The 70,266-nt window shown below is 53.2% G+C and overlaps 2 protein-coding genes across 2 annotated transcripts; both read right to left on the reverse strand.

Annotated features, from left to right (window-relative positions):
• Positions 1-2,176: 2,176 nt before the first annotated feature.
• On the reverse strand, positions 2,177-8,438 carry LTO1 (LTO1 maturation factor of ABCE1). Its single transcript, XM_060019456.1, has 5 exons — positions 8,304-8,438; positions 6,825-6,930; positions 5,667-5,737; positions 2,612-2,729; positions 2,177-2,332 (listed from the first exon to the last, which is right to left on the reverse strand). Exons 1-5 carry the CDS (start codon positions 8,351-8,353, stop codon positions 2,264-2,266), a joined length of 414 nt encoding a protein of 137 aa, XP_059875439.1. The 5' UTR covers positions 8,354-8,438; the 3' UTR covers positions 2,177-2,263.
• An 18,397-nt stretch (positions 8,439-26,835) lies between these two features.
• FGF19 (fibroblast growth factor 19) lies at positions 26,836-41,514 on the reverse strand. The gene is made up of 6 exons (XM_060019731.1): positions 41,442-41,514; positions 31,577-31,811; positions 31,152-31,208; positions 30,506-30,825; positions 29,990-30,093; positions 26,836-27,150 (listed from the first exon to the last, which is right to left on the reverse strand). Exons 1-6 carry the CDS (start codon positions 41,512-41,514, stop codon positions 26,836-26,838), a joined length of 1,104 nt encoding a protein of 367 aa, XP_059875714.1.
• Between the last annotated feature and the right edge of the window lie 28,752 nt (positions 41,515-70,266).

The following is a 70,266-nucleotide window of genomic DNA, read 5'->3' on the forward strand; positions in this document are numbered from 1 at the left end:
ACCAGGACCAGGTGTAGGTGGACAGGAAGGGATGGGATGGGACGGGCTGGGGGACAGGGCAAGCAGGATACCTTTGCCTGCAAACAATGGAAGCCCTACCGAAGTGGCCTTGAACTAGGGCATTCATCAGCTCCTATAACCGAGGCCGGCAAGCGCAGCGCCTCTCGGGGTCAGTCAGCACAGCTGCTCGGCAGTGTCCTCGGGCTGGGTCCTCGCTGGCTGGGCTCTGCCATGCCCGGGTCTGGCTTCATCCACAGCTGCCTGCGAGCTGCCTGTCGTAATCCCAGGTGTCGCATCCCCACAGGACAACTTCCAAAAGAGATACCATCTCTCTCAAGAGTGATGTGACCTTTCCCAGAAGCCCTTGGGTGTCCTCCACCGTCTCATCAGCCAGAAGAGCAAGCTCCCCGGGCCCCATCGCTGGAGGTGGCATCACAGGAACAGAGTGGTGGTGACGCGAACAGGGGCTCTGTCTGTACTGTAATCCAGAACACCTGTCTTGGGTGACCAAGGGGTCCTGGAAACTGGGTCTCATCCTCCAAGAAGGAGCCAGGCTGGCACAGGTCAAGTCCGGTGTCCAGGGCCCCTGAAGATGACGGATGAGGCAGCTCGGCCCCGCGGGACGGGGGAAAGGAAGTGGCTGCCGGCTGCTCTGGCTGACACCTGGCATGGGAGAGGCTGAGCGGAGAGAGACGGAAGGGGTCGGGGGGAGTGAGGTTTGGGGCAGGAGAGGTCAGTGATAAATGCACGCGGTGGCTGGCCAGGGGCAGCAGGACCCGACCCTTTCCTGAACATCACGGGGCGCCGTCCTGTCGTGGTAGCTGCCTCCATGCGTGTTAATGAAACATGCAGACACAAACACAACAGAAGGCTGTTCGGTGCGACCCTGGTACCTCAACCCCAGATATCACGGAGAAAGGAATGAATTCGCTAGATGTCGCATCAAAAATGGTCCCAGGGCTTCCCTGGTGGTGCAGTGGTTGGGAGTCTGCCTGCCGATGCAGGGGACGCGGGTTCGTGCCCCGGTCCGGTAGGATCCCACATGCCGCGGAGCGGCTGGGCCCGTGAGCCATGGCCGCTGAGCCTGCGTGTCCGGAGCCTGTGCTCCGCGACGGGAGAGGTCACAGCGTGAGAGGCCCGCATACCGCAAAAAAAAAAAAAATCCACCCAGAAAAACGACAACAAAAGCCCCTGCATCCCACCAGCCCGAGATACGCGCTGCTGGTGTCTGTGACCGAGATGCACCTGAGGCCGTGCACCGCGTACAGATGGTGCCTTTTAAGTCCGGGCAGAAAACAGAAGAACTCACACTAGAAGGAAGGCTGCAGTAAGGCTCCAAAGTTCCTGCACACAGAACGGTGGCCTTAAAGGCTCCTCCCCTTGACCATTTTTGAGGCTGCAGAGCCCCACCCACCCGGGGACACAGGAAGAGCACGTCCCAGCTTCCTGGGGACAGGGCTGGCCTCTGCTCCTCTCAGCCAGACGCCCACGTCCATGGCCACATGAGAAGCCCCAGGGCTCCACGGGGCACAGCGGGGACCTGCGGGCAGGGACCCCCGAGACTGTGGGTGCGACTGTGCATTCCAGAGCGGGCACCAGGAGACAGGGCTGAAGTCCCAGCTCTGCCGCCCACTGCCCTTGGACCAGGCAGTCTCTTGGGCCTGTTTCCTAGTCTATAAAATGGGAATAACGCCTCCCTCATGGGCTCCTGAAGGGACTAAATAAAACATGAGAAGCAGGTCACAGCACTGGCCCATCTCAGGGGTCAATAAATGTCCCAGTACCCATCACTCCTTCCCATTAACCTGCTTTCATGTCAACCCTGTGGCTCTCATTTTTTAAAAAACTGTCCCTCTGAGCGCTGACCAAAGCCCGGGGAGTAAAGGGGAGGTTTATCCTATCCAGAGCCAACCCGAGTCTAGATCCAGCCAGGCCTGCCAGGTGACGAGAACCCGTGAGCCAGGGGCCTGGACCCTGGCTGGACCAGAGAAGAGCAGCCCGGTTAGGGCTCTGCCAGGGCCGCGTTCACGCTGCAGAGCAGACAGGGCCCAACAAAGGACGGGCCTATGTGGAGGGGCCCCGTGGGGGGAACGGAGGCCACCCGGCAGACCTCGGGGGAAGGAAGCCCTTTCAGCGGCCAAGCTGGAACCCTCCCTGCAAAACAATGAATCCCCCATCATTGTTTTGCCTTTAATCACATTTTTAAACACTTAACATACGAACATCTGTTCCCTGATGTTTCGTCTTTGTGCGTCTGTCATCCTCAAAATGAAAGTCCGGAACCTTCTGCACTAATTTTAAAGTCGGGCTGGACGTTTAGTAATGAACAAAGCTGAAAAAACACAAAAGAAAAAAATGTTTTTTTAAATTAGAGCAGAAGTCTCTCTAGCTGGAGCTCCACTTGCCTAGGTCACCTCCCTTCAAGAAGTTCCCACACCTGTTCCCTACATGGTCCTCGGTCTCCTTGCATCGACACACACAGGATGTGCTTTACTGACCATTTGTATGTTACCGGTGGCCCCTAAACCATTAGCGAAATGAGCCCCCAGGGCTGCCCCAGCTACATCTGAGAAAGGCACCCCGATCAAAAAGAAACACACAGGACACAAACCTGCTTAAATTTCCCTCTAATTCTGTCTAGGTCTTCATGAAGTTTATCATAAGTAGGGTCATCATAAGGGAATTTCTGAATCATTCCAAGCAGCGATTCTAAGACCTTCATCTTTTTGCTGTAAAACACAGAAATAAAGACTTTTGGTCCTTTGCACACAACAGGCTCAGCTTACGTAACAGATGCCGCTCGACGGCTTTAAAGTGCTGGTGCCGAGCGTGCCTGGCCTCAGGGCTGGTGACTAACTTTGTCATCACACGAAACAACCTTTACTCACCTGCCAATGTGAGCCCGCCCGCGCCCGCACCCGCATCTGGACGTCAAGAGCGAACTGACCTTACAGGGACGGCTCCATCCGGACCCAGCGGCCAAGGCAACACCGACAAGCACACCGACCACCGGTCCGCAGGTCTGACCCCAGAGCGGACAGAAGCAGACGGGAAAGAGTGCCGGGCACAGCCTTGCCTGCTCTGGACTTGGGGATTTTCCAGGATCTGCAATCTTCACGCTCACGGCCTCTGGGAGTTTAACAGCAGGTAAACCGGCAAGCCCCCTCCATCCATAGGGCAGAAACCAGTGGCCGGTGTTTGAGTTCGGCTCCGGCTCCCTTTCCCAGGAAGACGAGGAGCTCAGCTGGTGGGCGGCCTGGAGCGCAACCGCCCCGAGGCACTCAGGTGTTTCACATCTCTGAGCCTCAGTGTCCTCATCTGTAAAATGGGGCCTTAACGGCCACCTCCCAGGTTCTCAGGACGATAAAGCCCAGAACGTGCTACAGAGTAGGGGCTCGATAAACGTCAGTCTCCTCGCTTCACCTGGGCGGGTGGGTGCCCTCTGGGTCACAGGTAAGCGACCCTGCCGAGCCACCTTCCCCTCACCACATCTGATCCCCAGGGTGTCAGGAGCGTGCCAGATATCTGATCCCTGGGAATCCTGAAGGACTCATCCTTAGGATGAAGCAACGGCCATTCAGAGTGACCAGGGCCTGCTCACATCTGCGGCTTTTAAACCAGTTTAGAAGAACTATGATGGCCACCTCTTGGAGAAAACACAGAACTGCAAAAGGCCAGAGCGAGTGAAGTAAAGCAACAAAGCACTTGGTTCCCAGGGAGTTGCAAGGCAGATGCCAACACGCGGGAAACGGCTGAACCTGCCACGGAACAATGACTACCACCCACTCCCAGCTCTGCAAGCAGCGACGGGTCATTCCTGCCCTCCCCGGTCAGTGAAGCTACTCCAGACACACCCAGCCCGTCGCACGGTCAAAGCCAGTGCGTGTCAGGAGGGTGTGACCCGCTCACGGCTGGTGTAAGGGAAAAAGCCTTCACCCGACTGCGGAAGGGGCAGAGGAGCGTCTCGGGGTGGGTCAGAAAGCTACGGTCACCTGATGGAAAGGTCGCCATCCTTCAGGCTGAGATACGGCTCTCCACACAGCTTCTCTGGTGTTACCGTTCCCTTAGCTCACTGAAGGGTAACACACGTGGCAGGTGTTTCTCTTTTAACATCCTTACTTGAAACATAAAGAAGCAGATCCTCGGCCCGCCTTCTACCATTTTTAGGAAAACTGTAGACTTAGAAGATCCAAAAACCATTGCTCTAAGATAAAGGGTTTTAGGCTCTGCCAGTGGGGTGGGGATGGCGGGGCGGCGGGCCACGGGCCCTCTGATGGATGGACCGGGGGCACGGCTTTAGGAGGGGAGGGAACCCCTGCCCTGGGGTGCGGATGGGCAGCCCCCAGGTGCGAGACCCTTCCCACCCAGTGCGGGCCCTCCGTGAGCCGCAGATCCCGGGGCGGGGAGAAGGGGAGGCTGCTGGAGCATTCCAAGTCCGTGCGCTCCACCCCGCCTTCGTGGACCGGGAGTGGGGAGCCACGCTCCGCTCCGACAGCCGCCCAGTGGCGCCTGGGGCTGCCAACCCCTGTCCCAACCTGACCGCCAGCTACCCGCCCACTCCCACTGAATCTTCAGAGGAAAATCTCCCCAAGACAGCCCTTGGCTGATGGACGAATCCGGTCAACTCCCACGCGCTCCGTGACGGGACAGGTCAGAGGGCAGGCGACCCCACAGTCACCCACACTGTCTTGAGCATCCCTGCTCTGACATTTCCATATGGCTGTGGCCCAAGTTCTAGAAATTCAAAATATTCCAAATAAGATGACAGGTCACGTGGCCGGGGGAATGCCAGCTTCCCTGCTCTGTTACCCACTCTCCGGGCACCCCTCCCAGGCCAGGCAAAGCCACCAGACATCGAGATGATGCGGCGCAGCCGCCGAAGCCCAGTGTCGGCTCCCATGGGCGGCAGGACGGCCTTTCACGTAAGGGTGCGTTTCCAGCTTAAGAATGAAGACCGGGGGTGGGGACAGGGTCCCGGGGCTTCAGGAAGCAGCAACCAGCACGAGCACGCTCCAAAGGCCACAGACGGGCTTCCCTGGTGGCGCAGTGGGTGAAAATCCGCCTGCCAATGCAGGGGACACTGGTTCGAGCCCTGGTCCGGGAAGATCCCACATGCCGCGGAGCAACTAAGCCCGTGTTCCGCAGCAGCTGAGCCTGCGCGCCACAACTGCTGAGCCCGTGTGCCACAACTGCTGAAGCCTGTGCGCCTGGGAGAAGCCACCGCAATGAGAAGCCCGCGCACTGCAACGAAGAGGAGCCCCCGCTCGCCACAACTAGAGAAAGCCCGCGTGCAGCAACGAAGACCCAATGCAGCCAAAAATAAAAAAATAAAAAAAGGCTACAAACACTACAAATAACAGCTCATGGTTACTTAGTGCTTCCAGGTACCCGACACCTGTGAAACACATGAAATGTGTCTCCAGGGAAAAGGCAGGGGGATCCGAGGACCCTTGGGAAGTAATAACAAGGGATGTTCACCCAACACCAGAAATGCGCCCAGCGCTTTCTAGTTACTATTTCCTGTAAACCTCATGACAACGTTTCAGGTTCGGCCTGGTTATTTCTCCATTTTACAGGTGAGGAGACTAACCGCCCAGGGCCAGAGTGAGCTATGAAACCGGAACTTCCCGTCCAGACACCGAAGAAGAAAGAAGGCTCAGCTTTACCTGTCTTTCTCAGTGGTGCAGCCGTGCAGGAGGCATCTCCAGGCAAGAGCAAAACCTTGGTAGCACCCGATCTGTGAATTTACAAAACATTCAAGAGTGAAGTGACTAACCAACAGCTCTACTTCATCTAAATATCAAGCTCTCAAAACAAGAAGGGGGCGGGGGCCCAGGGGGCAGCGGTGCTGCTTCTCTTGCTGCCCTGGAAGCACCCACTGGGCACCAGGCTACAGAAGTTGGAGGTCAAGTCACCAGCGGGGCAGCCAGCCTCCAAGATGGCCCTACTGGACCCCACCTCCCCACCCCTTGGTATTCCTGCCCTGTGCGGTCCCCTGACCGGATCAGGGTGACCTTGATGAGCAGAACACACAGGAAGAGGCAGCACGTGACCTCTGAATCTAGGCACTGACAATGTCACCTCTGCCCTGCCGACGTGGGTCACCCGCACAGTGTCTCGAGGACACTCCAGCAGCCCTGTGGAGAGGTCCACGCGGTGAGGACCACAGACCCTCAGAATCCGTGTGAGACCCCAGCAAGCTGACTGCAGGCTGGCTGACTCGTAACTCCAGCATCCAGAGACCCCGAGCCGGAACCAGCCGGCTCAGCGGCTCCTGGACCACAGACCCTCAGAATCCGCGTGAGATAATAAACACTGGCTGTCTTACGCCCACGTGTCTTGTGCTGATTCGTTCTGCAGCAACAGACACCTAATACAGTCCTCACGGCCTCAGACGTTAGTGTTTAGGGCCAGTTATCCCCATAAGTGAGGGCCAATCTAGGTCGAAGGGCAGGAGAAAAGGGAATCAGGGATTTTATGGAATTTCAACAGAAATATAAATGGCATGTCTTCGCAAGACAGGGTGCTCACTCTCTGGGGGAGGATTCAGCTGCCTTAAGACACAGGGCGGCACCGTGACACTCGACGTCGACTGAGGTGAGGGGGGACTTGTCTTCTCTTTCTCCGGCCCACCTGACTCCATCATCTCCACACAGCAACACCCTCTGCGGGCTCTGTTCTGAGACGACTTCTCCGTCAACGTTCTGTCTAGCCTACTGCCGCGTGAAGAGGCCTGAAGTGGCAGCTCCACCACACCGATCATCAAGGCAAACTGTCAACAGTAAGAGAAAAGGATTCCTTTCCAAGTGGGGGGTCCCACTCACCTCAGATCCGATTTTAGCTCCACGTAACGTGCCATACCGTCTTCCTTCAATCATACCCAAACTACTTCCTTCTTCGTAGCCTTCCTGATAACCTTCCCCGTGAAACCTGCGACAAAGGAGAGGAAGCGTGAGCAAATAAACAGGAGAAAGAGCATTCTTCCTGCAAAAAGTTTCCTCTTCCACATTACCCAGACCTAGCAAGACAAGACCGAGTACTGTAGAAAAAGAACAAAATGTAAGTCGGAAAACGTCAGTTCCAGTCTCAGCTCCACCCCTCCCCAGGCCTCTGCGTCTGGCAAGTCGCTGTAATTCTGGAAGCCCAATTTACCTCTTCTACAAAGAGGAAGGTGGGCTAAATCGGTGATTCCCAAACCTGGCAGAATATCGGAGACACACAGGAAATTGTCAACGATACCAATTCAGGGGCCTCACCCCTCGTATTCAGTAAGTCTGGAGGAAGGCCCAGGAATCCGCTTTGCAAAATCCCCCCGGTAACTCGTCTGCAGCCAGGTCAGCGAGCCCCAGTTCTGGGTCTGTAAGCTAGACTGCTTGGTCAAGTGCTTCAAAAAAAACCAAAAACTCTGCAACGTGTACCGGGCTTTCCATCACATCTCAGGAGACTAGCAAGGAGAAACGCCATCAGATGATCACAAAATGTACCGTGACCGTGGCGCCTGCAGTAGCATAAAGGCTCTGACTTTGAAGGCCCAGCAGTGTAATTGGCACCAGCATAACTTGCGGTCGCCGAAGTGAAAGGGGTGTGCTGGAGCGCCCAGTGAGGCCGAGGGGATAGCTCCCACTTACTGGCTGTGTGGCCCTGGGAGTGACCTTGCCTCCTCATCTGAAAGACAGGGTGAAGGATAGGATCCCCTTCACAAGGAGAGCTAAAATAAATAACTGGATACAACGCTTAGCTCAGCGTCCAATTCACAGCAAACTCCAAATAAACGTCAGCGACTGTTTACTGTTCACTCTCTTTCTTAACTGACATCTACTGATGTCTCAAGTGGGCAGGGCACTGGAAGACAGCCACAAAGCAACCAGCAGCTCCCCCGTCACAGCCCTAGGCGCTCCCCGGGGGCTCAAGAGGGAAAAGGAGGACGCCTGACACATTTAAGAGCATGTCCGTGAATGCTGCCTTATGTCCTACCACTGAGGAACAAGAAAAAGGGGCAGCGCCCAGATGGCAAAGGTCCGTCCCACCCGAGGAAGGAGCGTCCCTGGAGGGAGACAGTCACCAGACCGAGCAGATACGTGAAGCAGCCACGGACGGGGGAGGCGGATCCAGAGGAACAGCTGGGCACGTGGCGCTCGCCCGAGAGGCCGATGAGCAAAGGAGAAGCAGAAGCATCTCGGGCCCTCCCGCGCCAGCCGCCTTCTGAGCCACAGCGCGTTCCCCCAGGGCCCGGGCGGCCGCCGCAGCCCAGCGGCTGAGAGCAGACCTGCTCGGGTGGGGGCCCGGCCCAGCCCCCTACCCACCTATCATCCGCCATCACGACGGCGTCGAACATGTCCTGACTCCCGGCCATGGCGGCAGCCGGCCCGCCCCCAACCCCCGCCCCTCGAGCTCCGGTGCCAAGCGCTGCGGCCGCAGACCCACGAGCCTAGCGCACAGACGCACCGCTTCTGAGGAGGCGAAGTCCACTTCCGGGGGCGGCCGCGCGGCGCAGGCCGGGTAAGGACGGCACGCGGGAGGGCTCAGCACGCGCCGGCGCGGGGCCAAGCCGCGTGCGCGGCGGCGGCGCTGGGCGGGGCTGGGTCGGGACGCGGCCCCGCCCCGACGCCTCTTCGCCTCGCTCCGCGGCTCCCGCCAGGGGTCAGCTGCTACCCGCCTGGAGCGTCCACCTGGTTGCGGGGGTGGGGGTTGGGGGTGGGGGGGTGACCCGTGACCTCACCGTCAAGAAACCAGGCAGATGCAACCGAACTGCCAAAAGCGGCTTGGAAGGAATCAGGGAAAAAAAATGGAAAAGTTACCAAAGAACCAGCGCCTCCGGAGGCTCTGCCAGTGGGGTTTTGGGGGGAAAAGTTCCAGGAAGGGCAATTCCCGGGGTGGAGGCACGACCCAGAGGAGAGTGGCCCGGTCGCCCACCGACCCCGACCCAAAGCCAGGGGCCACCCTCCGGGACGACGTCAGACTTGAGACCCCGCCTGCAATGCCATTAAATCCATGTTAACAGTAATCCAGGGACTGCAGGCCTTTGTCCAAGAAACGCAGGGCTGATCCGACCCCAGGGAAAGTGAAACGGCAGCAGGTGACAGGGAAACAGCCTGGTCGTCTTAACACTCGCTGGGAAAGGCATTATACATGTTGAAACTTGATTGAAACTCTATAGTTTTTTGAAAACTGGAAATAAAAGTTTTTGTGTTTTTATTCTTGCAGTTGTTTGATTGTAAAGCAAAAGCAGAGTAATTCATAATTCACGTAGCGAGTCAAGAATCGGCACAGAAGGGTTTATGATTAAGAGCCACCTGTGCCCTCACTCCAGCTGGAGGCATCCCTGCCTCTTGAAAAAATAGCTTCTAGCTTGTCATTGACCATTTGTCATTGCCATGACAGATACTTCCTGAACACGATTTTTGAAAGGTACTTCAAACTACCAGGCACAATAGAACATAGATATGAAATACCAAAAGAATTCCCATTAAAATCGGGAGTAAAACGAGAGCGCCTTTATCACGTGCCCATTGAACACATTTAGGAGATCTAACCAACACGATAAAATTGAGCAAAAAGTCTATCAAAAAAAAAAAAAAAACCAACAAACTACTGTTATTTGTAGGTGTGATGGTCCATCTAGAAATCCCCGAATAAGCATTTAAGACACTCTCAGAATTCGTAATAGAGTTCAGCAAGTAGCTATATACATGGAGAATCGCCAAAAAAAAATCACTTGCTTTCTATTATTCTAACACTAATTGGTAGTAGCCTGAGCAGGGATGACTGGGGAAATCCACTATACCAAGGTCACAGTAAACTTCTTAGAAATAACAAGATTTGAGCAGGACCTATACAAAGAAAACTACAGCTATGCCACCCCCCTGGATGGGAAGAAATGCAATACCAATCAGTTTCCACATCATCTGGGGAGAATGTGTCAAATTCTAAATTTCATCTGGATGAATAAATTGATAAGAATAACTAAGATGTTTTTGAAAGAGAGAATGATATGGAGGACTTGCCGTACCAGGTTTGAAAAGATAGAAGTCTCCATAAAAATATTGTAGCATGTTGGTTCAAGAACAGACAGATGAATGAAATAAAGATGGAATGGCCTGGAAGGAAACTCTAGGAAATGTGAAACCTTTCCACATGATAAAAAGCACCACAAATGAATGAGGAAAGGGGATATGCATCAATCACTAAAATGGGAAAATTTGTGGTTTGGGAAAAGTCAAGTTCCATTTATATCTCATACCATTCATCAAAATAGTTCCAAATGAATTAAAGACTTTTTTAAAAAGACATTTAAAAATTTAGATGGAACATTCAGGTAAGCGTGGAGATGCATTTTTTAAAAAATATTTATTTATTTATTTGGTTGTGCCGGGTCTTAGTTGCAGCAGGTGGGCTCCTTAGTTGTGGCAGGCATGTGGGATCTAGTTCCCTGACCAGGGACCAAACCTGGGCCCCCTACATTGGGGGCACGGAGCCTTATCCACTGCACCACCAGGGAAGTCCCTGGAGATGCATTTTTAACACATGAAAAGCCACGGAGGACATCACGAAGGAAAAACCAATGCAAATGTGGTAATGAACAAAATTAAAAACTAAAGAACAATCTGGGGATATATTGGTCATAAATTTTATAACTAAAGGAATAATATTTCTGGTTTATAAAGAACTTATTCAAATGCATAAGAAATAAATGCATCTTAACGGGAAAAAATGGGCCAAGGACTTGAATATATAATTCACAGAAAAGAACAACAGCTGACTGGCAAACAAAAGTATAGCAAAGACAGACTTACTAGTAGTAAAAGAATGAGAATCAAAAGAAAAAGTTGAATTTTTTACCTTCTTAAAATTGTAAAAAAAAAAAAAAATCATCTTTTTTAGAATGAAGATACTCTCAATGCCCATGGATGACTAAGTTAAAGCTACCTTTTGGTCCAGTAGTTTGAAAAGATAGGAAGGGCATTTAAAATGTTTTTTACCCTTCCACCTACTAATTTCACTTCTAGAACTTCAGCTCAAGGAAATAAACAGAGAAAAGTGAAAATTTTTTGTACAACGCTGTCCATTGCAGCATGATAGCATGATCTGTAAAAGCCAGAAAGAGAAACCAGCTTATGATGACAAAAGGGAGGATGATGATACGTATATGGTAGGATATTCACACGGAAGACTCTTAAGCAACCACCAAAAATAATATTTGAAACAAGAGTAATGTCACAGAGAATGCTCGTGATGTTTAAGGAAAGAGAAAAAAACCCTAGTACCCCTGAAACTAACACGATACTGTAAATCAACGATACTTCAATAAAAAAATTAAACTTAAAAAATAGAAACAAAAGGGGAAAAAAAGAAAAAACTCTACATATACTCCAATTCCATCGACATTAAACACTTATGCTTTTAAAAAGACTAAAGTAAGCACACCAAAATGTTAACGGTGATTATATCTAGATTTTGAAATTACGGTAATTTTTAAATTTCCTTTTATTCTTTTCTAAGTACTCCATGTTCGCACAGTGAACACGAGTGACTTCTATAAGAATAAAAGCGTTCAAAAAATATATTTTGGGAAGATGAAATGAAATAGACTTTGTATTATTTGTCCTTTAAATGTCTTTTCATTTTTAGCTTTTTTTTTTTTTTTTTCCCGTAAGCAAATGAAATCACAAGACATTTGGGATGTAGGAAAAAGAGCAAAACAAGAAAGCAAACAGGGCTTGCCTGGTGGCGCAGTGGTTTGAGAGTACGCCTGCCGATGCAGGGGACGCGGGTTCGTGCCCCGGTCCGGGAAGATCCCACATGCCGCAGAGCGGCTGGGCCCGTGAGCCATGGCCGCTGAGCCTGCGCGTCCGCGTCCGGAGCCTGTGCTCCGCAAAGGGAGAGGCCACAGCAGTGAGAGGCCTGCGTACCGCAAAAATAATAATAATAATAAATAAAAAGTAGGCAGGAAAAATCTGAATTAAACTCTCTCCTTGTTATGTTAGTTTTTGAGAAAACGTTGTGATATTTCCTTGTGTTTATCTTAGGAACTGAAATTTCTCCACCTAATTGAATGGAATAAGAAATGATTTGGATGGGTTCAATGAAGACTATCTAAAAAGGTTTTCAAAGGTATAGAGCTTTCTAAGCTTCCATTTTTAGTTCCCTCCAAAAGCTGCCTTGACTGCACTTATTCTAGTGGTTTCAAAACACTAATATTAAATACTTAATTTATAACAAAAGATATAAAGGAGATGGTATAACCAACTCCCAGGGATCTACCATATTAACAAATAAAACACACTTTAAAAAATAGAAATGTTTTGGGCTTCCCTGGTGGCACAGTGGTTAAGAATCCGCCTGCCAATGCAGGGGACACGGGTTCGAGCCCTGGTCCCGGAAGATCCCACATGCCGCGGTGCAACTAAGCCCGTGCGCCACAACTACTGAGTCTGAGCTCTAGATCCCACGAGCCACAACTACTGAGCCCACGCACCACAGCTACTGAAGCCTGTGCGCCTAGAGCCCGTGCTCTGCAACAAGAGAAGCCATCGCAATGAGAAGCCCGCACACCGCAACGAAGAGTAGCCCCCGCTCACCGAAACTAGAGAAAGCCCGCGCACAGCAACGAAGACCCAACACAGCCAAAAATAAATAAATAAATTTATATTAAAAAAATATGCTTGCAGGTTTCTTCTTCAACCAACATAGGAGCAAATGACGCATTTTTTTTTAAACTTGCTTTTTTTGTCCTAATAAAATGGATGTGTTTCCAGGTTAACCACTGTACAGCTATAAATCAATTTTTGTTTGGTTAGTTTTGGAGGCTGCCTAGTATTTTATGTGAATATAAAATTTTAAAAAATCAATTCCAGTAAGTCAGCACTTTCCAGTAAGCTTTGATGAAGTTTGTTTTTCATTTTAGTTATATCCACCTGGGTCTCTTTGAACTTGAACAAGAATATGCAAACGTTTCTATTTTTAAAAATATTTTATTGAAGTATAGTTGATTTACAATATTGTGTTAATTTGGACCCAACACAGCCCAAAAGTAATTAATTAATTTTTAAAAAATAGAAATGTTTTTAATGGAGAAGAATATGAAAAATATATATATGTATAACTGAGTCACTTTGCTGTACAGAAGAAATTAACACAATATTGTAAATCAACTATACTTCAATACATTTTTTTAAAAAATAGAAATATTTGCATATTCTTGTTCAAGTTCAAAGAGAACTGGGTGGGGCGGTGGGGCTTCCCTGGTGGCTCAGTGGTTGAGAATCCGTCTGCCAATGCAGGGGACACGGGTTCGAGCCCTGGTCTGGGAAGATCCCACATGCCTCGGAGCAACTAGGCCCGTGAGCCACAACTACTGAGCCTGCGCCTCTGGAGCCTGTGCTCCGCAATAAGAGAGGCCGCGTTAGTGAGAGGCCCGTGCACCGCGATGAAGAGTGGCCCCCGCTCGCCGCAACTAGAGAAAGCCCTCGCACAGAAACGAAGACCCAACACAGCCAAAAATAAATAGATTAATTAATTTAAAAAAAAAGAGAACCATTGGCAGACGGATTCTTAACCACTGCGCCACCAGGGAAGTCCCCTGCAAGCATACTGACTGGTTTTATTATACGTTCAAAACTAATCTGCAGGAGGGACTTCCCTGGTGGTCCAGTGGTTAGGACTCTGTACTTCCACTGCAGGGGGCACAGGTTGGATCCCTGATCGGAGAACTAAGATCCTGCATGCCTCGCCGGGGCAAAAAATAAGTAAAGAAAATAAATTAAGAACTACTTTAAAAAATAATAATAATCTGCAGGAACAGGGTCCCTTTCCTAGTGTAGATTAACTCTATCCAAGTCCTAGAGTTACAGAGCCCCTCTCTGGGGGATAGGGTTGATGAGGTTATAAATAATCTTTATTTTCTCCTTTATATTTTTTATGAGGTTTTTTTTTTTTTATCACAGAGTAATATCGCTTTTCATAATCAAGGGAAAAAAAGGATTTCAGTTTCTTAAAAGGAAGTCATTAAATGACAACTCACTTCCAGGAAACAAACCTGCGTCTTGTTCTCTATCCATCATCCATAAGTGAAAACACAGTTGGAAAAAGAGGAGTGCTTCAGGCTTTCATCCAAGTTTGACCCCCTGGGGCAGGGGGCAGAGAATCCAAGGGTTGAGTCCCTTGCAGGCTTTCTGTTGGATTCTCTTCTGCTCCTTCCCTGCAGGAGGCGCTCTGGAGCCTGCCTGCAAGGGCCATTTTCCACCTGCCTCCCCAGGAACCCTCAGCAGCCACAAAGCAGAAGACCTGGGGTAGGGGTGGGGGCCTGAGCTGTGACCAGTGCCCATGAGCAGGGGTCCTCTGAACACCCTCTTGCTACAGAAGGGCCCTGGCCAGCAGGGGTGAGCCTCTGCGCAGGGCGGGGAGCAGGGACCCCTGGGTGGCTGAATGGCATAGGCCAGTGCTGTGCAGGACAAGCTCTGAGATGCGGGCCATACTGTGTGACCCCAGCCCCCCAGCTCCTAATCACCCATCTTTCTGGCTCGGCTCTAGGATCCACAGGGACAGAGCCATCGCTTCCCAATGCAAGAAGGAGAAACAGTGGTGGCCGCCACTTCCTTTCTTGAAAGGAGAGTCCTCCGAGCAGGCAGGGCCAGACTCCCTGCCTCCTTAAACCCCGGGCCAGTCTCCGGGGAGTCACATGCTGATAGAGAAGCAGAGAGATTTGAGGCAAGTAGCACAAAGATGCGGCAACAAGCCCTCCAGCGAGGGGGGCGCGGAAGTCTAAGAGGAGACTTACTTTCCACTCTTAACCCTTGCGTTAGTCAGGCTGGGCTAGGCTGGGCTGCGCAAACAAAGAAACCCACTTACGCAGACTCCAGTATGGGCCAGGCAGCGGTTTCTCCGAAACCGTGATGTTCAAAGTAAGTAAAGTTTGAAAAGACAATATGAATGTTTGGGTGTTAGCAGATACCAAAACTGCAGAGCTTACTTTGCACAGGGTCTAGTACAGAGTAGATGCCCAACAGATGGCTGTTGAATAAATAAGTGAGAGGACGCGGGCGGCTGAGAGGTAACCCCCCGCCCCCAGCTTTGGAGGGTGGAGGGGCCAGAGGCCACCATGGCTGTGTTTGTCCATGGCCTGCAGGGTCATCCCGAAAGAGAGAAAGGGTTTTCTTTATCAGAGCTCAAAGGTCTTTTACCAGGATGGGAGCCAGCCCTTCAGAGCTATACTACACCTGTGGCTGAGGAAGTAGAGCCCCAGACCAAGCCATGACCGGTCCAGGCCTGGCATGGTCTTCCAGAGAGCGAGAGGTCCTGCCGAGGCCACGTGATGGGCGAAGGCACAAGCCAGCTCTGCTCCGTCCCCTAGCGTAGGGGGCGTGTAAGACTCATGACCACCCCCTCATTTGTAGAGACGTGGATGGATCTAGAGATTGTCATACAGAGTGAAATAAGTCAGAAAGAGAAAAACAAATATCGTATATTAATGCATATATGTGGAACCTAGAAAAATGGTACAGATGAACCGGTTTGCAGGGCAGAAATAGAGACACAGATGTAGAGAACAAACGTATGGACACCAAGGGGGGAAGGGGGGGTGAATTGGGAGATTGGGATTGACATATATACACTAATATGTATAAAATAGATAACTAATAAGAACCTGCTGTATAAAAAATAAATAAAATTCAAAAAAAAGAAAAAGATACATGACACCCCTGTGGAGGCTCTCGAAGGTCTCCACAGGGCTGACACCCCTTCCTTTCTTCAAAGGGGCCTCAGCTCTGAGCCTCCAGTGTCTGCCTCCAAGGGCTGTGGTCCCCCCTGGCTGGGGACCCCTCTCTGGACTTTTCCTCTACTGTGCCAGCAGCCCTTCCCCCTCCACGCACCGCCCCCCATTCCTCCCCAGCTGGAGGGCGGCATCCGGAAGAACCCCAGTCAGGCCCAGAGTGCGGTCTTGGGCAACAAAAGGTGGGCAGTCCCCTCAACAGCCTTCCCTTCCCTCCTTTGCTTGGTGGCTGGTTCTGGTCCAGGAAACCAGCTTTTGCGGCATCTGAAATTCGGTCTCACCCACTGGGCATTAGTGGAATTCCCCTGGCCATGCCTCAGTTTGCCCATCTGTAAAATGGGAGGAATACTGATACCCACCTCGCAGGTTGATGAGAAGATGAGTATCTGGCACGCGGGCAATAGAATAAATTCATAAATATTATAAATATAATACGTTTAAAATGTCGGGCTGCAGAAGGGATGGAGCCTTCCTCTCCTTTCGCACTCTCCCCGGGTCCACGATCCGAGGTTCTCCCGCCTCCCACGGGGGTTGTCTGCGAAAGAGATGGGCGGGCGGCGGCTGATCAACCAACCACAGGATGAGACAGAGGATGGGCGCACGGGAGCCCCGTACACGCTCCTCCAGGTCTCGAGCCCGCGCGGGGCAATTCGCACACCCGCCACCGGGGGGCGCCATTGCGCTTCGGACCAGCTCCCGCCCCACTCGGGCCGCCGCCGCCCCGCAACCAGGGCTCAGGCACCCCCTCCTCTCTGCCCTCCTACGAGTTCTGGAACATTCTTCTCCGGAGCTTACATTTCCCCAGCCGGGACACCATAACAACGATAAGGACCCACTGTGTGTCAGAGCCTCTTCGTAGGTCATCACCGTCATTCTTTTTTTTTTTTTTTTTTTGCGGTACGCGGGCCTCTCACTGCTGTGGCCCCTCCCACTGCGGAGCTCAGCCGGCCACGGCTCACGGGCCCAGCCGCTCCGCGGCATGTGGAACCCTCCCGGACCGGGGCACGAACCCGCGTCCCCTGCATCGGCAGGCGGACTCTCAACCACTGCGCCACCAGGGAAGCCCATCACTGTCATTCTTAAAAGCAGCCTTGGAGATGGACTTTATCAGCATAACTCACAGAGGCTCTGGAAGGGTACGCGGCTTCTAAGAGGCAAATGTCACAGCCTGTTCTCCGGGTAGACGCCTCTGTTACACCCCGACTCAGCCCCTGCCTACGCATCCCCCACCAGGGACTGATCAGGGACCCTGGGTCCACCGCCCCTGTCGGCTCGGAGCCCTCAGATCACATATGGGAGAAAATGTGGGCCAAGTGACAGGTTACCCAGTTCTGATGGGAGAAGCGGGGTTACGGAGCCCCACCTTCCAGGTCCCCCAGGGGAGCACCCATGCCCTGGAGCTTTGCCCCTACAGGCGGCGTGAGTCTGGGCCCAGCTACCCGCCGAGGTCTCAGACGCCTCATGGGGGGCTGGTGTTGGGGTCCAGCTTCAGCAGCAGTCTCTCCACCTGGGGCCCAGGGGCTGTGGGCAGAACAGCTGACAAAGAGGTGACCACCACCAGTCCTCGTGTTTGGGGAAGCCCGGGCTGGCTGGTGTCTGCCCCGCTGTGGGCGTGGCACCGTCACCACCCGTTCTCAGTCTCCCCTAAAGTAAATTGAGGTCGGAGGTGCTGATGAGTCTGTGCCCAAGTGTGTGTTAAAATTGCCCCTGGGTAGATACATTGAGAATGCAGTCCGGCAGCCTCTGGAAATGTTTGTAACGTGCATGCCCTTTCATGCAATTCCACGTGTGTCTGTCCATCCGTCGTGGGTTGAATGATGGCCCCAAGAAGATATGTTTAAGTGCTAACCCCAGAACTTGTGAATGTGACCTTAGTTGGAAAAAGTGTCATTGCAGATATAAGAATCTTGAGGTGAGAACGCCCTGGATTACCCACATGGCCCTAAATGCAATGACAAGTGTTATATTGTGACACAGAAGAGGAGACACACAGAGGAGAAGATGAGGCAGAGGCTGGAGGGATGCGACCACAAGCCCAGGGACACCTGAAGCCCCCAGAAGCTGGAAGAAGCAAGAAGGATCCTCCCCCAGAGCTCAGGAGGAAGGGGGGCCCTGCCGGCACCTTGATCTCAGACCTCTGGCCTCCAGAACTGGGAGAGGACAAATCTGTATTGTTTTAGTCTCCCGGCTTGTGGTCATTTGTTACGGCAGCTCTAGGACATGAACACAGCACCCTGGAAAAGGCTTGCTGATGAGCACGGAGAGACATGTTCAAGGATGTTTCTAGAGCACTGCTGGTAAGAGGAAAGCATCTCAGCATCCGTGTGCCTCCACAGCCCACGGTGCTGAGAGCGGTCCACGCGTAGGACGGAATCCTGTGTAGGACGAAGCAGGCTAGTTTAGTTGTCATGGTCAGGAAGGTCTGCAATAAAGTGAGAGGGCGCAGCCACTCCAGGCAGAGCCTAAGGGTGAGCGGTCAGGTTGGAGGAGCCGTCAGGAGGCCAGAGAGGCTGGTAGAGGGATGGAGTGGGATGGAGAGAGGGGGCAGGTGAGGGCAGGGAGAGGAGAGCAGTGCGGCAGGGGATTACAGGGCTTGGGACCACGGTGGTACCAACAACGGATGTAGCAATGCACACAGCCCTGGATGGGTGGGAGAGTGAGCCAGGGTGGGGGGACTGGGGAGGAAGATAGACTTCTTCTTTGCCCATAGAATTTGCTTTTTCACAAGAATAACTCATGCATCTTTATTAGTGTAGTTAAATACACACCTTTTTAAAAGGAATCTCATGTGGAATCCAGGGACCCAAGTCTGATCCCCCATTTTACAGGTGGGAAGGTGGAGGCCCAGAAAGGACCAAGCTCTGCTGCTGGTGTCATAGCTGCGGCCAGTGAGGACTCCTCTCCAGGCTCCCCACTCCCCCAGTTGTCCATCAGCCCCCCACCCACCTGGCCTGGAGGGGGTGCGTGTTTGATGGACAGCACTCCTGCAATGATGTCCCCCGCATTCTCTTCTGCACCCCAAGGCAGATGGAGCTTCCCAGGGACCTGCAGGACCCCAGGGCTCTGAATCGCGCCCCCCACCCCGTGACTCACCCTCCAAGTTATACTTCCTCCTTTGGCCAAAAGGACCCCTCCTCACCTAGGTTTTCCCTCCATCACCCACGAACAAGTGCCTCCAGGACGCAAGATGCTGGGTGAGACCCGGATCCTGCCTCCCCAGGAGCTCCTGGTCCATAGCCTGCGGTTCTGTGAGTGATGCAGGCTGACATCATATCAGTGAGTCTGTGGGTGTCCTGGGGCTGTGGGTACAGCGGGAAATGAACATTAAAACCTGCCTCATGGGGCTTAGGTACTAAGAAAATGGGCTGAGTCCAGGTTAACTTCTCTCATCTGGACTTCATTCTCAGCAACATATGTGGAGATATTTATTAGTTTGCTAAGTATGCCATAATAAAATGATCCCAGCGATCCCCCTCCTGGGCATATAACTGGAGAAAACTCTAATTTGAAAAGATCCATGCACCCCAATGTTCACAGCAGCGCTATTCACAATAGCCAGGACATGGATGCAATCTAAGTGTCCATCGACAGATGAGTGGATAAAGATGTGATATATATATAATGATGGAATATTTTATATTCGGCCATAAAAAAATGAAATCATGCCATTTGCAGCAACATGGGTGGACCTAGAGATTTTCATACTAAGCAAAGTAAGTCAGAAAGAAAAAGCCAAATACCATATGATATCACTTATATCTGGAATCTAAAATATGATACAAATGAACTTTACAAACCAGAAATAGTCTCACAGACATAGAAAACAAACTTATGATTACCAGAGGGGAAAGGGAGGATTAATTAGGAGTTCGGGATTAACATACACAGACTATTATATATAAAACAGGTGAACAACAAGGACCTACTGTGTAGCACAGGGAACTATACTCAACGTCTTGTAATAACCTATAATGGAAAAGAATCTAAAAATGAACAGATAGCTATATACGTATGTATAACTGAATCACTTTGCTGTACGCCTGGAACTAGCACAACATTGTAAATCAACTATGTTTCAATAAAAATTTTAAAAGCCCCAGTTGGGAGGCTTAAACAACAGAAACCAGTTGTCTCGGTTCTGGAGGCTTCAGGTCCGAGGTTTGGTTCCTCCTGAGGGCTCTCTCCGTGGCTGGCAGGCGACGTCTCCCATTTCCGCGTGTGGCATTTTCTCTGTGTGCACAAACGTCCTTCATGTCTCTTCCTCTTCTTTTAAGGACACCAGTCATGTTGGACGAAGGACCCACCCTAATGACCTCATTTTAACTGGATTCACCTCTTGAAAGACGCTATGCCCAAATACAGTCACATTCTGAGATATACTGGGGGTTAGGGTGTCAACATCTGATTTGGGGGAATGCAATTCAGTCCGTAACACACACAGATATATGTACAGGATATACATATCCTACAGTTATGTGCTCCCTGCACTTCCTTTCAGAGGTGTCCCTGCACACATAAGCCTCTGGGAAGGACGGCAGTTGGTGACATTTGCCTTAAACTCTAGATGGGAGGAAGAGAAAGCAAGCAAGAAACTTAAAGTTATTAAGGAAGTTAAGAGGGGGGATGGAAGGAAGGAGGGAAGGAAGTTTGGATGGATGGATGGATGGATGGACAGATGGAAGGAAGGAAGGAAGGAAGAGGAAAGATTGAGTTCTGCCTTAGTCTAGCAGGGCTGCCCTATAACAGAATTTCACAGACCAGGTGGCTCCACAATGACGGAGAAATAGACATTCTCAGAGGAAGGAAAACTAAGAGAATTTGTTGACAGCAACCCTGCCAATGAAGAATGGCTGAAGGAAGAGAAAGAAATTAGAAGAAGGCTTGGAACTTCAGAGAGGAAAGCGCGTCGGACTGGTCACACCAGGGCTAAATACACGAGACTAACTTTATCATGCGTTTTTTAAGATCCTGTTTGGTGAATCAAAAACAGTAACATCTGACGTGGGACTCAACGTTTGCAGAGGGAAGGCTTAAGACGATTTTACTTGGAAAGTGGGTGGGGGAGCAAAAGATGGAAGTCAAAGGAAGGTTCCTCCCCTCCACTCAGAGTGTTAAGGGTCTGGTATCAGTAGGCAGTGAGGACCTGTGTGTGTGTGTTGGGACACCCAGAGCACAGCCGCTAAGAAAACTCTCTGTCCCCCAGTCCCCCTCCCTCCCCTCTGTCTCTCCCCTCCCCCACCTCTCCCTCCCCTTCTCGGTTTCTCTCCACCTTTCTCTGTCTTTGTCTCTCCCCCCACCTGCAAAAGATACACCTCCCCTCCCCATTCCCGGAGTTGAGCCTCCTTTCTGGTGCCTTGATAGTGGGGGAGGGCAGTCTGATAGCGCAGGTAGGTTGTCCTGTCCTCTGTAACGAACTGGGTGAGCGGTTTCTGCATCCTGGGTGGCCCTGTACTCACCCACCCCTTAGACCTCCCTGTCTTTTGGATCCTTTCTAGGTGGCACGTCCTGATCCAGAAGAGGGAAGCTCACCCAATCTAGCCCTAATGGTGAATGTAGGCATTTAGAGGGAATTCTTCTCCCCCTGGGTTTTCCCCTAGGGAACCAACCCCCCTCCATCCCAGAGCTTTTCGGGGCTGACTCTTCCAGGTGCTGGAGGAAGTGACATGGAGCTGACCAGTCAGAGCATCCTGGCCCTGGCTGTGGAGACCTGGTGCGGGATGAAGATGGGACATGATAAGGGTCCGCCAGACCTGATTCTGGGACTCCTGCTGGAGCTGTTGGTAGGAGAGAATTGTGTGTCACCCCTGCCGAGGCTGCAGGAGGACAGAAGAGAACCTGAAGCTGCTGGGGACCGTCTTGTCATCACAAACAGGAAAGTGCCTGGAAACTGAGACAGAGACGTACAGAGACGCGCCTGGAAACAGAGACAGAGACTCACAGAGACGCTGAGCTGTGTCTGGGCCCACACTTAGCGTGCCACAGCCCTTGAGGGGGTGTAAGGATTCTCACTTTACAGACAGGAACCAACCCAAAGAAAGAATGGGATTCTCCCAAGGCTTCCCTGCCCCTGGGGTCTTTCGAATTCTGCTTCTGGGCTCTGACCACTGGACAGACTTGTCCAAATGAGCCATTTTCTGCCCCTGGTCCTGTCTCCTTATTTGACCCCCATGTCAATGGTGTGGAGCGAAAGCAAGGGCTGCCAGATAAAAAACAGGACACCAGTCATATGTGAATTTCAGATGAACAATGAATAATTTTTTAGTATGTCTCAAATATTGCACAGGACATACTTATACTAAAAAAACCAAAGCGTTGCTTATCTGAGATTCAAATGTATCTGGGCACGCTGAATTTTATTTGCTACATTTGACAACACTATCTAAGGCAGGAAAGGAAAGACAGCAAAAGGGCAAGGCTACCTTCCTAGGAGGTAGGACAGATGGGTGGATGCTAAGAGACAGACTCAAAAAAATATTCTTCCCTATCTCCTGCCAGAGTGCCCACATCAGCCATAGACACAGTCATCATGACTCTTTGGCCACCAGGTCAAGTGACAATGGGACCTGGAGGGAAAACCTATCAACCATCAACACTCCAGTGCGAATTAGTTCACAAGGTTGTGCATTTACTCATTGCCAGCTATGCTGTAGGGAGGAGGTTCCAGGGAGGGAGGCTTTTCATTTTCCCTGTTTCCCTGTGGTCCTCAACCTGGCCTGCAGAGGAGAACCACAGGGGAGCTTTAAAAAATCCCTCTGTCCATGAGAACAGTCTGGTGGTTGCCAAGGGGGAGGGGTTTGGGGGAGGGGTGGGGTGGGAGTTTGGGGTTAGCAGATGTAAGCTATTATATACAGGATGGATAAACAACAAGGTCCTACTGTATAGCACAGGGAACTATGTTCAGTATCCTACGGTAAACCATAACGGAAAAGAATATTTTAAAAATTCCACTTTGCCGTACAGCAGAAATTAACACAACATGGTAAATCAACTATACTTCAATTAAAAAAAAAAAATCCCTATGTCCAGGCCACACTCATTCCAATTAAACGAAGATCTCCAGGGCTGGGGCGGGTGGGGGGGGGGGTCTAGTTATACCCCAGGGGATTCCAATAGGCATCCCGTCAACTGAAAAATGCACTACCTTAAAGTTGAGAATTATGTTTTATTCCGCGGCCTTTCTGAGGACTTGAGACTCTCAGATAGCTTTGAGGGACTGCTCCCAACACCCCCCCCCAAAAAAAACCCCAAAAAACAAAAAACAGGTAGTCACATCAAAGCCTCAGACATCAAAATATTACTGTTACTTAAAGAAAAACCAGACATCTCAAGTTAATGAATTTAGTGCGCCATTTCTCTGTACGGGGAGATGGAAGAGTCTGGGCTGATTGAAATCATTCCTTTGATACGCACCTTAGCTATCTAGGGCCAGCATCCCGCTTTCCTCTATCCTGAATCCCCTTAGGGTGCACAGTCCAGCAGAGGCGGCTGCAGTGTCTGAGGGCTTGATGGCCACAACATCCTTTGTTTACTGATATGGCAGACGACATTTTTCATGCACAGCCAAATCTGAGAACCAGTGGAAATGATGGTTCAGGGTGGAGAGTTCTAGTCCTTGTGAGGGCTGAGGTCGCTGGCAGCCCACCACGTAACGGGATCTTGCAGACAAAATTTTATCGGATTTCCCCAACAGTTCTGCAAGGCAGACATTGTTCATCTCACCGTCCGCACCAGGGTGCAGACTCAGAGAGGCTACAGGACTGACTCAAGGTCACGCAGCAGACTAACGGCCTGAGGATTCCGTTGGCCTGACCCCATAGCCCTTCCGCCAGGCTGCCTCTGGGCTGTGCAACTTTGGATGAGTGCCTTGCCCTCTCTGGTCCTGCACTTCCTCATCTGTAAAACAGGGCTAGAGGATGCTGTGTCAGCAAGCATCATGCAGTTCTGCCTGCCCAGGACGGCTGGGGCGTTAAACAGTGAGGGGGCCTCTTGATGTGCAAAAGGCAGGGGTCAATTCTGAGCGCCTTGGGCGTGTCATCTGTGTGAAAGGTGGTTTAGAGGGTGGGGCCCCCTTGCTGGTGGGGTGGGAGGTGCCCGGTGAAATGGTTTTCATAGACTTTAACAATGATCTCAATCATCGTAAGGGCCCCACCTAAGCACCCAGTAATCCCCTGCTGAGCGAGTGAAGAAGACACTTGCCCACTCCAGGCAGTGTGCTGCAGCTCCAGTCTCATCCCACCCTCGGCCCATTTTACAGATGAGGAAATTGAGGCTCAGCTAAGAACGGACAGCCAGCGTCTGTCCCCCAGCAGTCTGTGGCCCAGCCTTCAAACTTACCCATGCTGCATCTGTGACCCGGACAGCTTGAAGAGCAAACATTGCTCAGCCTTCAAACTTACCCATGCTGCATCTGTGACCCGGACAGCTTGAAGAGCAAACATTGCCCAGCCTTCAAACTTACCCATGCTGCATCTGTGACCCGGACAGCTTGAAGAGCAAACGTGTGTGGTTTTTATGTTGTCAGAGAACAGGTTGTTTTTGCTTGGCAGGACGGGGCTTTATTTTTTCTTTTGAAATAATTATAGATTCACCATAAGCTGCAAAGTCGGTACAAAGAGGTCCCGTGTCCCCATTGCCCAGCTTCCCCCAACGGTTGCATCTTAAGTAACCTTGGTGCTACGTCAAAAGCAGGGAATTGAGGTCAGTCAAAGGTGAGCGTCCTTCTGGCATTTTATCACACGTGTAGATTTGAGGCTACACCATCAGGGAGACAGGGAGATACAGAGCTGTCCCAGCACCACCTTCACATTCACACCACCCCTAACCCCTGGCAGCCCGTCAGTCTTGACTTTTAACGCACATTTCAGCAGCCGAACCCATGTATCTGTACTTGCATTTAGGGGGTAGGTCCTGAATTAGCCGCCCCATGGAGACCGTCCCCCACCCCCTTCTTCCTTGCTAACAGTACCCCCCACCCCGTTTGATCAGAATGGCAGTCTGCCCCACCTAACACCTGCTTTCCCAGCCTGCCCTGTAGCTGGGTGTGGCCCTGGGATGTAAGTGGAGTCTGCTGGAAATGTCTAAGAAAGCTTTGGCTTTGCAGATGAGAGGCCAAGGCAGCCATGAGTCCTTGTCCCAGGCTGGAGAACAGACAAAAGTTTCAGCTGAAGGCACACAGTCATGCTGAGACCACAAAGCCACATGACAGAGACACCATGAGGGTCACAGAAAACAGCCTGGGTTATTGCTGGGCCGTGAATAGACATCACCACCTGCTTTGTTACTGGACAAAAGAAATCCTGTATGTGTAGGCCAGTGGTTCCCAATCAAGGGGTGATTTTGCCCAAGGACACGCAGCAACCTTTGGACATTTCTGGTTGTCACGATGGGGGATAGGGGAGGTTACTGATGTGTTTTTTCTTTTTTTTTTTTGCGGTACGCGGGCCTCTCACTGCTGTGGCTTCTCCCATTGCGGAGCACAGGCTCCGGATGCGCAGGCTCAGCGGCCATGGCTCACGGGCCCAGCCGCTCCGCGGCATGTGGGATCTTCCCGGACCGGGGCACGAACCCGTGTCCCCTGCATCGGCAGGTGGACTCTCAACCACTGCGCCACCAGGGAAGCCCCTGATGTGTTTTTGAGTAGAGGATGGGGATACTGCTCATCACCCTAGAACATTCAGGAACACGTGCCCCCAAATATCAGAGTCCCAGACACAGCAAACACACAGCAAGTACCTCCTCGCCTCCCCCGGCCTCCTCCCAAATACCCCAGTTCCACAAATATTCCAAACAATGTTTGATACAAAGTCTGCTTTAATGTAGAAAAAAACCCTCGTGTACATACATAAATACCATTCGGGGGTATAAATAAAGTAAGAAAATAAAGAGATGTACATATCAAACAAAATAAATTACTCATAAATATCACAGTGGAAACCAAGTGCTGGGGAAAGGACCTGATCTCCATGCGGCTTTTACAAGTTACTGGAGAGAGGGGGGCGCTTTCAGATCTTCCTTTTTCTGGCTTTGAGATGAAATGTTTGGGTTTACCTAAGGTGGGAGGCCGCCAAGTCCCAATTCACAGAATGACCCCACACCAGGGACCACGGGCTGGAAAAAGGGAAGCGGCTGCCAGAAGACAGCATTTTGCCCTTTTCAGGCCAACATCCCAGCGCGTAAGGAGGGAGTCAGCCCCCAAAGTGAGGTGAGAGCGAGGAGTGGCGGGGGGCAGTGGGGTTCCATCTCTAGGGGGCCTCCACTGAAATCCACACAACCAGAGATCCCACCCCCTGGAAACCCCAGCGGCTGTGACAGGGACGGGCGGACTGGCACCTCAGGGGGCAGGGAAGGAGGTGGGTAGGCTGCCTTATCTGCCCTGGGCAGGTTGCAAAGGGGTCCCGTGGAGATTACCCATCCCAGAACCAGCCATAGCAGGGAGTTCTCAAGATTTACACCCAGGCTGGAGGGGGCCTCTGCGCTCTCCCTGCTCTTGAAGCCTGGTGGGCAGGGCCTGCACCCAGTTACTTCTCAGCCGGAGGGGCTTGGGGAGGGCCAGTGGGCCTCCTTGGAGTTGGGATCTGGAACAATTTTCACATGCAGTAGAGTCAAATTTACCTGAGGTTTCACCAAGGTGATCACCTGTACATTAGTTAAAAATGACTGCTTTTCCTCTGGCTGCCCCTGCTAGAAAGGATGGGAGAGAACCGCAGAGAATGCCAGCTTGGCATAAGAACGCTGCCGAAGGTAGTGAGCTCCCCACCAGAGGAGGTATTCAAGCAGAACCAGGGCAGCACAGTGACTTGTCCAGCAGGGTTGGGGGGCTGGGGTAGGTAGCGGCTGGACGGGTAGGATGGAAGGCTTACAATTTTATGATCATACAAGTCTATCCACTAGAAACTGGCACAGCCAATGTAAAACTTTTGTCTATGTACAAGTTCTAAATGTTTCTTCCTAAAGCTAAATAGAACCTGGACTCAGGATCCTACTTGTAGAAAACCCAGTCCGCAAGCACCACAGGCCTGGGTCCTGGTCTCCAGGAGCTGGGGGTGGGAAGAGGACAGAGCCTCTACTTACTTATAGAAGCTGGGACTCTTCACCACTCCCAGTTTGGTGGCGAGCCCAAATGGGTCCATGCTATCTGTTTTCAGGGGCAAAGCAAACAAATCGGGCTTCAAGTGGTCCTGGATTTCATCGGGCTCTGTGGGGATGGTGGACAGCATGGGAAGGAAGTGAGACAGCGGCAGGAAACCCCTGTCTTTGAACAGCTGCCGCTGCCTGGCGCTGCTCAGGGACACCGGGAGGTGGTGTTTCTTGGACCAGTACACGTTGTAGCCGTCCGGACGGATTTCCTCCTCAAAGGCACAGTCCTCAGCTGAGTACTGACTCTGCAGAGCAAAGAGGCAGCTTGTGAGCATCAGTGGGTGCCCACCAGGTGCGACACCGGCAGAAGCAGTAGAGAGACCAGAGCCAGGTGAGCGTGTGTGCTACATACCGCCACTTGGGTCCACACCACGAGCCGCGCGCGCGCGTGTGTGTGTGTGTGTGTGTGTGTGCAGAGTTAAAGGTTATATAAAGCTTATAAACTATGAAGGTGTATAAAGCACATATTTTTATATATATATATACGCTTATATGTATCTAGTATAATGTATATATACTTATATAAAGTATAGAGCATGTGTTATATTAATATACTCATTAACCATATTACTTTTATTAATATATAAATATAATTATATAATATTAAGTGCGTGTTAATATAACACTAAACACATATACTAAACATATACTCTATATATAAATATATAGGTACTTATGTATATTCAGTATAAGGTTATATAACATATACGAAGTAGAAACCTTTTGGTTATATTAATATACTCATTAAACATACATCACATTGTATTAATAGGTAAATATTTAATCAATTATATCATATTAAATACATGTTAAATATAACATTAAACCTATATACTAAACATATATTATACATATATATGTACCTTATATACCTTTATACTTTGTAACCTTCAACTCTCCACACACACTTCATGTGTTTTATGTATATTCTCAATATCTATATATACCTTACATAGATCCTTTATATTTTTCACTAACTCATGTCACTGTTTAAACTTAGTCTTGTTCTGAGCAACACCCATAAAATCACGGCCACGATAGGCACATATGCTTCCCTTCCCCTTACACTGACTATGTAATTATTGCCATGAAAAAGTCCCTTGTATTCCACTGGCACGTTGGGAGACATTGCTAAGCTAGGTTATCCTTTTTGGATCAGTCTTTTAATTAAGAATCAGGAGTAATCCAATCCGGGGCCCAGATGAAAGAACCTATTCCCCATTTAGGCCCAAATGACTGCGGTTCTGAGCCTTTTTGTCTGGTGCCCTGGTAAGAGAAACCTCAGCCCCTCTGGCTCCTTTATTCAGTAGCTGGGGCCCTCCAGGCAGCCTGCCAGGATCGGGGAGATAAAGGCAGCCCCCTCCCCCCAGGCCAGGAAGAAGCCGCCACCCCGTGGGTGGCCAGAAGGACCGGAAAGCAGTCTCTGGTTCCAGAACAGAGAATGAGCAAGTCGTCTCCCAAACTGGAGAAGCTCATTACGTCCAGGGGACACAGAGGACAGCCAAAGGCGGGGAGCCAGGAGGGCTGGGCCATAAACTACGCTGGGAGGCACCCAGTCTCATTTCTGCCCAAGCCTACAAAGGTCGCTGAACTGCAGGTGGGTGAGCGCTGTGCTTAGATAAGGCCCTGATAAGGCGTGCATCTCCTGAAGCAACCCGTGCAGGGATAAGGCCACCAGACTGCCGGAGAAATGCAAATTGGGAAACAAGGGAATTAAAACCAAATGGAGCGGGTACTTCACTCTGCTGGTTCTTTGGGAGAAATTAGCATCTCATTTGCCATAGAGAAAATGAAATGATTTCGAGTTTCTAGAAGAATGTGGAATTTGTTTAAAAAAAAAAATCCTCAAGTTTTGCTAAATCGTGACCACGGGATGCAGAGGCAGAACAGGCTTTTACGTGAGGAGGCCCTCACCCCCCCAGTTTGGACTAGAATGGTGGGTTAGACCCATCGGCCCCTGCCGGCGCTCCCTCCACTGGCGCCCTCACCCCACCCCCATGAGTAAACGTCACAAAAGTGGCAACTGCGGGTTTGGAGTGGCTTTGGGTATCAGCTTTCTTTGCCTCCATTCTTGTCCTTTCACGCAGGACTGCCATAAAGCCTGCAACAGGCAGGTTCATTTATCTATGGATAAACAATGAAAGGGCACCAGAACCACAAAATTTGGGGACACAAAGATTTGCGCTGCGGAAAGGCGGGCATCTGCACCCATCTTTTCTGGATGGTGGGGCATCCCTTGAGGAGCGGTCCCCTCCCTACCCCCTGGCCCCTGCCCCTCCATCCCAGCCCCCGACCCAGCGGGGCTGCATTGAGGCCCCGCGCCAGGCCGGGACCTCACACAGCCTCCTCTGCGAGCCCGGGGGCGCGGGCTCCCTTTGAACTCTCCGCCTTTGTTCCGGCGACCAGAGACACGGCATCTGCTCACTTCCTGCCCTGAGACCTCTGTGGTTACCTGGGCCTTCCCAGCCTGCCCCCCGCCACCCAAAAAAGCCTTTGCAGTTCAGGTGAGCCCGACAAGAGGATGAGCACGGCCACTGCAATATTACCCTAACACGGCTGCAAAAATCAGTTTTTCTAGTGGATAAAAATTCAATGTAAAAAAACTCTTCAATCCCAAGTGCGGTTTTTCTTCTGACTTATTTGAAGGTTGACTTAAAAAAAAAAAAAAAAACCCAAGTTGTGGATATACCCTTCTTTCTTTCCTCCCCACCCCCTTCTTTTAAAATACCGCAGGGAGAGGGGGAGGGGGGCCGAGCACCACACAGGCACAGGCAGAATCGGAAAAGGCCCGAGGGGGGCTTTCCCCGTTTAACGTCAAAGAGCCGAGAAATGGGTTTCCTTAGTCCGACTGGACCCGCTTTTGGTTCAAGTGGAAATGCAAAGGCGGGTCTCAAGCATTCTCCGGCCATAAACTTCCATATTTAGAAAGTCGGACATTAGCTTAGTCCGGCCCTTGCAGCCTTCCCCTCCGAGCTCCATGGGGACCCCGGCGGAGGACGCAAGGAAACCCTGTCTCTGATCCAGCGCGCCCCCCTCGCCCGCAGGCCCGCGCCCCAGCGCGTCCTGCCGGGTGGAGACACCTACCAGCCCTTGCATTTTGCCGTCGGCGCCCATGCAGAGGTACAGGACGCTGCGTTCGCCCTTGATGGCCACGGTACTCAGAGCGACTGCCCTGATCTCCATCAAACCTGGGCGGGAAGACAGCAGAAAACTGCAGCCGGAGCCCGCGGGGCCCACAACACGTGGAAATGGTTGGTGGGTGCGCGGGCCCGTGCCCCCCCATCCCCCAGTTCCTCTCGATGTCTGGGGGCCCGGGGAGGGAGTAGAATGCCGAGGTGCCAAGACCTGGGGTTCCCGGGAGTGGTGGTGGGGTCCGCAGGAGCCGAAGGGGGGAAGGGGAGGGTAACGCGTGGGTGCAGTAGGTCCAGGCACCCATTCCCCCCTCCGCCAGCTCCTCCCGCTGTCGGGGGGTCCGGGGAGGAAGTGGAACGCCGGAGTGCCAAGACCTGGAGTTCCCGGGAGTGGGGAGCTCGCGGGAGCCGAAGGAGGTAAAGGGAAGAAGGGAGGATGTGACGGGTGGGGGACCCGGCGGGCACTCACTGTGCGCGCTCTGAACCGGCGCGCAGTCCACGGCGCCGTCTGAGTGGATGCGCAGGAAGCAGCTGGAGAGGCCCTGGGGACCCGCGGTGTACAGGTGCCGCAGGCGGACGGACTCGCCCCAGCCGTAGTGCACATGCGGCCCGGCATCCGAGAAGGCTAGGGGGCGCCCGGCTGCAGCCAGCCAGAGGCCGGCCAGGACCAGGGCGCGGGCCACGGCGCACCGGCTCGGAGCGCTCCGCATGGCACCTCCCTCGGGCTCGGGGCTCTGGGCGCAGAGCGGGCGGTGAGGGTGCGGGAGGCTGGGCGGCAGCCGGGAGGGCCTGCGGAGCGGAGCGTGCGGAGGCGGGGTGGCCGCTGCCCTCGAGACAGGAGGCAGCCGTGTGCACCGGGCACCTGGGCGTTCGGCTCTCCAGCTCCGACGGCGCGGCGGCTCGAGGCCTGCGACCTTATATAGAGCGTCTCACCCGCGACACCGAGCATTTCTTATCGGGATTGCATCAGCCCTCCGCCCCCCACACACACCCACTCACACCCCGCCCCCGACTCAGCCTCTCCCTGGGCCCCGCCCGGGTGACCCCGCCCAGGCCGCCCAGATCTGGAGGAGGAGGAGGCCCGGCTTCGCCGGAGACTTGGGGGGAGCTCCTACCCGCGGCGCGGGGGCGAGGCCTGCGGCCAGGTCGCTCTCGGCTGGGCGACGTTGGTTCTGCAAAGAAATCAAGGAGACAACGGAGCCCAGCCCCCAGGCCACGGGCTCCCCGGGGAATGCGCCGGTCGCGGGGCGCTAGCAGGGGCGCGGAGCAGGAATCCCGGGATCAAAGATCGGGGGGGCGGGGGGGATGGCGCTGAGCTTTCCGTCCTTTACTCCCGGTCGGAAAAGACTCGCCTCGGCTTTGGGGTCCTCTCCCCGAAAAGTCCACATCCATTCCCTCCCGCCACGGTCCCAACCCTCAGAGCTCCAGAGCCGAAGCCGTCCACTAGAATTTTGCCTGCAGCTCAGACCCTCTCACGTTCTCCGGCTTTCTGTTCTCGCGATCCCTGCCCGCACCGACCACCCCCGCCCCCCGCTTTTACCCCAGCAAATTGTCCCCCGACTGGGGACCGGGCGCGACCTCCACTCTCGGAGGAACAATGGGGTCGCGCGGGCGAGCGCTAGATGGCGCCTCAGCCCCGGATTCGGCCCGGCTTGGCTCTGCGCCCCGTCGCCGTCCCGCCTCCTCCCGGCTCGGCCCGCTGCAGTCCCCGGAGATGGAGCCTGGAAGGGCCGTCGTGGTGAAGGCGCCTTTCGGGGGCAGGGTGGGCTCGCAAGCTGCGGATTGGGAAACTGACTTTCCAGGGTGCACGGCGCAGGGAGGCTCCTTTGTTTCTGAGGGGCCTTTTGCCGTAGGTCCGGTCCTTGGGTCCCTGAGCGCTTCTGCAGTGCCAGGCTGTGCTGTTTGCGGGGGTGGGGGGGGACAGGCACCAGCTGGGGAAATTGGGGCCACTCAGTGCAGTGGCTCCCGCAAACTGGATGGCTGTTCTGATGAGGCTGGGAAAAAGGAGACCGCGTCCAGAGAATGCCCGGCGGGAGAAAGAGGGGTCCTCCTAGGGGGCTTTTGGCTCGACACTGATTCTTTCTCATTGTTCCTCCAACCCCTCCGCCCCCAACTCTGGGTGAGGGGCCCCAGGAGGCTGGTTTGGGGGAAAAGCCACACTGGCTGAGCTCAGGGGCGACGGGAGGGCAAACAGGGGAGACAAGGGAGAAAGCAATGCCAGGCCTAATGAATTTCAATGAGCAAAGGCCATGTTCATACCCCAGTCGGTGACTGGCGTTAATGACGGAGCGTGCAGAAAATGTCACCAGGAAAGTCTTTACAAAAAGACATCATCTCGAAAGCTTTATAGGCCGGGGACCCCCACGCTGAGTGTCTTGGTTCAGAAAGCCTCGGCTTCTGTTAAATCTAATTACTTCCCCCCTGTGGCTTTAAATCGACAGCGGCCCCTATTAAACTTAATTACCCTCCCCTGCAGCTTTCGTTTTAAAGATCCTGGATAAATGCGGGGCATTGAGGAGGGTGACAGAGGCTGCACTGGGGGCCGTGCCCCAAATTGGGCTGGGGGAGGACGGGGCGGCCTCTGGCTCCACCCGCGCCGCTCCGCTGCCCCTCCTAAGGCCATGGTGGGAAAAGAGAGGCCACCGTGAGCCAGGAGCTCAGGAAGCTGGGAAAGAGGCAGCTTCCGACGCCCAGGCCCTGTTCTCAGCGTGTGATGGGTGCTCTCCCCCCACGGTATTCTGCCCTCCCCCACTGAACAGAGAGGGGGCCCCAGAAGAGTGTCACAGTGACCCCAGGCTGCACAGCCTGTAAGTGGTGAACCTGGAATTTGAACCCAGGCCGTCGGACTTGTAAATCTAGGCCAAGCTGCATTTCAGGGAGACAGTGTGGCCTCCTAGCAGGGGCGCGGGTCCCAGCGTCAGACCCTCTGCAGCACAGATCACGCCCCGCTGCTCCCTGGACAGCTCATGAGCCTGCTGGGCCTCTTGCCTCCTCCTGCCTGCTTTCAGCCTTGTCCTGGGTCGTACGGGAGAGTGGACAGATAGTGCCCGGGATCTAGTTCATGGAGACGGACAGCCATCGCCTGGGGAGCTGCTGTGTACGTGACATTTCATGGTCAGAGCAATGGTCTGCGAGTCTCGGTGGTTAATCTGTTAACCAGCCCAGACTCGGCCAGACCTCCAGCCAGGGTTTGCACCCAGGCGGTGGGGCGCAGAGTCTGGGCTGGTTCGCTGGTACCCTGGGTCCGTGTGGTGGCAGGAAGCCAAAAAGGGCCGAAGAGACGCGACGCTTGCCAGCAGGGGGCGCTGCCGCTAACGGTGGGGCTCTCCAGGTGAGAGCGGTGATGGCCCCGGAGGTGAGGACCAGCCCGCTCCCGAGCTGCTCAAGGCAGACCCCGACCCCTGCAACCCCCAGTGTGCTGGGTGGGGCTGATTTCCAGCGTTCGGGCTGCACTTGATTTGGTCCAGGTGGCTGAGCCATCTGACTCACCCTGGTGAGTGGAGCGGGCAATGCAAGCAAGGTCCAATCATCCCCACACTCTCTCGACCCACGCAGGGCCCCAGGGGTCTCAGGCCCAGATGGCCAGCAGGGCTTGGCGTGGCGGCTTTGTTCTGGGTCTGATGTTAGCTGGGATCTTTTTTAACTGCCCTAAACCCTTCTCCTGGGCTCTCCCTCCTGCATCTGAGCTTGTTGGTGTCGTTCTTCTGATCGTGGTCAGTTTCCATTGTTTCTAAACCCACATCCCAACAGCTAAGAAAATCTCTTTAGCTTGACTTCCAGGCTTAGCATTGTGGAAGTAATCCCTTTTCTTTTCACTTTACAGTTAGAAATTTACGTTACAATGTCAAAAGTGCCTTCTTAAATACACAAGCAATTCTCTGGGCCCATCCCAAATCCCCCGCCCCCGCCCCTTAGTTGAGAAGTACTTTGTAATTACAGAAACTTCTGGGTGTTGGTAAAAATCTTCATCAGAAAAAAATAGGAACTTTGGGGACAGAAAGGATGGTGAAGACTTGGATGCGGGGGGCAGGGGCGGGGGACAAGCCACACAGCCGGTTCTTGGCCTCACCGAGACTGGAACTCGGGGTGGGAGGGGGGGCACATGAATCTCAGCCTCATATTTTTGCTAGAATCTACTAGAACATGCATCCTTCTCCCCAAAGCGTTCTGCTTCACCAAAGCCCTTTTCTCCCCCTATTAGGATCATTGTTCTAAAAACAGGGCATCCTGCCAGCCTAGAAAAGAGAAGTCTTCTCTGAGCCTCAGTTTCCTTATTTGTGAAACAGAAAAAGGAAAGTTTTTAAACTCCAAAAGAGTTCATGTGAGAATTAACTCACATTAGAGATAAAAGATATCTCTATCAAACACGGGATCCATATTTACACAGAGACCGCCTGGCAAATGTAGGTGTATAACAGACAGGCTATATTTGCTACATTTATTACTTATTTTATTTTATTTTTATTTTTAAATTAATTAATTATTTTGAGGGACTGCGTTGGGTCTTCGCTGATGCGCGCGGGCTTTCCCTAGTTGCGGCGAGCGGGGGCTGCTCTTCGTTGCGGTGCATGGGCTGATCATCGTGGTGGCTTCTCTTGTTGTGGAGCACAGGCTCTAGGTGCACGGGCTTCAGGAATTGTGGCACATGGGCTCGGTAGTTGTGGCTCACGGGGTCGGTAGTTCTGGCGCAGGGGCTTAGATCTTCCCCGACCAGGGATCAAACCCGTGTCCCCTGCATTGGCAGGCGGATTCTTAACCATTGCACCACCAGGGAAGTCCCTATTATTTATTTTAAAATGTAATGGTACTGAAGAATTGAAATAAAAATATTATTTAAAAAATCCAAAAAAAAATGTAATGGTAACATTAAAGAAAAGACCAGTCTAACCTACGGTGACAAATCCTGGCCGGTGGTTGCCCAAGGCGGGAGAGGGGGTGGGGATCTACTGGAAAGGCCCAGAGGATGCTTTCTGGGATGGTGGGAATGTTCTTTTTCTTGATTGCTGTGAATAATAACAGGCAATGACATTTGTCCAAACTCCTTGAACGGTGCCCTTGAAATTAGGCGGCATTTGATTGTAAATTATGCCTCAGTAAAGTTGATTTTGAACATTTTCAGTGCAAACGTCATCCTTGTTCCTGGTTGAAAATTTGGAAAATACAGGAGAGCACAAAGGACAATTCTGAAGCCTGTAACATCATGACTGCATTAGGAGTCACTGTTTCTATTTGGGTGAATTTCTTCCTCAGATTTTTGAAAGTGTGTTCATATATTTTTTTTAAGTATTTGAATTGTATCCTCCTGTTGCCCCACCTACTCTAAACATTTCCCGTGGCATTAAATATCCTGCAGGCGGCCTCTCCAGGTGCCAGCAGGTCTGAGTGGTGTACCGTGGGGTGTGCAGTCTGTCCCCCGTTGCTGTATATTTATCTTGTTTCCAATTTCCCAGAGTCCACGTCAACCAGGGGAGGACATCTGTGGAGGCACATCTCACACCTGCCCACTCTCGGAAGGGGAATCACTGGGCCCGTGGTCTCTCTTCCCATGTGCGTTCCCTCAGCGTGAGGCCGCTAGATCAGGGCAAGCTGGAGTGGCGTTCTCCTGGAATTCGGGAACTACCCTGTCCTGTCTACGCTGAGGGAGGTACAGCTTCCTCCAGACATCATCGGGCGAGTCTGACACGGTGTTTAAGTCACGGCCACCACCAGCCATCACCCAGGTGGCACAGCAGCCGGGACTGGCAGCCTCTCTTGCTGTTGATTCAGACACTCACCCCACCGACCCCCCACCCCAGGGCCTGAGACCCACCCCCCCAAGTTGACCAGCTCCTCCCCCACCCCCATCGGGCGGGGCCTGGGTCTTGTTTTGCCTGACTTTTGTCATTTGTGATGATGGGAGCTGGCACGTTTTTCCTGGGATTGATTCCTGCCCATGAATTCTGTTTTCTCACCGCCTCCATCATCAAAACAGAAACATGTTCCAACGGAAAAGATTTGGACCCATCAGTGTAGTGATGTAAGAATGCAGCAACGGCGTAAACGTGACCCAGCGAAAGAAAGCAAAAAGTAGCTTGATGAGAAAACATTAACTGTGCTGGTAGTGATGTCTTTCAGATAAAATGAAAATATTGAAATTGGAAAGTACTAGGACCCCAGACCTGTGATTGCCAACCCAGCCTCCACCAATTGACGATTCTTCGAACTTGATACACAGAGTGGGCTCGCTTTGCTGTATGCCTGTTACATAGCAGGCGCTGTGCTGGTCATGATGATGATGATGGGCATGGGCATGGGCATGGGGATGGCTGACACTTGTTAAGCCCTTAGTACGTGCCAAGAAGTGTGCTAGGCACTTTATGTTTTTACATTTAATTTTCACAGCACCGATTATATTTTTATTGAAGGGTAGTTGATTTACAGTGTTGTGTGAGTTTCAGGTATACAGCAAAGTGATTCAGTTATACATATATCCATTCTTTTTCAGATTCTTTTCCCATATAGGTTATTACAGAGTATGGAATAGAGTTCCCTGTGCTATGCAGTAGGTCCTTATTGATTTATCTATTTCATATATAGTAGTGTGTATATGTTAATCCCAAACTCCTACTTTATCCCTACCTCCCACCCCCTCCCCAAACTAACCATAAGTTTGTTTCCTATGCCTGTAAGTCTGTTTCTGTTTGGTTAACAAATTCATTTGTATCATTTTTTTTAGATTCCACATATAAGTGATATCATATGATATTTGTCTTTCTCTTTCTGACTTACTTCACTTAGTATGATCATCTCTAGGTCCATCCATGTTGCTGCAAATGGCATTATTTCATTCTTTTTATGGCTGAGTAACATTCCATTGTGTGTGTACATATATATATCTCACATCTTCTTTACCCATTTATCTGTCAGTTGACACTTACGTTGCTTCCATGTCTTGGCGCTTGTGAATACACAGCACCCATTTTATTTTATTTTATTTTTATTTATTTATTTGGCCGTGCCTTGGGGCATGGGGGATCTTAGCTCCCTGACCAGGGATCATACCCATTCCCCCTGCAGCGCAAGTGCGGAGTCTTAACCAGTGGACTGCCAGGGAAGTCCCAGCGCCCATTTTAAAGATGTGGAAAGTGAGGCTCAGAAACTGTACTCTGACCAGAGGCACGAAGCTAATAAAAGCAGAATTGGGGTTTGAATCCAGTTCTGTCTGAATTCAAGTCATAAAACTCTTAATTATTGCACTCTATTTAAAAAAAAAGAAGAAGAAGAAGGAAAGAAGGGAAAACCAAAACAGACTCTCTCAGAAAGTTGAGAGGCCCGCCCAAATTCAGAGGCTCAGCCGGGCCAGGACCCTGCCTTCCGATTTCTCAGCCCCATCACCCGCCTGGGTATTTTCCTAGAGTGGTCATCTGAGCCCCTGGGTTGATTCCCTGTAATACAGCAAGAGAGATTCCTCCCCCCCCGCTTCAGAGCAGCCCTGGTTCAGTCACACCTGGCTGTTGTTTCTTGGTGCCATTATTGCTCTGTCATCTGCCTCCTCCTGGACACATCTCCGCGGAGGTAGCGGATGCGTCTGCACAGTTGACAGCCGAGCCCTCAGTGCCTTGTACAGATCCTGACATGTAGTTGGTGGTCAAGAAATACTGTGCGAATCATTTAAAGGAACCAGGAGGTGTTGATGTGGCCGCGAATTCACTGGGTTTGACAGTTTGTCTCTCCTTTCCTTGTTCATTCCATCCATCCTTCCTTACACCCTTCCCTGGCTTTCAACACCGTATTGATTTTTTTGTTGATCTGCCAACATTTCTGAGCACTTCTGATGGGTCAGACCTCATGTGCCAGAGCCTCTTCCTGCCCTATGGTTCCCCAGAGGCAGGGCTCCTCCCCTGCAGCTGGGGGATGTACTTGAGGCGTCCAGAGATGCAGGCAGGGAGGCCCCGCGCGGGTGTAGTTGGCATTTCAGTTGCAGGATGCTTTGGGCCAGCCAGGTAGCGTAAATGAGAACTTCCCCAGAAGTCTGGAACAGGATAGCCCCCTGTACCGTAATTACACTTCAGGGAGCACTGCTGGACTCTGAGATGCCCGCTGTCATTTTCATCGTGACCCTCGGAATGCTGGAATTCCTCTTGGAATGAAGTTGATAGAGAGAGAAACCTACCAGCATTGGGGGAGGAGGGGCAGCGACTTTCACCCACGATCAGATCCGGTTCCTTTGCCTCAGCTCGCGTGTAAGACCTCGTCTCTGCTCTGCAGTCAATGTCGTTATCACACAGAATTCCTGCAGCAGCACTGAGAGCCAGCTGTTGACCCATTTGACAGATGAGAGACTGAGGCTCAAAGCCGGGCTGGCAGTAAAGACCCGCTGATGCATAAGGGAATGGCGAGCAGCTTCCAGGAAAGGAACGAATGAGGTCACCCAGGGAGCAGGGCTCAGGGGCGGTGTTGCGACAGGCACATGTCACTCTAATTTCCAATCAGGTAGAAGAATTAACCAAAGGCTCAGGCTGCCCCCCGGAACCAGAATAGGGCCTGAAGCAGTCCTGCGGTTTTGCAGCCAGCTTCCAAAACGGCGATTTGAAAAATGGAGCTGAGGGGAACTGCAACTCACAAACCTGGTCTCCTCCCACCTGGCCCAGGCAGAGACCATCAGGAAGGACAGGTAGGTGTTCCCCGAGGCTAAGCTTCTATGGACGTTGAACGCACTGTTCCAGCTCATTTGAAATGGATGGGCTCAGAGTTCTGGGGCTGGACAGGACCTGCAAAGATGATTTCCTAGAAGCCCCTCATCCCTAAATGAACAAAATAAGAACCAGGGAGGGGAAAGGATGGGCCCAAAGACATCCAGCCTGTGGGCAGCAGAGAGGGGACAGGAACACACTCTATTGTAATGACATTCCTTCTGTCCCAAAACACACACACACACACGCGCACACACACAGTCCAGTGCAGCATTGGATTTGTGATAAAGTCTTTTGAAACAGAAACCCCCCTACACTCTGAAAGTCCCTTATTAAAAACACCTGCCCAATCGTATATCCAGAGAAAACCATACTTCGAAAAGATACATGCACCCCAATGTTCATAGCAGCACTATTTACAATAGCCAGGACATGGAAGCAACCTAAGTGTCCATCAACAGATGAATGGATAAAGATGTGATATATAGTATATATACACAATGGAATATTACTCAGCCATGAAAAATGAAATAATGCCATTTGCAGCAACATGGATGGACTAGAGATTATCATACTAAGCGAAGTAAGTCAGAAAGAGAAAGACAAATACCATATGATATCACTGATATCTAGAATCTAAAAAAATGATACAAATGAGGGAATTCCCTGGCGGTCCAGGGGTTAGGGCTCGGTGCTTTCAATTCCGGGGCCCGGGTTCAATCCCTGATCAGGGAACTAAAATCCTGCAAGCTGTGCCGCACAGCCAAAAAAATAAAAAGATACAAACGAACTTATTTACAAAAGACGCACAGACTTAGAAAACAAACTGATGGCTACCAAAGGGGAAAGGGGGGGGTATAAATTAGGAGTTTGGGATTAACAGATACACACTACTATATATATTGATAAAACAGATAATCGTCAAGGACCTACTGCATAGCACAGGGAGCTCTACTCAATACTCTGTAATAAGCTACATGGGAAAAGAATCTGAAAAAGAATGGATATATGTATATGTATAAATAAATCACTTTGGGCTTCCCTGGTGGCGCAGTGGTTGAGAGTCTGCCTGCCAATGCAGGGGACACGGGTTCGTGCCCCGGTCCGGGAAGATCTGCGTGCTGCGGAGCGGCTGGGCCCGTGAGCCATGGCCGCTGAGCCTGCACGTCCGGAGCCTGTGCTCTGCAACGGGAGAGGCCACGACAGTGAGAGGCCCGCGTACCACCAAAAAATAAATAAATAAATAAATCACTTTGCTGTACACCTGAAGCTAACACAACGTTACAAGTCAACTATACTCCAATAGAAAAATAAAAGTTTTTTAGAAATAAAAAAAAATTTTAATCTTCAAAAAAAGTGTCAAGAGAAAGTAAACCGCTATAAAGGGCATTACCGGGACCCTTGGAGAAATGTAAATGCAGGCTGTCTGCTGGTTAACAGTCTGTGGTGGTTACATTTCCTGGGTTTCTCCTTGTCTCGTGGTTGTGTAGAAAATGTCCTTGCTTGTGAAGTATTTAGAAATAAAACTGTCATATCCACAACTTTCAAATGGTTCAGAAAAACGCATATGTAGGAGAGAGTAAGGATGCAAATGTGGCAAATGTTGGTGATACGGGGGAAGGGAGTATGGGGGTTTCTTGTGCTGTTCTGGAAAGTTCTGTGGAGGTTTGGAATTTCTCAAAATAAAAAATAGACATATATACACTAATATGTATAAAATAGATAACTAATAAGAACCTGCTGTATAAAAAATAAATTAAATAAAATGCAAAAAAAAAAAAATAGAGGAGAAAGCCCCACGCACCTGCCTGGTACCCACTCGTGGCTTATTGTAGAGCCAGTGGCTGGTGCATCGGGAGGGATTTCCAGCCCCAGACCAGGTTCCCAGATTTGTTCCTGTTGAAGCACAGTGAGAGCACCGTGGGTCCATCAAGATCGCTGTCACCCCCACATTTTCTAGAGCAGGAAACTGAGGCCCGGGAGGCCGTGGGGCCGACCCACGGTGCCACAGCGCAGCACCAAGTAGGGTGTAGAGAAGTCGGGCTATTTTGGGCCTTCCAGGGGCGTGTCTCCTGGATAAACGGGAGTCACGTTGTCTCCCTGATGTCACAGGATATATTTTCCGAGGCAGCCGTTCCCTAGGGAATGACCCCAAAAGCTCTCCAGTCCCGCAGCAGCTCTTCCCCACCCCCTCCCTGCCAGTAGACAGTGGCTCAGTTCTCTCTTCAATCGGTAGCTTCCATTCGGTCACAAGCAATGCCATTTTTAAAAGTGGGAGATCATGTTTACGAACTTGGGGGCTGGGTCTCGTTCCATATGGGGGTGTCAGCCTCCTCTTTGAAGGGTTACCTGAGAAGCACACCCAAGTCCAGGGCACAGGGAACAGCCGTTTTAGGAATCAGAGATGGTGAGAAGTCCAGCTTGGGCCGAGCGTTCCAGAGCATTCTGCACCGTTTATTACAGCTGGTAGTCACCGTGGAGCGGAGCGCCAGCTCTGGGTCAGACACTGCGTGCGTGCATGTGTGTACCCGTGGACGTGCACATGTGTGTGTGTGTATGAGTGCACGTGCTCGTGTGTGAGCGTGTGCATACCTGTATGCGTGTGCGTGTGCTCGTGTGGGCGTGTGCCTGTGGCCTGTGCCTCTGGCCATGGCAGCCCTGAGGGTGCTGTCCCCATTCACAGCTGAGGAAATGAAGCTCAGAAGGGACCCTTGCCTCCTTTACAGAACTTACCATAATCGTCATCAAACGATGGTTTCTGCCATCGCTTCCGTATTTCCCTCTGTCCAGCGTCTATGAGCTCCATGGCGGGGCTGTGGAGATCTTGGTCAGTACCGTACGCCCAGGGCCCAGCATGGCCCTGGCATGTACCTGGCCTGATAAACGTCTGTGAAGTGAAAGAGGAGAGAAGGAGGCGGGTGAGGAGAAGGACGGATGAGAGCGGCGTCCTCAGCTCCCGGGCCTCCAGCCCTGCCTTTCTGGCAGGTCAGCAGAGCCCAGAGGTATTTCTGTTTTGAGGCATTTAGACAGATGCTCCCAGCTCAGTTCTGGCTAGGGTTTCTGGCTGCACATACCACAGATCAAGGGGGTTGGAGATTCCTTCCAAAGGCTCCCGCTGAGTGCTGGGGACCAGCACTGGGCCTGGTTTCCCCATCTAGGAAATGGGACAAGACTCAGCTGCAGTGGATGCGTGAGAACGGAGGGGCTGCTGGTGGCTCCCAGGGCCCCCGGGCGGGCCGGGCCACGAGGGCTGGGGTGCAGGCACTGGGCACGTCTGGAGGGCTGGTCTTGTCGGCCCCAATCCCGACCTTTTGCTGCACTTAGGCAGCAACAAGAAGGGGTCTTTTTCCAAAGCCCCGTCCAGGGCTTCTCTGGACCTGGGTACTGCTAAGCGGCAGCCCGCCTCCTACCAGGTCACACGTGATGTTTCCGTGGGGTGGCCCTTGGCCTCCCGTCCTCTTGGACTACAAGTCGCTGCGGCCCCCAACGGCCATTTCCAGGCACCTCTGCCGTGCCAGGCTCTACCGAGACCCCGGGTCGTCACCCTTACTCGAGGGCACGGGTACCCCTGCCGGGGCCACGCCGCTTCCAAGCAGCGACCCGGGACTCCTCATCAGTGTCCTGGGGCGCCCGTAACAAATGACCACAAAGTGGGCGGCTTACACACACAAGTCTGTTCTCCCACCGTCTGGGGGCCAGAAGCCCCAGATCCAGATGTGAACAGGGCAGGTTCCTTCCCGAGAGTCTGAGGGAGGGTCCTTCCTACCTCTTCTAGCTTTGGGGGCTCCAGGCATCGCTGGGCCCGTGGCCGCCTTTCTCCGGCCTCTGCCTCTGTCCTCACGTGCCTTCTGTCTCCTCTTTTCTCTGTCTCAAATGTCCCTCTGCCTCTCTCCTATAAGGACACTTGTCCCTGGATTTAGGGCCCACCTGGATAATCCAGGATGATCTCATTTCAAGATCTTTAATTGCACCTGCAAAGACCCTTTTTCTAAGTAAGTTCACATCCACAGCTTCCAGCTGGACATTCCCTTGGGGGACACCATTCAGCCCCCCATCAGCAGGCCCCTTGGTCAATGCTGTCCCAACTTTTCCACTACAGCACAATGACCCCCAACCGAGACGGCTCCTCCTTTGCCCCGCGAGACAGGTAGTGGGTGGCTAGTCTCAGAGTGTCCTCCAGCAGAGACAGGGGGCACACACACCTGTGTGCGTGCATGGGGGGTTGGTCAAGGGGGTCTGCTGGAGAAGACATGGAGAGAGCCAGCAGAGACGCCCCCAAGACCGGGGGCTGGTCGTCCCGGCGGAGGGCCAGCGATGATTCTCGACACTAGTTCACTAAGGGGCTCCCCTCCAGGCACCCTGGGGGCCGATGGGCTCATTGACCTGGGTTCAAATGCACCCTCCCCATACCCCCTCCACCCTTGGCCCCAGCACACAGCTGGCGTAGTCCCACCAGGCCAAACCCCACGACTGGAAGTTGGGCCTGGGCTTCCCATGGCAGGCGAGGCCTGGGGAGAGAAACAGTGAGTCTGAAACAGTGGGGAAAGCTACTCGCTCAATGCTAAGGAAGCAGTTAGGTGAGCGAGGGAGCCCCCAGCTGAAATCGTCACCGTGGGATGCGGAGCGCGCAAAGCAAGACGTCGGCTGGACGCAGAGTAACGTTCTGCTTCTATAAAAGCCAGAGGGGAAAAGAAAAAAAGAACGAAAGCATGCATCGGGGTACATTAAAAGAAATAATGCACCATTTTATTTCTATCTGCATTTGTCTCTGCTTTCCCTACGTTTTCTACACTGGAAATGGATCTTCTCTGTAATCGCAACACAGAAACTATTGCATCGGCTGTTTATGAGATGTTCACTCGGGCCGGCAGACAAAGGGTCCCTGGGGCGTGGTCAGTGACTCCGATCCGTCGACAGTGAGTGACCACACGCGGGGACGTCCGTGCGGCTTCAGTGGTCAAAGGCGTGCAGACGGCGCTGTCTTACACGTCCCCAAGTGTCACCTTCCTCTCAAAGGATCCCTGGGCTCCAGCACAATGGCCTTCTGCTCTGGCCCCACCAGCCGGAACCTTCCCCAGGTTTCCTTAGAGGGTCAGAGGAGCTGCCCTTCCTGGATGGAATCTGCGCCTGCCCAAGACTCTGAGCTCCTCCAGAGCCGGGCTCTCCGGGCCACTTTTAACTTTGTCAAATGCTTTCGCGGTTCACAACGATGCTTCCTCCAAAGGGCTCCATGAAATTCTCGGAGACCTGTCACACCCAGCAAGTCGGGAGTGCTTTGATTTACGGGACAGATGCTTGCCAACTGACACTTGGAGAGGCTGAGGGAGGCGGGGAGGAATTAAATAAGAAGAGGGGTGTCAGCTCCCAAAAGGTGGCATATCTCTGCTCTAATTCCTTGACGCCCAGTGTGGTTCAGAGGTCGGGGCTGTTAATGGGCAGGGAACAAATTGGGGGCTGCCACCTGTGGCTCTTCCAAAAGGGGAGGGGGCGCCCCCTTTACAGTTCAAGGGCCTGTTTACTCCAAGGTCGGCAAAGCCCAGGTGCTCTGGGGTCTGACACTGACCTGCTTTGGGACGCTCCCCCGCCTCTCTGAGCCTCGGTGTCCTCACTGGGAATCAGGGCTGCTCCGAACAGGAAATGAAATGATGCCTGGAAACACCAGACACAGTGCTTGGCACACAGTTGCTGCTGCTACTTTCTGGTTCTGTCTCCCGGCAATCCAACCAGGCCGTTGGAGAAAAAGCATTGCCCGCCCTAGGGGCTTCTTCCATTATGCAGAAATTTCTAGGAAGGGAGGATTGGAAAGATACCCAGGCCTTAGGAGGCTTTGTTTATCAGCTTCCTGGTCTCTGTGAGTCGGGGGCCCTGGCACAGGGCCACCATGCACAGTGGCCCGGGTTGCGCACTGCACAACTCCACAGATCCCGGGGTGATGCAATATGGCAGTGCTCTCTGGATGACACGGGGTGGGGTGGGGGAGAGAACAGATGCCAGAAGACCTTCTACGCCAACAAAACACGACACAATGTGACTTCTTTATTAGTGTGTTCATCATATGCTCACCCTGCTCATGGTTCACGAGCGCAGGGCCCTCGTCCACCTGAATATTGCTGTTTCTGCGGCACCTAGCATCCTCTTGGCACATTGTAGCTGCTTAGGAGATATTTGTGGCATGAATGAAGTCAGGGATGGGGTGGGGGGGATGAAGGTGGGCAAAGGGAAATTTACAAGCTACAGGCTAGCCCAACGTTCTGAGAAGCCATGGGTGGACCACTTTCACTCCGCGAGCCCCCCACCCCAGTTCTCCCGCGTAAGGTTTGAAGAAGCCAGGGGTTCGGAGCATGGGTCGGGCAGGCTGTCAAAGACAACACAACCACTGGCCTGCCTCTGGCCAGGAGGAAAGCAGTAGGATGGCCTTGCTTTGCACCTGTGCCTGGGTTCTAAGTAGCTGAGGGAAGACTGTGTGACCCCAAACGCTGACCCTCATTGCAGAAGTGTATGTATGGGGGGCTTCCAACTCAGGGCAAACACAAGCCCAGCATGGCAGGGAAAAAAACCAGAGGAAACAGTCCGGTAGCACCGGCACTGGGTCGGGGAGGCTGGCGGTGGGCTCTGTCTGCATGCTTCTCTTGCGTTTTTACCAATTCCCAAATTTTCTCTAAAGACTGTGCACTACTTTTCTAATATTTTTTTAAAGACCTGGTTGGAAGGGAGGGAAAGATCATAGAAATGGGTCAAAATGGCTATTCGGGTAAATTTATTCTAATCTTGTGCACCATAGTGAGAAATGGAAACCAACCTCAACGTCCAACTCCTGGGGATGGTTTGGACCTCACAGCATGGGCAGCCCTGCCAGTCAGGAGCAAGGTGGGTTTGCAGAAGGCCACGGCACTTAATAATCCCAGGCTTCCGCGCGACACCCGCATATGAGCCTGTTCTGATTATGAAGCAAACATGCCCGTGGGAACGTAATTAAACAATAGAGAGGGTGTAACATGAAGCATAAACGCAGTTCCCCTCCCACGCCCAGCAGTCGGACTGCTAACAGCTTTTGCCAGAGATGTCACCTTTCTGAAATGTCCTCTGCACACACAAGCACTTATAGGGGAGCCTTTGGTTTTGCGTGGGCACACACTGACCCCATGGCCGCTTTTCAAAGATCTCTACATAGATGCAGAGCAAAAGGTTGACTTAAAAAACAGTTGGCGGGGAGCTTCCCTGGTGGCGCAGTGGTTGAGAGTCCGCCTGCTGATGCAGGGGACACAGGTTCGTGCCCCGGTCTGGGAAGATCCCACATGACATGGAGCGGCTGGGCCCGTGAGCCATGGCCGCTGAGCCTGCGTGTCCGGAGCCTGTGCTTCGCAACGGGAGAGGCCACAACAGTGAGAGGCCCGTGTACTGCAAAAAAAAAAAAAAGAAACAAAACAAAACAGAACAAAAAAAACAGTTGGCGGGACTTCCCTGGTGGTCCAGTGGTTAAGACTGTGTTTCCACTGCAGGCGGCACGGGTTCCATCCCTGTCAGGGACCTAAGATCCTGCATGCCACAAGGTGCGGCCAAAGAAAAGGAAAAAGGTAAAAAAGAAAAACCAGTTGGCATCATTCGGTAGTGTGGAAGCTCCAAGTGCGCTACAACCCGCAGTCCCACAGCCCGGCACCATCACCCTGCCACCGTCCCTTCTGAGCAGCTACGTTCCTACAGCTGCAGCCTGAAATGGTCCCGATGTCTCTGTACAGGGAGACGGATGAATGGAGTGTAGCATGGTCACACCGTGGGATGTTACACAGCAAAGGAGGATGAATGACTGCAAGCTCATGGGGCCACAGGAGCAACACTCACAAACGTAAGAAAGAGGGAGAGGGCAGAGCACAGCGCAGCTGGCGTTAAGAGGTGTGTCCAGCTTACAGCAAGGAAGTTACTCTAGCAAAAGCAGAAGAGTGGTTACGTCGGGCAGAGGAGTCTGGGCTGGGGCTGCCAGGGGGCAGGAGGGAGGTTTCTGGGTACTGAGGGTCTGCCTCTTGCCTGCGTGTTGGTTCTGTGTGTCTTTGCCTTAAAATTGTTAGTGCGACTGTTTCTGTTTCATAGATAAGTTCATTTATGTGGTATTTTAGATGCCACATATAAGTGATATGGTATTTATCTTTCTCTTTCTGACTTACTTCACTTACTGTGATAATCCTAGGTCCATCCATGTTGCTGCAAATGGCATTATTTCATTCTTTTTTTTTACAGCTGAGTAATATTCCATTGTATATATATATATACCACGTCTTCTTTATCCCATTCATCTGTTGATGGACACTTAGGTTGCTTCCATGTTTGGGCTATTGTAAATAGTGCTGCTGTGAACGTTGGGGTGTCAGGTGGGGGAGGGATAAATTAGGAGTTTGGGATTGGCAGATATAAACTACTATATATAAAATAGATAAACGACAAGGTCCCACCATATAGCCCAGGGAACTACATTCAATATCCTGTAATAAACCATAATGGAGAAGAATATGAAAAAGAATACATGTAAGTATATGTATGTATATATATATATATATATATAATGTATTACTGAATCACTTGGTTGTACACCTGAAACTAACACAACATTGTAAACCAACTACACTTCAATTTAAAAAGCTATTAGTGAAGTTCTACTTTTTTTATGCACTTTTTAGTATGTATGCTATTTTCCACAATAACAAGAAGAAAGCGAAAGACCCCAAGGAGATGCTCCAAACAGTAGCAGGCTTACCTTTTGAAGGTGAGGTTCTGGGTAATTTCCACTTTCATGTTAATAAAATCATAACCATTCACTGAGTCCCTGACATCTGTCATCTAATTTAATCCTCACAACAATTTTGAAACTGGCTTTTATGACCCCCCTTTCACACCTAAAGGACCTGAAGCGCAGAGAGGTTAGTGGTGTTACACGGAGAGGTGGGATTCTCGCTCCCATCCTTCTGGGGGGCCAGGCACTTGGATGGCTTTACTTCAAAAATGACCGTAGGTGACTTCTGTCAACACCGCCAGAAAAGCTGGGCAGGAGGATGGGCCACCGTGCCCGGCAGAGCTGGGGCTCCAGGTGGCTGGACCTGGGCTACCCTGGCTGCCCCGGTCTGGGGGCCAAATGGTGGGGCCACAGGGGCTAAGTGCTGTCCAGGGGCTGCTCCCTTTCTCGGTGCTACAAGCAGGTTGTAAAGCACTTTGGGGGCCAATTGGCACCAGGGCAAGGAATTGCACCCTTGAGGTGGTTTGTGACCCCATAAATTGCCCCAAGGTGGGAGGCAGCTGGGAGCAATGCCGCTGGTTCGCTGGGGCTGTGACTCTGGAAGTGCAGCATTCCACAGGGCCCCGGCCCTCCGGGCTCCTCCAGGAGAGACCCTGGAGCAAAGGTGGATGCGGATCAACCCCCAGGGAAGGGGAGTGGGAGGGCCTCGGGGCACAGGCTGCTGAGGGTGGGCTTGTGGACCCAGAGCCTCGTGGGGGGCCTCCCAGGTGCCCTAGCTGAGGTGCCTTTGGCACAGAGGTCAGAGGGGCCACCCCAAGCAACCGTGCTTTCCAGGTGCGGACAAGCCCACTGGGAGCATTGGCTATGTTGCAAACTGGCACCTGCCCTGCCTGCCTGTGGAGTGCACGGAAATACCTCCACTTTCTGACTCAGCGCCCGAGCACCCACTGTGTGCTGCGTCCTGGCCATCCTGACGTTTAAGGAATGGAGGGAGCCTTGCAAGCTCCTGTTTCCAAGGGGGAAACTGAGGCCCAGAGAGCAAGCCTGGCTCACTGAGCCCAGCAGGGCTTGGGACCCAAGGCTGCCCTGCTCCTACCACAGCCAGTGCCCCGACTAGCTTATAAGATGTTCTTGCAACTGAAAGAAAGGTATCCTCGTTGCACAGATGGAGCCCCACACCAGGCATCCAGCTGGGTGGCGGGCCGGACTTCAGGCTGGACGAAGCCTTGTGCAGTGCACAACCCGCACAACTGTACAAGGCAGACCTGCCTGGCCTTGTGTGCAAGGTTGTACACTCGTGTGTGTTTGTGTGTGTGTGTGTGTGTGCGTGCGCGCGCGCTTGTCTGGACAGCCTGCTTGTCACTTTCATCAGGTTCTCAAAGGGGTCTTTGCCCTCATAAACGGAGAAGGATCTCCAGAACACTGGGACCCCCCACTGGCAGCTCCCTGAGCACCACTTAAGCTCCCCAAGGCTTCCCCAGCCCAGTGCGCCAGGCCTGCCTCAGGCGGCAGACTCCCTGGGAGCTGATTCTTTCTTCCCCATCTGTTGAAAGAACAATGTACCATGTGTCATATAACCCTCAGAGCGACCCTGAAAAACCTCGGCTTCTGGGGTTACCTTCATTTTGGAGACAGGAGACTGAGGCTTGGAGGAGTGTGCGCACTTGCCCAGGTCCAAGCGGTAGGTGAGGGGCGGTGACAGCACCTGGCTTCTGCCTTGCGTCCGTAACAGAGGCCACTGTGGCCCAGGCTGGGGTGCATGTCTGCCTGGGTCTCTGTACCCCTGGAACAAACACCTGGAGAGGCGCAAGGGGACACAGTGCCCAGCAAAACGCTGGCTGCAGCAAGAAGGCCAGAAATCTCCAGCCCATGGAGGTCCCCCGCATGCGGCTTCCCTGAGCCCTTTGCTTCGCCGTTTGTACTCAGGCCCTCGGGTCTGAATCACCAGGGTCAGGTTTAAGAGCTGAAGGTCAGAGGTTGCCCAGGCACCCATGCCAGGCCAGAGGGCTGACCTTTATGTGACCAAGTCGAAGGCCCCTGGGACCCAGAGAGGGGCTTCAGACCCGCGGCCGCCATCTGAAATGCTGCTTGGGGGTTGATCCTAATCGCCCCTAATTTAGGGGCCAAATGGCCAATTAAGGGCCCGTTTGAGAGTCAGAGAAGCAGAAGGTGACTGGAGCAGACAGATGAAGTGCAGCTGAAGCCCCGCCGTCAGAGCTGGTCACGGGGTGCCGCCCAGGAGGGAGGGCAGGGCCTCCTCTCCTGGTATCAGGGGATCCTGGAGACCTGTTGTCCCCCCACCCATGGCTGCCGAGGGCCCCGTGGGCCTCCAGCGTCCCGACAGCAGCATTCCCATGAGGCTCACTGCAAAGTGAGCCCCCTGCAGCCGCTTGGCTCCAGTGGTCCCCTCCCTGTCCGCTCACTGTCGTCTGAACGCACACCCGGTGTCTCGGCGGCGCCCAAGCGGCCAGGTGCCGGGACTCTCCGTCTGGACAAAGCAGAGTCCCCGCCCTCGTGGAGCATCAGCTCTCACATGCCTGTGAGCGCGCGTGCGTGCGAGCATGAACGTGTGCGAGCACGCACAGGTGTGCGTGTACGAGAGAATCCACGTGTGTGAGTGTGGGTTTGTGCGCAATTGTGCAGTGCACGTATGTGTGGGTGTGCATGACTGTGCGAGAGACTGAATGGGAGGGTGGGAGTGTGAATGGGTGTGCCCACGTGCGTGTGTGTGGCCCCAGTGAATCCAAGCAACAAACAAGAAATGCACGATCAGTGGAAACATCAGATGGTGCCGCCCCCTGAACTGAGTGGCTTCACGCAACTGACTCTTGGCTGGAAATCCCACGCCCAGGAACTGGGGACTCTGCGGCATCTGTTCCTGTGGCCCACTGGGCTCCCCAAGGTGGCTTCCATGCACAGGAGGCTGGGAGACGCCCGTGGCCACCCTCGAGACCAGGCCCGGGTGCCTCAGCCCCTCTGCCCCGACGCAGCCCCCCTCCAGCTGCCTCCCCTCCGGGGCCTCAGCCTCCCCCAGCTTCGCCCCCCAGCAGCAAAGCCTCCTTGGACCTGGGACCCCACGTCCTGGGTGCTCAGGGCAGGGATGTGGGCCTCACTTCTGCAGGGCACTGTGGGCTTCTTAGAAAAAAATCCACGCAAGCGGGGTATTCCATCTACACCACGTCCCGGGGCCGCTGGCGATGGGACACTTGTGCAGAAAGCTGGAGGAGAGGAGGGATGAGCCCCCCAGGTACCCGGGGTGCCCGGTCCAGGGAACCCCAAAGGTCCAGGATGGGAAAGAGTTGGAGAGTGAAGAGTGGGGGTGAGGAGGGAGGCGGGGGTGAGGGAGGGGGTCTCAGAGGGTCAAGTTCAGGAGGGAATCCACAGGGAGGAGGTGCAGGTGGACGGGGCGAGGTAGTAGAGGTCCTGCAAGCTGAGGGCTGAGAAGGGGCCACTGCATGTTCTGTAAACGCGGAGAAGCCGAGGCAGCCGCAGGAGAGGGTCCAGGGGCTAGTTTGTGCTTAACATGGGACGTCAGAGCACGTCTGCTGCTCAGGATGGAGGAGAAACCGGGGGTGCGGGAGACGGGGGGCAGGAAGGGAGCTGTGTCCTGGAGCCGTTGGGAGGGAGGACGGATCGGGCGAGGGAAGGGGCTGCCACTGAGAGTGGCTGGGACCGGTTGAGAGGCCTAGGGTCTGGGCCCAGAGGGAGGGACAGAGGGGAGTGGCCGTACATGGGTTCTCTTCCGAGGGCTCAGTGTTCTCCGTGAAATAGCACTCACGGTTATTAGGTGAGACTGAGGAAAGGAGGCATGATGGGAAAGGCTTTTCTAGAAGGTTCTACAGACCAGACAATTGGACTCAGACAGGTTGGGTCACTTGCCCAAGGTCACACAGCAAGGACGGTGTGTGGATTGGGCGTCACTCTCCCGGCCTGGGGACTGTCCCTGGAGAGCTTGGGAGTGGAGCCTCAGAGGGGTCATGGCAGCCCCCCTGCCTCCCCCCAGCCCCTCCGCACCCTGTCCTTGCTCTTGGCGGGATCCCCGGCCTCCTCACCATCCACTGAGGCAGGGATGGGGACAAGTCCCGGCCATGGACCACACCACTCCCCGCCCCGCACCGCCAGCACCAGCTAGGCATGGAGGAAAGGGCAGAGCCCAGCCCAGGCGTGGAAGACTCTGGGCACCCACCAGGTGAGGTGTCCTATGCCCCCCACTTCCTACAGATGCCAGCTGGCAGGCCCCTCCTTCATGTGCCAGGGGTCTTGGGGGCAGAAGCCACAAGGTACTCACCCGACCTGGCTTAGCCTGGCGCTGGGCTGTGCACACAGAGCACTGGGCGCTTCCTGGGTGAATGAACAGATGGATGCGGGGGGGCGGGGGGAGGGAGGGCTTGGCGTGGGGGGTGGGGAGGGGTGGGCCCCAGCCCTGCCACTCCGCAGCTGTGTAAATTTGTCTCTGGTGACCAACTGTCCAGACGGACTGAGGGGGTCCCCAGGACACGGACTCTGCTGCTAAGACCAGGATGAGTTGGTCACCCTATTGGTGACATCGCCAGGGAGCCTCGGTCCTCTCCTGTCCTGAACCAGGGCTGTGCCCGTGAGCCTCGTACGCCTACAGAGAGAGGGAGACCCTAAGTCCATCTCTATCCAAATAGGGAGGACCCCTCAGTCAACACTTAAACCCCAGCTTCGCCAGGAAATGCCGCCCCTGCCCCCCAAACACACGCACTCTTGAGCCCCAGATGAAGGCATTATTCTTCCACTTCTGTGACAGGTGTCCCCCAACCCGCCTTGCTGACAGGGATCTCAAGGTAAAGTCCCAAGAGTGGCCTTCAGTTCTGGCCACTGGATGGGAGAAGGAGGCCAGCGCCCAGCCCCACATCCCAAGGACTTGGGGACCAGTGGGGTCCCCCCATCCCTGACTGTGTCTTTGTGGCCATGGGGTCTTATCAGTTGCTCCGTAATTGAAAGTGATTTGGTTTTGGCTGAAAGGAATTTGTTTTGGAGGCTAATTTGATTATCTCCTGGGGGTCTTCCTACCTGTCCCCCCCAGGCCGCTCACCATTACCATCAATTACCATAAAGATCCTCTTCAAAGGGCAGGCCCCTCCCCTCGGGCCAGCCCATTACGGCCAGCCTGAGCCCCCGCAGGCTGCAATAAACTTTCTGATGTTAAATGATGGCTGAAGTGTCAGACACAGGTGATGGGGAGCTGGGCCCAGGCCTCTGTGTCTTATCAGGGTGAGACGCCTGCTAATTGGGAACCCCTGGTCCCTGTGGGGTTTTCTACAGTCCTGCCCAGTCTCCACCACTAGACTCTACAGGCAGCACCCAGATGACGGACCACCGTCCCCTACATTAGGCTCCTAAAGTGGGCAGGTCCTCAGAAACGGTCTCCTGAATCTTCTCAACAACCCACGAGGCAGGGTGATTTGTGCCCATTTCACAGGTCAGGAAACTGAGGCTCAGAGAGGTGAGAAGACCTGCCCAGGTCACCCCGAGAGGAAGTGGAAGATAACAGGATTGAGAGCTGGGCCCGAGCACCCCCCATGCCATCACAAGACCATGAAAAAGTGAACTTCCAGGCGTGGGACCAGTGGTTTCAGCCTTGGAGTGTTCATGGGACACCTACCGAGGGGACTCAGGCCCACGGCTCACCGGCCAGATCCGCTAGTCCCAGCGCCTCGCACAAACGTCTGGGCTCCAAAGAGCAGCAAAGAGTGACAAGAGTCTGAAGCAGGTGGGCCTCTGTTAACCAGACACGTCGGGAGTGTCCAGGGTCCCCAGAGGACGGTGGCGTCGGGCACGGCAGGCAGGCATCTGGGCGCTGGGAGCAGCTGCGTCTGTGCTGGTGGACAGCGGTGTCCAGGCCCTGCCAGCCAGTGCCCACCCGCTCCGTGGCTGGGAGTGGATGGGTGATGACGTCCTGTGGCTTCTCCCAGCTTTTCAGGGGAGAGAGCCCATCTTCCAAGACATTCTGCCGAAGCTGGAGGCCCCAGGCCGTTTAAATGTACAAACACCAAAAATCTATCAGGAAAAAGAGAAGACAGGAAAGCTAGCCTCTTTATCCCCTGGCCCCCCGAGGCCGCCCTCCACTACAGCAGTGGCTGTCTGGGTGGTACCAGGCAGAGAAGAATAAGGACCTTTCATAGCAGCACGTGCGGGCCGCAAGCACAGTGGAGGAACGCAGAAGACGGTGACCTTTTGCAGAAATCCTCCCTTCCCGGCCTGCCCAAGACTCTGCTGGCTTTTCCTGGGGCTTTTCCAGGAGTTCCCTTGGGTCCACTTCCTTCCCTCCATTTGGAACATCTGGGAGGGAGAGGCCTCTGTCTGGGGACCCCCAGACAGGGACGCAGGCCAGGGACCCTCTCAGGTTCCCCCCCTTGACGATGAATCAAGCCAACATCCGATGTCAGCTTTTCACCCGGGGTGCACATGTCCTCCTGGCAGACCAGGCAAAACCTGGTTCTGCTGCCCACCTTCCTGGTGGCTCAGTGGTTGGGAGAGTCCACCTGCCGATGCAGGGGACGCGGGTTCGTGCCCCAGCCCGAGAGGATCCCACATGCCGCGGAGCGGCTGGGCCCGTGAGCCATGGCCGCTGAGCCTGCGCGTCCGTGGAGTGTTCATGGGTGGGGGATTTAGTTGGTGCTGGGACAAAGGGGAGCCAAATACACTTAGAGGTGATGTCCGCTGCAGGATGAAATCACGGTTTCTTTGATTTCTTGACCAAACTCTTGGGATATTTACAGGATGGTTGAAGTTTTGGTGATCTCTTACTATATAACAAACCACCCCAAAGCTTAGGGACTTAAAACATTGTTTATTTATTTGTTCGCTATCCTGAAATCCGGGTAGGGCTGGGACGGCTCCTGTGCAGTACACAAAATGGGCCGAGCCACTCCCACGGGTGCCTCCCTCTGGGTACTGGCAGGCTTCCCACTTTGCCAAAAGTATGTTCCACCACCACCTAACAGACATTGAGGAGCCCCAGAGGCTGTGCTCCCCCACTGCCCTGCCCTTACACTGAGGGAGGGAGTTAGCGTGAGGCTTACACGGAGGGGCCCAGTATTGTCGGCTCTCGACCCCAGTGTGAAGGTCAAAAAGGCCAAAAGTAAGTGAGGCTTATGAGAATCAACGCCTCTCACCTTGGCTGCAAGGGTAGGAGGAGCCAGGGTGGGCAGATGTGGGAGGGGGCCCAAGTCTAACGTCATCTGTTTTCTGAGAGGTGAGTTGAATCCCTGCCTCAGGCTCTGCATTGATGAGGCCAATGTTTCTGCTCTGTTTTTTAAAGTCTCCAAAATCACCAGGGCTTAAGTCAGAAGTTTGTTTCCATCTCACAGAACCATCTAAGGCAGGATGGCGGGACCGCCCAGTGGCCCAGGCCCCTTCCACCTTATCGCTCCCCCAGCCTCAGACATTGCATCCTCACTGTGCGTTACAAGACAGTTCAGCCACTCGACCACATTTCAAGCAGTGGGATGCACAAATGGGAGCAAGACCATGACAAGAACGTCTCCTGCTCCTTAAGGATACAACGTAGAAGTTATCACTGTTCCTGGCCCTCTGGTCAGAACTCAGCCTCATGGCCATATAGCTGTACGGGAGCTTGGAAGATATCACCTTCACTCTGGGTGGCCTGCTGCCCAGCTCAACGTGGGGACGTCTATCCCTTTACAACAGAGGTGTATTTTGAATTGCAGACCCCTTTAGCACCTGACAGGTACCATGGACCCCTTCTCTGAATAATATTTTTAAATGTTTAAAGTAAATGGCATAGGCTGAAAATGGTAACCAATTATACTAAAATGCAGGTATCAAAAATATTTGAAATATACATTTGTGACGTAGTAAAAATCCATGCTACATTATTGGTACATTCAACAGCAAGATCTAGTGGTGGATCTCAGAAACAGCATTTTGAAGTGGTGACGTGGATAACTGATGTTTCAAGGTAATGCCCCAGCTACAATATCCCATGGAAAGATCTCTTGATAGCAGTGAGTGGCATTAGCATGTGGTGGTTTCCCACATTCATAAATGAAGACAGTGCTAAGCTTCATTAGCAAGCATAAATATGTCATCTTTTTCTCTTCCCAGGTCACAAGCCCCTTGAATTCCCCCTACAGGTTCCCAAGGGAAAGTCTGATGCTAGGGGACAGAGGAGTCACAGAGGTTCACAGGGAGGTTCGAACGAGGACCCGTCAACTCTGCTCAGCCCTGGGATCTCAGAAGCCTTCTTGGTCCTGCAGGGCCTAGGCCAACCCTGGCTGGCTCATCACAGTCCTGGAGGCCAGAAGTTGAAAATCAAGGTATCAGCGAGGCCACGCTCTCTCTCAAGGCTCTCGGGGAAGCCTTGCCTCTTCCAGCTTCTGGGGGCTGCCAGCAATCCTAGGCGTTCCCTGGCTTGCAGCTGCGTCATCCCAGTCTCTGCCTCTGTCATCGCGTGGTGCTCTCCCTGTGTGTCTGAGTCTCTGTTTTCTCCTCTAAGGACACCAGTCATTGCTCTAGAGCCACCCTGCTCCACGACGGCTTCAGTTTACTGCTTACATCTGCAAAGACCCCGTTTCCAAATAAGGTCACACAAGGTACCGGGCTTAGGATTCAAGTCTATCTCTGGGGGGACATAATTCAGTCCAAAACGCCTGCCTTGGACAATTACAGAGGATCAGAGCAGTCTGGGTCTCCAGAGAGCTGCCTCATCTTACGGGGGGTTGAGGGCTGCGTCCCAGAGCGGGGAAAGGACTGGTCCAAGCTTCCGAAACTAGTCAGTGGGAGAGTCTTCAGTGCCTCGGCCCCTGCAAGGCCTGTGAGGACAGAAATCTTTGCCAAGTCATTGCACTACCCCAGCACCTAGCACACGCCCGGGACATAATTGGTGCCCAGGAATAATATTTGATGAATGAATGGACATCAGGTCCCTGACACCCAGGCCAGTGTCCTTTTCACTGTCCCATGGCTGTTGGCCTCATGTTATAACCGGCGAGTATTAACTACTGTAATACCAGTTTCTGTAACAAACTCCCAAATTTCAGAGGTTGAACATAAGAAAAGTTTATTTCTTTTTCACCTGGCTGTCTACAGTGGAGATTCCCCTGGGGGGTTGCTACCTGATGACTCAGGGACCCAGGTTCCTTCAGCTCTGGGCACCACCCTCCTAGGAGAGGGATTAGCAAACTTTTTCTATAAAGGGATAGAGAGTAAATATTTTTGGCTAAATGAGCTGTGTTGTCTCTGTCTAACTTCTCAAGCCTGTGACGCATCAGGACCACAGCCATAGAAGATACATAAACCCATAGGTGTGGCTAGATGCGGCCCGTGGCAGGCCAGAGCGGGCCACAGGCCAGAGTTTGCCAACCCCTGTCCTAGGGCCTCAGAGCGCTTTGCTTTGAACAGGAAGAAAGGCAAAGAGGGTAGAGAAGGAACACCTGTTTCTTAATCATTGTGGCTCTTCTACTCACATTCTATTGGCGAAAAGTAGTCCCAGGGCTCCATCTACATCTAGGAGAGGCTGGGAAATATGCTTGTGGAGGGACAGCAGCTAACCAGCTACAACTCTACACTGGATAATGTAGCAATCAGGAAAGCCTGGGTTATGCTGCAGTAACAAACATCCCCCAAATCTCAGGCGCTTAAAAGAACAAACTTGATCTTTCAAGGCCTGTGTCCTTCCACCGTTGTCAGGGGACTACCTATTCATTGTTCAGAGACCCAGACTGATGGAGAGTCCCCCCCAATCCATGCACCTCCATGATTACAGAGGGAGGGGCACTGGGAATCACTGGTTCTTAAAGCTTCTGCCTAGAGTGGCCGTTTTCTTGGACAGAGCAAGTCACGTGACTACAACTCGGTTCAGATGTGACCAGGTTCCCAGAATGAGTGAAATGAGCAGCTCAGTCATGAGCACAGCCTAAATCCGCATGGGCGTTGCGCTGGTCTAACACCAAACCCAGCAGCCACCAGGCTCTGGGAGGAAGAGCCTAGGCTTCCATGTCCTTGTCATCAGAGATCTAGCCCTGACTGAGCTTCCAGCGTGGGAAGAGCCACCAGAGGGGAGGCTGCTGGGAGCTGAAGACCCCAAATGTGGACAGCTGGAAGTCCCCCCCAGGGCCATTTGGGCTTCATCCTGGAAAGAAGGCAGGCCCCAAGGGAATAGACGCTGGGGAGAGGCATGACTGATTTTAAGAAGACACGCTAGCCCGGTGGCCAAGGTCAAGGGTGAATTAGTTAGAATCTTTTCAGTAATAAGTGAAGGAAAAACTCAACCCAAACCTTCAGGTCTGGTTTGTTCCAGGAGTTCAAGGGTATCACTAAGACCTTAATTGTTTCTCTCAGTCTCTTGTTTCTGGCTCCTCTAGACTGGTTCCAGGCCCAGATAATCACTTCTAGGTGGCGCAGCCCCCAACCCCAGTGGACAGGGAGAGAGCACCCCCCCAAGTCCTAGGGCTCCCCCTGTTTGGACAAGCTTGGGTCACGTGCCATCTCTGAACCAATGACTGCTGCAGGGGGCCTGGCATGTGCTGGTCGGCCAGGCCTGGATCCCATGATTTACCATGAAACTGAAAGTGGGGTGAGGGGGCAGAGAGGTTCCTTATCCTATGAAACCTTAAAATAAAATTTCGCATTTGAAATTGTAGCTGTGCCCCTTTAACTCAGAGTCCCAAGCCTTTCCCTGGCATTAGTTTACCGTCTGACATGTGGTACCATCTGATATACTATATGTTTTTAAAAACGTGTTCATTACTTGTCTTCCCCACCAAAATGTCAGCTCCTGGAGGAGCAGAAATTGCTGTCTGTCTATGCCCTGCTGCAGCCCCACGTAGTAGGTGCTCGGGAAAGGACTGTCGAGGGAGTGAATGAGTGAATGAATGAATGAATGGAGAGGAGACTGCAGGCGCTATGAGGATGATAACAGGGGCCTTTCCGAGCACAGCCTGGAGGCCGGGAGCTGTGCTAAATGCCGCAGGTCGATGGTCTCGTTTAAACCCCCAGCAGCCTCCCCAGTTTCCGATGAGGCTCAGAGAGGCGCCATCACCTGCTGGAGGACACACAGCACGTGCAGCCAGAGCCGCCTCGATCCCAAGCCCACATTCTCACCCACCACTCGCTGCCTCCACGGGGGCTCAACAGCTAACAGCAGGTGAGGGGTAGGATTGACCCACCCGAGGATTAGCCCCCCGAGAGGACCTTAAAAATGCATGCCCTTCAGGATTCTTAGAGACAGCTGAGGGAAGTTTAAACCGGCACCACTGATTCGGAAAAACGATCTGGCGTTATCCGATCCAGGCGAAGGTGTGTGCATCGTTCCACCCGATGACTCAAACCCTAGGTGTTGGTGCCCTGGAGAAATCCATGTCCCGCAGACAGTGTTGCTGGGAAGAGAACGGGATCTGAGCGCGTTCCCCAGCCCACCCCCACCACGAGAGTGGTTACGTGGTTCGTGCTGTGCTCACTGGGCAGAAGTGAAAAGATGAACCTCTAGCCGTCAGCAGGGCTGGATCTCACACACGGACTAGCAGGTGAGAAAAGCAAACCCCCAGATTCTGCACGGTGTTTACTCTGGGGGAGTGATGCCCCCTGCTATTGGTGGTATTTTGCTTGTTAAGCTTGGGGGGGTGTACTTGAGTATTTGCTCTTTTGCAGTTCTTTACACCTACATGTGTACCATGGGCAATGTCCTGCGTACGGTCACCCGTCAGTATCTGCGTGTGCCCAGGACACCCCCCCCCGCCACCCACAGATACCAAAATCCTTGGGTGCTCAAGCCCCTTATATAAAATGGCGTCGAATTTGCATCTAACCTACACACCTCCCCCCGAATTCTCTAAATCATCTCTAGATTGGGTCCAACACTGAACACACTGTAAATGCTGAGTAACTAGTTGCTGACATGCAGCAAATTCAAGTTTTGCTTTTTGGAACTTTCTGGAATTTTTTTTCTGAATATTTTTGATCCTCCATTGGTTGAATCCATGGAGACAGAACCCGTGATCCAGAAAGCTGACTGTACGTGGAAATGTTCGTGACTGAACAGATTCCGGTGGCACTTGTGGTCAGGCTTGTGTGTAAATCACACGTGTGCACGGATTCCTGCACACGCCTTCACGTGCACGCACGCGTGTGCCCTGGCACTCACACACGTGCAGTCCGGCGGAGCTGCTGTTGGGCCACAGTGAGTGTCCTAGGCGCTGCTGCCCCTGGCGTCCTGGCTGCCCACTGCCCCCCAAGGATGTCTCAGGTCTCCCAGGCCCCTGGACTGACGCACCTCGAATCTTTAGGCCGCTTCCCCTGAGAGGGGGTGAGGTCCCTGGGTGGGCTGTTGACTCGGGCCCTGGGCCGGCCGTCTGCAATCATGAACTTTGTGACCCTATGAAACAGGGCGGAAAGTGCAGGCCCTGTGTGTCCGCACGGGGGAGACACCGTGAGATGTGAAGAGGATTCAGACGAATAAAATGACAGGCCAGCTGCCGGGGCACGTGGCCAGATTAGCCTCCCCGCTCCCAGGAGGCTGGACCCAAAGGCAAGTCTGGAGAACGAAGCCACCTGTGAGGGCAGGATCCTGCCCGCCAGTGTCCCTAGGAACACCTGGGTGTGCCTGACTCCCTGGAAGCCAGCCTCCGAGACGGCTGCCGGTGACACCACCTCCTGGAATGTGTGCTCTTGCAAGGTCGTCTCCACACCGCAGCAGGGCGGCTCTGTGTGACCAGTAGAACATGGCAGAAAGGACGGTGTATGACTTCCCAGGCATTACGGCTGCCGCTTGCTGGCTACCCTACTGTGAGGTGACCCAAACAGCCCCATGGAAAGGTCCACGCAGGAGGAGCTGAGGCCCTATGTCCACAGCCATGGGTGTGAACCACCTGGCGGCTCAGCGTCCAGCCCCAGTTAAACCTTCAGATGAGACTGTAGCCCCAGCCGACTGCTTGACACCAGCATTGTGGGAGGCCTTGAGCCAGAGCCATCACCTAAGCTGCTCCCACGTTCCTGATGCAGAGCTGCCATGTGAGATACTGGATGGTCCTTTCTATTTTCAACCTCTAAGTCCTGGGGGTGGTCTGCTAGGCAGCAGTAGGTGACTAATACAGACACCCTTTCCATTTACTGAACACTCACTACATGTAGAACGTTTTCATCCTGCAGGAGTTTCATCATCACAGGAATCCTGAAGGTGGACATAATGGTCCCCATTTCATAGATGAAGAAACCGAGGTTCAGAGAAGAGCAGTGACTTGTCAAAGTCTGTGCCTTGGGCAGGGGCACAGAGCCACACTTCAAACCCAGATCTGTCAACTCTAAAAGCTCTTTCCCTCATGCTCTGTCCCTTCCTTCCTCACTTGCTTTGGAAGCAGAGGGTGCTGTCCATCTACAGAGGTCACTGCAGATGTCAGGCCCGGCTTTCTGTTGGGACATTTCAGTGGTGCAGAGGATTCTTCAGAGTAACAACAACGGTAAGAACAACTCGAATTTTTTCTCTGTTTCCCATGACAAACTGCTGCAAACTTAGAGTCTTAAAAATACAGAAACGTCCTCTCTCACAGTTCTGGAGGGCAGTCTGAAATCAAGGTGTCCCAGGGCCGTGCTCCCTCTGAAGGTTCTAGGGCAGTATTCTTCCTGCCTCTTCCAGCTTCTGGGGCCTCCAGGTGTTCCTGGGCTTGTGGCCACATCCCTCCGGCCTCTGTCTGCTCCTCACAGGCCTATCCTCTGTGTGTCTGTGTCTTCTTCTCCTCTCATATTTCTTGGTCACTGGATACAGGGCCCACCCTCTACCATGATGATTTCATCTTGGCCGTTACCTTAGTTTCCTCCACAAAGGCTCTTATTCCAAATCAGGTCACATTCGGAATCTAAAACACGGATACACATAAACTTATTTACAAAACAGAAATAGGCTCACAGACATAGAAAAGAAACTTATGGTTCCCAAAGGGGAAAAGTGGGGGAGGGATAAATTGGGAATTTGGGATTAACAGATACACACTACTATATATAAACCAGATAAACAACGAAGACCTACTGTAAAGCACAGGCAACTATATTCAGTATCTTATAATAACCTATAATAGAAAAAAATCCGAAAAAGAATATATATATGGTTTAGCTGTATACCTGAATCATTGTAAATCAACTATACTTCAATTCAAAAGCAAACAGATAAGTTTCCAAGTGGACATGAATTTCGGGGGGGGGGATATTATTCAACCTACTGCACAATTTTTTGGTGTTTTGCTGTTCATAAAACCCCAGCGCTTCTCAGTGAACCTGCAAGGTGTGTTCTAGCATTATTTGACACTGAGAGCTGTAAGACGACTTGGTTTGGCTCTAGGACTGGCCCAGGTCTCCCAGCCAGCAGGTGGTGGAGTCGAGCTTTTCACCCCAGGCATACCACCCCGTGGCCTCACAGGGGAGTCCGGGCATCCTGTGCACTCCTGGTCCAGCCTGTGGCCCGATGGGGTCCTGGCGTTCCCTGGACCTGCAAGAGCTCGAGCTGCAGGTGGCTGCTGGGGGGCCTCTCCAGGTGGGCTCCGAGGCCATCAGAACCTGGTAATGATCAGGGAGCTCTCCTTGCAGAGTTCCCTAATGGTCCATTAAAAGCAAGTTGGGACCTCATGATTACAGGGAAAGTTCAACGGGCTTCCTCTTTGAAATACACAAAGGCTGCTCAGGTAATGGGCTTGAGCTGTAGCGTTTGAAGTGGCAGTCCTCCTGGGAAACATCTGGCAGGCTGGGCGGCCCACACTACAAACACGCCGGGCACAGCTGGCCCTCAAAGGCTGCCCGGGCCAAACACTGGGGCCAGGTTCTGCTTTTTTCTTTGGTTCTGACTCGCCCCAAACTTGGCTGTTCACTTGTACCTTGCTTTGGTGGGTGGGTGGGTGGGTGAGGGGGGGCGGTGTCTTTCTTTTTATTTTTCCCTGAGCCGAACTTCAGAGAATATTAACACCAAAGAACCAGGGTTGCCTCATTAATTCAGGATTAGTGCTGAGCGAGGCAGTTATTGTGGCTTCTCACAATGGCTAAAAAATCCTCACAACAGTCGGGACCAGAGAACTGCCCAGATCAGAGCCCCGTTGCAGGAGTCTAGGCAATATTTTAGGAATCAGTGACCCCCACCCCGTTTTCTAATCAACCATGCACTTAACAAATACTTATTAAGGGCCTACTATGTGCCAGGTGATGGGGAACGGCAAGTGCAAAGGCCCTGGGGTAGAGAAAGCTGGGAGCATTGGAGAGCCAGACGGAAAGGGCAGTGTGGCTGGAGAATGGTGAGCAAGGGGGTGCAGGCAGGACAGGAGGTCTATGGTAGGGCCCATTCCCCCAGGAGGCATGGGTCTTAGCTGGGCACCACTGGAGTTTGGGGGCACCAGAGGAATGACTAAAGTTTTAAGCGCATTACCTGTGAGTGTCTAGTTTCTCACATGAATTTCCCGGAAAGCACCATTGAACAGGGACCTCCAAGCAGGGGCCATGCCTTACTCTTTTCCTGACCCCCCCCAGCAAGCATCCCCAGGCCTGGCACGCAGTGGGGCTTCGGCGCTTGTTGGATCAGTCAAGTCCACAGCAAGGGAGCAAGGCACCCATGGAACCAGAAGTGTTCCCCAAGGTTGTTAGGGGACGAAGATGCGGCTGGTTTGGAGAAGACACAGTGCCTCCCTGGGAGAACACCCTGGACTCCTCCGCGGCAATGCAGCCAGCATCACCTCTCAGCCCTGGCCAGTACAGACCAGCACTCTGCTGCCACCAGGGAGATCAGAACGGTGCAGGGTCGTCGGAGGGAATGGAGCCTGGTGCAGAGAGACGGAAGCATCCCTGTCATCCTCCTGTCTCTCCCTTCAGCCTCCCTGCCTCATAAAGTCTCCTGGGCTTCCCAGACCCTCACGTGGAGCCTGAGAATACACCCAGCGAGTGTTACGTTAGGTCCGACAGAGGCTTGAGTGAATGAATGAGTGAATGAGTGAATGCTCGTCTACAGAGGAAATTCATCCATCTTCCCTGGCCCTGGCATACCTTCCCCCAGTCTTTCCAAATCCCGCATTGGCTTCTGGCCCTCCTGGGCAGGAAGGGACAGTGGCTGGGAGATGTGAAGCCCACTTGGACAGGAGAGGGGGCACGTGCTGAGTCTCCCACATCTGTATCCTAAGATGGGCTGGCAGGACTTCCGAGAAATCGTGAGGTTTTCCATCTCTGAAATGTTTTCTGGTTCCCAAAGTTTGCTGTGGACATTTTAGAAATACCCGGGAACGAAGGTGCACAACCACACACACACACACGCACACACACACACACGCACACACACGATGCCATCTGTGACCCCCCAACCCAGAGACGGTCTCCACGAGCCTTTGGGAGTCTGTCCTCCCAGAATTTCTATGCATAATCACATCTATTTATATTTTCCAAACACCTTTCTGTTCAAACCATTGCTAACCTGTTCTTTCACTTAATGTCTGGGGAACATCTTTCTGCATTATTTTAATGTCACAGAATGTCAACTCTGAGGCATTCTCCGTCCCCTACAGCTGGGCGCTGAGGTCGTTTGCTTCTCCGGATGTAACAATTTTTCTGATTGCGGAAAATACTGGTAACACAAGATTGACAATTTCAACCATTTTAACGTGCATGATGCTAAGGTACTGAGTCCATTCACAATGTTGTACGACCACCACCTCTATCTAATTCCAGAACATTCTCACCCCTGCAAGAAATCAATAACCCCGTACCCGGTAGCAGTCACTCCCTGCCCCCACCTCGCTCAACCCCCGGCAGCCACCTGTCTGCTCTCTGCCTCTTTGGTTTGACCTGTTCTGAACGTTTCATAGAGATGAGATCCTACACCGTATGGCCTTTTGTGCCTGGCTTCTCCACGTAGCAGAATGTTTTCAAGGTCTATCCATGCTGTAACCTGTGTCAGTGCTTCACTCTTTTTGATGGCTGAGTAATATTCCATTGCACGGATGGACCAGATTCTGTTCTTCTGTCCATCATTTGGGCATTTGGGCTGTTTCTAGCCTCTGATTACCGTGAATAGGGCTGGATGAACTTCTGTGTGCAGGTTTTCGTGTGGACGTAGGTTGTCATTTCTTTTCTTGTTTTCATTTCATATCCCTGGGAGTGGAATTGCTGGATCATATGGAAATTCTACCTTTAACTCACTGAGGAACCGCCAGACTGTTCTCCACAGTGGCTGCCCTGCTGCACATTCCCTCCAGCAAAAGGGTGACGATTTCCGTGCCTGATCGTGCCCGTGGGCTACCGGCCTGGAGGCTGAGGTGCAGGTTGGGCGAGGGAGGAGCATCTGCTTTCACCGCCACGATTCTCTCCAGAAAGACTGCTCCAGGTCACGCCCAGTCCTCATAGGAGCCCTCTGGGTGACAGGCATCTTGAGGGGACGTGGATAGCCCTGGGCTACCTTGGGCACATCCTGCCCCTCTCGGGGACCTCATTTCAGCCTCATTCAGCCTCTGATGTATGTACAGAGTCTGCCTCGAAAATCAGTGCTTCTGGGGGAGAACTTGGAGGGTCAGGGCTCCAGCAGGTGGCCCAGCTGGAGGCAGGGAGGCCAGCCTTGTCAGGGTCCCTGGGGTGGGGTGGGGGGAGGCCCTCTGTGCCCAGACTTCCTGGGCAAGCCCTGGTCATGCTCAGAATACCACTTTCTGTAAGTCACTGGTGTGGAGGCTGGGAGGGGTCCCCAGCCCCTCTGGCTGGGGTAAAGGGAGGGAACCGGAGCCGACTGACGCCAAGGGTGACGTGTGAGGCGTTTCAGTGGACATTTCTCGAGTGTGGTCCTTGGAGGCTGGGCTAGGATCATGGGAAAAGAGACGAAGAAAGGGCGTTTGGAGTCCTCCAGACAGGGAGTGAGGTGGAAGGATGCTTCCAGAGCATCAGAGAACACCCCCTGTGATGGGCGTGTGGGCAGACCAGGAGCGGGGGTAGCCAGTCCGTGTCTGGGGTTGGGATGCGACCCCTGAGGACCCCAGGGATGAGGAAATACATGCGTGACATGCCCAGGAGGACCCATTACAGAGGGGCGAGGAAGTCTCTCCGGGTGGCCCTGAAGGGGAGCAGACACCAGAAGGGAGGAGAGAAGAGGGACGTCTTGGCAGGAGAAGGGCAGGGCAGAGGCCCGGAGGCGGCCTGTGCCAGGGCAGAAGGCCGGGCTGTCTGGGGCCGCGTTGTGGGTCCTGGAATGCCGGTCCAAGGCTGGCTTCCCCAGCATCCGAGCAGCGTATCAGCATCCCCTCGCTCTGCCCTGAGAACAGCCTGCCCTGGAGGCTGCGGGACCCGCAGCATGGCCCGGGGTGGCCCGGTGAGGGGACAGGAGAGGGCTGGCCTGGGTGCCAGGAGCCAGATGACCTTGGCCACGTCCTTCCTTCCTTCTTTCATGGTTGTCACTCCCACCTGGGCCCGAGAGGGTTGCTGAAGACTTTGTACTTCAAGAGGCCCTTTCATCTGCAGCCCTTGGAGGGCTTTGCGAGCCTGGCTTAATTAAGGCTCCCAGCACCCCAGCCTCCTAAGTGCCGTTTTGCAGCTGGGTGGCGTACAGAACAGAGGGATTAAGTGATTTGTTCAAGATTGCACAGCAGAGCTGGGTAGACTCCTGTCCCTGGCGGGAGGTGGGTGTCAGGGTGTATGGGGGGGTAAGGGGTGGGCACTCCCGGCCTCTGCCAGCCGCCTTCTCTCTCCTCTTGTTGAGTCTTGTCCTGCTAGGCCCTGAGTGCCCAGCCGACGGCCCTCGGCCCCCTGGAAATCCACGCTGCTCCTCCTTTCCTGCAGCGAGCCCATGGGCGAGCCAGGCAGGGGACCTTTCCCGGATGGGGTGGCCAAAGGCGAGGGTGGATCTCCGGGCCTGGAATCTGCTCCCACGGGGCCTCTGGGGCCCCACAGGGCTGCTGCTGGCTCGGGACCTCTGGGCACTGGACCCAGCAGGGGTGAGGGGGCCGGGCACAGAGGCATGGCTGTGGGGAGGGGAAATTCCTGACGTTCTTTCTTTGGGTCTGTGAGCTCATGAGCAAGTGTGGTGGGTGCATTTTATAGACCGGAAAATAAATCATTCATTGAAAAGGAGAAAAACAAATGCATTTCCAATCTGAAGGGGCAGTGGCCATCAAAGCCAAGGCCGGGGAGGCCGCCTGGCTGCGCCTCCACGAACTGGGCCAGCGTGGGATTCGCAAAGAACAAGCTCCCGGCCCGCCTACCTGCCCCACCCACCTCCCAGCTCTCCTCTGGTCCCGGCCACTGACCTGCCGCCTGCGTGACTTCAGGGGCCACCAGGCTGCTCTCTGCTTCTTGTTCCACCACGGTCTGTTCCCAGCCCAACGGTCAGAGTGACCTGCTTACAGCACAATCCCGTCGGGCTCCTGCTCTGCCCTAAAGGGCCCCGTGTCTCCCACGTCACTCCAAGTAGAAGCCAACGTCTGCCTCTGCCCTCTGCTACCTCACCAGCTCCTGCAGCCACTGGGCTTCTTCGTCTCGGCTGTGCCCTTGACCTGGCACACCCTCACTTTAGGTCCACCTGCTGGTCCTGCCCCCATATCAGTGCTTTTCTGTTTCCCCAGCAAGGTCTTTCCCACCACTCGGATTAAAATTGCAGCCTCCGCCCCCAGCCCGTGCACACACCGGCACTCCCCGCGGCCCTTCTGTGCTGTTATTTTCTAATTTGTTTTGTTTATTGTCTGTCCCCCAAATTAGAAATGTAAGCTCCTGGGGCCGGGAGGCTTGCACCTTCACTAGTATAGTGCCTGGTATACAGAGGGCAGCAGGAAATGTTTGCCCGATCCCAAGTGCCCCATGGTCCCTCAGAGGAGCGGGCAGCCTGGAGACGAGGAGGTCCTCAGTGTGTTACGTTCAGAATCAGCTGTGGGCAGTTTGCTCAGAATCATGAATCAGGGAGGTGCCCAGGGAGGGAAGAGAGGGTCAGGGGTAGAGCTTTTGAGCAAAGTCCCCTACGGCTGTGCCTGGGTGATCCTGGGGGAGAAGGGGGCACTGAGATGGAGGCAAGCCCTCAGGACAGCTCCACTGGACAGCATCAGACATGGGATCCCAGGGCTTCCGCAACACGGCCCCTTGAGAAACGTGAATTTCTCCCAAGCTACAGTGAGCCGTGAAATGACTTAATAATGCACAGCCCCTCGGTCAGGACCACCCCAAAGCGGGACCCCAACAGGTCAGGCAAGCCCAAAGCTTGGGCTGGACCCTGCCCGTCCTGCCCTCGTCTTGCAGGTCACAGTCTCCCTGTAAGACCTGCCCTGGAGAAAGGGGTGCAGAAGAGGCCCTAAGGCTCCAGAAAGAAGCGCTGGGAATTAGGGTTGCCAGATTTAGCAAGTAAGAACGAGACGTCCAGTTCAATTTGAATTTCAGATACAAAGCAAATAATTTGTAAGCAAATAATAAGTATTTCCCAAATTCAGTATGAATATATCCCACGCACTAAACTGTTTGCTGTTTACCTGAAACTCAGCTTTAACTGGGCATCCTGGACTTTCTCTAACAACCCTGGAGGGGCTGGGACACAAGCCTCCTGGGGCAAGAGATTGAGGTCCTGGAATTCTAAGATTTTCAGGGTCGGAAGCAGATGGGAGAAACTACCGAGACTCATTTTACAGATGGGGAAACTGAGTCCTGCCTCCCTGCTCTCTGCACACACCCACTGTCTGGACGGAGTGTGGGCCAAGGCCTAGTGTGAACGGGACCAGAGGTGGGAACCCAGGCAGCCCCCAGGGACCCAGCTGCCTCGCCTCACACACCAGCTGGGTGAGAGCTCCCTGGGAGAGGGACTTGCTGGCCGGGACCCACAGGCCGGCCACCCACCTGCTGGGCCCTGTCTGTCTGCCCGGCCTTGGGTTCTGGCCCCTGAGCCAGCCTTCAGGGCCCTGTGCCCCTTACTCCGTCTGCCCCTTCCTTGTCAAAGCCCCAGCTTCTGGGGATCCCAGAGGCCCTGTGTTTGCACATGAATAGGTGGCGATTTCCTGAGACCATCTTGCCCCCAGAAATGCACATTTCTCACCAAAAGGCTCCAAGTCAGGCACTGCAGCAAGCCCGGCTGATCCTGTCCCCAGGGGTCTGCCTGGCTCAACCTGGGAATCTGCAGGAGCCAGGACTGGAGGCCCCCAAATGTCCCCAGGGCCCTGCCTGGGAGCAGATCTTCAGGGCTAGACTAGAAAGTGATGCTCTCTGCGCTCATTCCTTCACTCAACAAACAATGGTCCTGCCCCTGCCGAGTGCTGGGTGCTCTTCCAGATGCTGGTGATGCAGGGACTTGCTCTCATGGGCTCGGAGTCAGGGGCGGGGGGTAGGCGTGGACACATGACACGTGTTGGTTTGGGTCGCTGGGGGGCTGTCGGGGAACGTCCAGGAGGCTGCTCTAGCTGGGGTCGGGGAGGTGGCTTTCAGATGTAGAGGAACTCACCTGGGAAGATCTGGGGCAAGGGAACTCCAGGCTGTGGGAGCAAGTGCAAAGGCCCTGGGGCTGGATGGTTTGGAGGGCTGCAGGAAGATGAGGGGCATAGGGAGGAAGGAAGGTGAGGCTGGGGAGGGGGCAGGGACCTTGAGGGCTGGGTGACGCTGGCTGGCTGAGGTGGGGATGGGCTTCTGCTTCCCCATCTGTGCTGGATTGAATGGTGCCCCCAAAGAGATATGTCTAAGTCCTAACCCCCGGTTACCCGTGAGTGTGAACTTATTTGGAAATACGGTCTTTGCAGATGTAGTTAAGGTAAGGATATCAAGATGAGATCATCTTGGATTTAGAGTGGACCCTAAATCCAGTGACAAGTATCTTTACAAGAGGAGAGAAGGGGAAAACCAGAAACGGAGACCGAGGGGAGAAGGCCAGGTGACAACGGAGGCAGATGCTGGAAGGATGCAGCCACGGCCCAGGAACACCGCGAGCCCCAGAAGCTCGAAGAGGCAGAAAGCATCCTGATTTTGGACTCTGGCCTCCAGAACGGGGAGAGAATAACCTGGTATCACCTTAAGCCACCTGGTGTGTCATCATTTGTTACAGCAGCTGGGGACGCTCATACGCCAGCCTTTGACCTCTCTCTGACCTGATCACTGGAGATGAGACTCAAACACCTGTGACCCTTCTCATCTCTCCAGCCTGGACAATCTCTCGAGCCCTTGACTGGGGAGAAGGGGTTAAGGGGAGTCTAGGGTTAAAGAGATTTGAGGGTCAAATGGGGCCCCTCCCACCAGCCAGGAGGGCAAATTTAGGCTGACTGTCCTTACCCGTGAAGTGAGGTGACCGCAGCACACACTTCACAGCGTCTGCAGGGCCTGCCTCTCTGGAAGACCCCGAAGCAAGGATTTCAGCAAAGCTTCAGAGCTCTGCGGATGGATGGCGGCGCTGGGCTCCGGTCATCCTGGGCAGCCCCCCGGGAAGGTGATTGGGGGCTGTTTGGGTCCATTAACATATTCTGGCGACAAACGCGACCTTAATCACATTAGCTCTGAAGTACAAATCAGGTCCGGCCCTCGAGCTGGTTTCAAAGAGTCAGGGGCTTGGCAGGTTCTGGGTTTTTCTCCAGGCACTGTTTGCTCCTCTCTTGAAATCCACAGGCTCCTGGGCTGGTGTCAAGGAGCTGGGAAGAGGCCAGGGGCCTCCCCAGGAAGTGTGAGTGTGCGTAGGGGGCACGGACCAGACCGACAGGGAGAGAGACCATCTCCGCAGCTGGGGCGTGTCTGGGAGCCCACGGCTTGGCCCTGGAGCCTGTGGTCCCACACCTGGATCTGGGCTTCTGCCCTCGGTGTAGATTTGTGTGTCCTTCATCTCGACCTGGAACTTGCGGGCGTATTCATGATGGAAGATGGCCTCACCCATTGACCAAAGCAAGTCACATGGCCAAGCCC

This window comes from Delphinus delphis, chromosome 8 (assembly GCF_949987515.2).
Source record: "Delphinus delphis chromosome 8, mDelDel1.2, whole genome shotgun sequence".
Taxonomy (NCBI): domain Eukaryota; kingdom Metazoa; phylum Chordata; class Mammalia; order Artiodactyla; family Delphinidae; genus Delphinus; species Delphinus delphis.

Excerpts from the sequence above, each read along its gene's own strand:
- LTO1 (XM_060019456.1), bottom strand. The coding sequence starts at position 8,353 with ATGGCCGGGAGTCAGGACATGTTCGACGCCGTCGTGATGGCGGATGAT. Across the intron at positions 2,730-5,666 it reads TGCACCACTGAGAAAGACAG|CAAAAAGATGAAGGTCTTAG; the intron begins GTAAAGCTGAGC and ends TGTGTTTTACAG. Across the intron at positions 2,333-2,611 it reads TTAGAGGGAAATTTAAGCAG|CTTTGTTCATTACTAAACGT; the intron begins GTTTGTGTCCTG and ends GTGTTTTTTCAG.
- FGF19 (XM_060019731.1), bottom strand. The coding sequence starts at position 41,514 with ATGGAGCTCATAGACGCTGGACAGAGGGAAATACGGAAGCGATGGCAG. Across the intron at positions 30,826-31,151 it reads GCCTCGCCCCCGCGCCGCGG|GCCCTCCCGGCTGCCGCCCA; the intron begins GTAGGAGCTCCC and ends TCCGCTCCGCAG. Across the intron at positions 27,151-29,989 it reads ACGGCAAAATGCAAGGGCTG|AGTCAGTACTCAGCTGAGGA; the intron begins GTAGGTGTCTCC and ends TTTGCTCTGCAG.